We start from the raw sequence: 72,089 nt of genomic DNA, 5'->3' as shown, positions 1-72,089 counted from the left end.
GCGCACAGGAAAACACCCCCCCCGCCCGAAACAGCCGAGCCAGGGACACCAGGGTCAGGATACGAGGGACAGGCAGGAACACACGGTTGAGGTTCGTACGAAACCGGGCCCCAATGAACACCAAGTCCTGAGACGGGGACAACTGACACTTCGGGAAGTTGATCAGGAACCCGTGCCGACACAACGCAGAGCAAACCACCTCCCTGGCCTCCAACAACAGGACCCGAGATGGAGCATGGATCAACCAGTCGTCCAGGTAGGGATACACCATCACCCCCTGAAGATGAAGCCAGGTGACCAAGGGAGCCACCACCTTCGTAAAGACCCTCGGGGCAGACCGCAGATCGAATGGCAGCACCTGGAACTGGAAGTGACACCCACTCACACAAAACCGCAGGAAGCGACGGGACCGAGGATGCACCGGAACGTGGTAGTAAGCATCCTGACGATCCAGGGTACATATGAATGACCCGGAAGGACCAAAGGAATCACCCTTTGCAGAGTCTCCATGCGAAAGGGAACCCTCAGAACCCACTGGTTCATAACCCTCAAATCCAGAACCAGGCGGTAACCCCCAATAACCTTCGGCACAAGAAAAATCAGGGAATAGAAGCCCGACCCCACCTCCGCAGGAGGGACCTCCTGAATGGCCCCCTTTAGAAGAAGAGCCTACACCCCTTGAGAGAGATGAGCCCTCCTGGAAAGGCAAGCAGGCCAGGGAGTCGGGCGGACACCGGAGTCTGGAGGGGGAACAGAGAACTCCACTACATAACCCTCTCGCAGGACATCCAACACCCAAGCGTCGGAACAGGACTGAACCCAGGCGTCCAGGAAGAAGCGCAGCCGCCCTCCTACCAACAACCCAGGAACCACAGCCAAAGAGTCAGGAACAAGGCTTAGCAGGAGGAGGGGATCTAGCCTTACGATCCCGGCCCCGACCAGAAGCAAACCTCCCCTGGCCCTTCGAAACTGCCTACGAGAGGAAGGATGAAAGAAAGGCTTAGGCTTAAAGGGAGCAGGAGCAGCAGAAGAAGCCTTAAAAGAAGAAGAGTGCTTCTTTTCTTTAACCAGTTTATGCAACTTGTCTTCCAACTCAACAGCATAGAACCCTGGAAGGGCAAACGCAAAGCACAAGCTTTCTGCGCAGAGTCAGTCTTCCAGTCCTTAAGTACAAGACTGCGACGAGCCGCCACACAAGCTCCGCCGGAGAGGGCAGCCGTCCGCACAGCGTCAAAAGAGACATCAGAAAGAAGCTCCACCTGACGCTCGATGTGTTCAAGAAGAGTGGAACAGTCTGTGGCATCATCCATCAACTGATAGAGGGACTTAATATCAGACAGTAGAGACTGCGACACATAAGTCCCATACACACCAGCCCTCAAGGCCAGATGGGAGCCAGAATACACTTTCCGGAGAGCAAAGTTGGCCTTCTTATCTACAAGATCCTTCAGCACAGCGCCCTCCGAAAAGGAAGTGCGACCCGTCAAACTAGCCACAAAAGAGTCAATGGGGATCGAATCCGGGAGTTCCGTAGCCATATCCTGCAGGGGGTAAAGGTGAGCCATAAAGCGCGGAACCAGAATACGATCCGGATCAGCCCACTCCTGCTTCAGAACATCCTTAATAAAGGGGTGCACCGGGACATCCAACGTGGCAGAACTCTGAAATTTCCGCAGTAAAGAACCCCCAGACGTACTGGGAGCAGCCACATCAGTGAAACCCATGTTCTCCTTAACATGCAGCAAAATCTCCGGCAGGGCGTCCTTGTCAATATACTTCCCCTTTAGGTCAGAGTCCCCTGCAACCGCAGACTCATCACCAGAGGACTCAGAGGAAACAGGAGCCGATGCCGCCCCCTTGCTGCGTGCTCTTCCAGCACCCATCTCTGAAATGGTCTCCCTAATCAAGCGCTTCAAGCGCGCATCATCACCCCTACCATGGTGCCTGGACCTGGCAGGAGAAGGAAAATGAGAGGAACTTGACGAAGAGGAAGATGACCGTTCCCGATGACGTCTCTTCTTTGAACATTTGCCCATCCTGAAAAACTTTCAAAAAACCAACAGCACGACAGAACAGGAAGCAAGAAGGAAATAGCACCCAAAACCGCTATGCGGTACTCACCACTGCCCCACGTTTTAAATCTGCCAAAAAACCGCCATGACAGGCGTGCCTGACTGCACTCAGGACGGAAGACAGGCAGCGGAAACCGGAAGGCATCATCACCCAGCAGCCAATCCGGGACCGCACAGGAGGCCACGCCCCCAGTAAGCCCAGCAGACCAGGAGGGGCGGCCATCGGGCGAGCGCCGGGCCCACGCGGTGCAAACAACCACACGCGGCCATCACAAGCACCAAACAGCCCCCCCCACTCCCCTCAAGCCCGGCAGGGGGGAGAGGCCAAAGATCCAGAAGAACAAATCCAAAAGGTAAGTCCAGCGCGGGAGCGTCTTCAAGCGCCTCGCGCTCCAATCCTTCCTGTCAGAATGACAGAAAAAAAGAACAGAGGGAATGCTGGGACTTGTACCCTTATGTACTCCCAGCGGGAGGGGGGTGGGGGTAGGTCCAGCATTCCTTCTTTCTTTTTTTCTGTCGGAGATATAGTAAATCTCATTTGTCCATGAAGGTGTCGAGGACGGAGGGACCTGGGGGTAATACCCGCTGCTTAATCAAAAAAATGCGTCAACTCCCAAGAATTCTTAGCCCGGTTCTATAATTGATTACGCGATCATTTCAAAGGACTTGGGGGCAGATTTACAATAACTGGCGCATCCCTGCATATCAGCAGGGATGCATCAGTCGTTGTGCGTCACGGCTCCGCCACCATGGATGTGCCGCATTTACAATGCGGCGCACCATGGGGCAAAAACGGACAGATGCGTGACGCATAATGTGCCATAAAGGCGGCGCATTGCTGGTGTTGCGTTGCTAGCGCGATGCAGCTCCAGCAAAGCTTGGGGGAGCCCTATCCTGTAAATGCTGTGTCAATCCTTACGCCTGCTTCAAGCAGGCACAGGGTTTTGACGCAGCATGGGCTCAAAAGTGACTGAGTGAAATCTTGTAGATTTCACTCAGCCACTTTTAGGAGGCGTTCCTGCACCGGAACGCCCCCCCCCCCCCTGTGCAGGAAAGCCTACTTCTCCCAGATGCGTCACGTTGTAAATACCCCGCAGCATGGTGCTGGCTTTGCGCCGCCGCTGCATCACAAAAGTGACGCAACCGTGGCGTAAAAGAGGCGGAAGGGGCTTGTAAATCTGTCCCCCAGTCTCTGGAATCGCTGGACACAACAAACGGCGACTGCTTTTAATTTGCAAAGGCTGATGTGGCAGTCAATAAAACAGCCGGAAATATTGAAATGCGCGGAGACTCAAATAGACCACGCCCGTTACAAACTTCAAAATGGAAAATCAATGGTCGATATTTGGTCTTATTTACGCTTTTCCTTCATTAGAACATTTCCAGCTAAAGCCTCAGCAAAGGGAAACCCCATTAAATCCACCTGTAACGGGGGTCGAACAAGCTCTATGTACAAGGGACGGTTCCCAACAAAGTAGCAAGAGCGTTACACAAGCGATCAAATCAAAACTCCGGTCTTGCCAGAAAACATTCATTGAAATGTTTGACAAAAACATACAAACAGGAGATCTGGAAGAAAAAAAGAGCTTCTCACGAGGATTTATGGTTGAAACTACATTATGACTGCAAAACAAACAATATTAAAACCTTTTGGGGAACCATTAATGACCTGGAGAATGGTAGTCGGAGGGCAGATTGTGCCAGTAGCTCGGAATCTAGTTGGGGCATTTTTATCTCAGGTCTGTACGGGGCCCACCCTGAAACCTACACTGAGAACACTTTCCAACAGAGGATCATAACCACTTCAAGTGACTTAAAGTATCATAATATGGGGAGTGAAAGTCCTTATAAAGAAAGGCGATTACAAATAGACGCAGTAAATGAGGCCATGATAATAGCAACCATAGATGGAATTAGATCTAATGGCGCGCCCGGCCCTAGTGGTATCCCCAATGCTGTCTTGAAAGCCAAGAGTACCGACGCCATCCTTCAAAGGCGTGATTAGGCCCAGAGAACACAGCATCAGAATCCAAAGAGAGACAGGCCGGGCCTCGCTGCAACGCACTCAGATCAGCAACGCAGGTCGCGTTGTACAGGGTGAAGACTAGAGCAGGCCGGAGGGGGCCTTCATACAGTGCTTAATTTGAGCCCGTGCTTTCAGGTGCTCAGAATCGGCACTTAATTGGTTTCCAGTGCTCGGCACCGGACCCTAATTGTTAACACCATCCTTAGAACAATCTACCACATGGTGGTGCTGCTCATCTAATTCAGAGATGAGCAGAACAACGGTTGTTTAGGAATACAATATGTGATATGATATGATAGGAAGAAAAATTTGTACAGCGCACGTTCACCAGCGGCTTCTTGGCGCTTTGGACAGACAGAGGAGGGAACTGCCGACTGATAACCTTAGTTATTTAATGACTAATCGAAGGCTTGAGAAAATAACCAAGTCTTCAACGCCTTCCTAAAAGAGTGGAGGGAAGGAATAAGACGGAGGCCAGATGGCAAAGAATTCCAGAAGAGGGGAGCTTGGGAGGCGAATCTGAGTCCACCTAATCTTTTCCGTTTAAAAGGGCATGGCAGCAGCAGATTGGAGCTCGAAGAGCGAAGGGCTCGGGAAGGGATATATCGGTGGAGACGAGAAGAAATAAAGGCTGGGCCTTGTTGGGCGAGGGCTTGGTGAATCAGGCAGCCCACCTTGAAGAGGCTGCGCTGGATCACAGGGAGCCAGTGCAAGCTCTTCAGGAGGGGCTTTGCCGAGCTTGTCCTAGGCTGTCGGAAGACCAGCCTGGCAGCTTGGTTCTGGATGAGTTGGAGCTGGTGGGGCTGGTGGGACTGATAGAGGGGAATCCCAGCATACAGCGCATTCCCATAATCAATACGGGAAACAACCAGCCCAAGCATAGTCTGAACCAGGGGCTCGTGAGTGAGGAACCTACTTATCTTCCTGATGCGGCAGAGGTGGAAGAAACAAGCCGAGCACACAGATTTAATTTGGGCTTTCATGGTCAGGTCCTCACTGATGGTGACTCCAAGACTCTTGACCGAGCTCACCGGGCAGGGGGCATTGCCCAGCGAGTGTGGCCAGAAGCCGGAGCTCCAAGGGTTGGCCGGGGGTCCAGTCAGCACAAGCTCGGCCTTTCCTGGGTTCAGTTTGAGTTGGTTTGCATTCATCCAGTTGCTGATGAATGACATGGTAGATTGAAAATGTTCAATAGAAATGGGGGAAGAATCAATATAAAATATGAGCTGGAGGTCATCCGCGTAGTTGAGGACGACCCCTGGTAGTTCCTGCAATCTGGAGATGAGAGGGGAAATGTAAAGGTTAAATAATAACGGGGAAAGAGAAGAGCCCTGAGGGACCCCACAGGTCAGGTTTTTAGCTTTAGATGTAAAAGGGCCAAGGCGAACACCTTGCTTGCGATCTTGTAAAAAGAAGGTGAGCCACCTCAGCGGGGTACCCCTGTTGCCGGCGCTTTCGACCCGCTGAAGAAGGATGGTATAGTCAACGGTGTCGAACGCTGCCGACAAAATATAATTACATTAAAATTGCTAACTACTACCTCCTCAGCCATTCCTTTAGCTTTGTGAATCTGGAATAAACTCAACTGTCGCATTTACATGCAAGAGAGATGGTAAGTTGTTGTTTTGGCAGCAATGACAAGGGTGATCGGTAGTGCAATCTGCAGAGGCCTCCTGGTCAGAGCCCTGGCACTTAATATTTTACAAATTAAGTACTGCCTTCATAGTGACACCACGAGCTGTACCCGCAAGGTACCCATGAGTCAAGGAAAAGACCAGAACCTGCATCTGTAGCCTCTGTGCAGGGAGGCGGTGGAGGCTGGTGAAAAGACATGACGAGAGGAGGCTGATAACAGTCGGTTCTCTGCTGTTCAAGATATACGCGGTGAGTCAGGAGTGCGTACGACTCTGTGCAAGCTCATGAGGAAAAACACTGCAGCGCGCTGAAGACAGGCCGGAGAAGCGTGCATAGTGTTCATGGAATTCATGTGAGAGAAGGTGCAGTTGGAGAGTTAACTCGTCGAGAAGCGCGACCTGGTCTGAGTGTTGGTTCAAGGATAGAGGCTGCGGGGAGGGATCCGCCGGAGAGGAGGGGCCTCCAGGGATGTCTGGATGTAGTGAAACGCGAAGGTCCGGGAGAGAGTGCGGCCTTAAACTCTTGCAGAGACCCTGCTCGCTTGGAAGGAGTCGCTGGGAAGGTAGGAGGGTGGAGGGCCAGTTGTGTTGTGCAATGGAGGTGTGGTAAATAAATAAATAATACCTCTATTTTTGACTGGATATAACAATAACAGATAGCTCAATAAATAAGAGTCAAGATTCGAGGTAGTAGGAGTTTGCAGGTTTAATACAGCATAAAGGACAGGAACAGGACAACCTGCACGGGCAAGATCTGGGATGGCTAGCCAACAGGGGGGCCCCGACAGCTGTCGGGCAGGATCTGGAATAAGCGCGCTAAAGGGATAACTTTTTTTAATAACAGTGCACAAGCATATATACTTAAACAAAATACATGGTATTCAATACAGTAGGCGTAGCAGTGGGCGGGGTTTGTAGCAGTCGCGAAAGATAAGGCTGAAATGGGTGTAACAAGAGGCGTGAACATAGACATGTGGTGTAGACGTAACGGAATATGTCATAAATGGGGCGGAAACATGGAGGGGGCTACCTAAGGAGCCGGGACCTCTAACCTAGTGGTGCGCGCAAACTGACAATGACGTGTTACTAGGGAGAAGCTGGGGGCTATGACTTCTGCGCTAGAAGGAGAGACTGAAGTCTGGAGAGTCAGAGCGACATGTACCTAAACACTATCTAGTATCTGGTGTTTAGAGAACATGTTGATAGAATCCAAAAGTTATCAGGGTAAAGGCTAACAGACACTAAGACTGGTGCATGCATTATTCTACATGTAGTGTGTGTTGAGGAATATTAAATGACCATTAATACAGTATTTCTCTTACATGGAGACGTAAAGGCTAGACGATGACTGAAACTATTGATGCGATTCAGTAGCTTAGGAATGCAGAGAAGGAGGACTGGACTGATAACTGGAATCATAACATACTCTTGGCAGACTGGCAGGCAGAGCCAGGCCGAGCCGGGCACTGTGAGGTAGGAAGTAAGTGAAGGGTCAGGGATACAGGTGGGGGCTGTATCGCTCCTCAGCGAGGGTTCAGGAGACAGGAGCTGAATCTGAGTCCGGGCCCTTTTGAGGCCTAGAAACGGGGACTTTATAATGAAATAACGTGCACACTGAGAAACGTGGCAACGTAGCTTTACATAGGCCTAATATTCGTTGTATTCACGAGAACTGGAAACTGGCATACTAGAGATGGACACAACTGTAATTGCGTCTTTAATCGATCATGGGGAATACATATGCATATTAATCATGCACATACAACATAGGATGGAGGACACGTAGGGACACAGAACATGGCAAAATTTACTTTTCCACATTCCCTCCTTGTCACTACGTTTCCATCAGGAAACATCAATATTCATGATACCATCTATCATTTCATACAGTATCATTTGCTCGTCTCGAATTTTCTTGGAACGGGATCTAGGACGGGACTTGGGACTAGGAATACAAGAGGTAGCACAAATGCCGCAAATCGCAGGGCCACATTGTATACAGAGGCAGCAACTGAATATGATCGCTACTGCAATACCTAGAAAGGACAATACTTTCCATCCCCAGGCAGAAATAATACTCCAAAACCAACCGGACCATGTCCAGGTGCCTGGATTCTGGTGCAACTGATGGGCAATTTTATGAAGTCTGGTTATAGCTGAATAAACAGACGGCGCGTTATTAGGAATGAAAATGCAGCAACTAGATCCGATGACTCTACATGCTCCTCCTCTATCGGCCAGTATGACGTCAAGAACGAGACGATTTTGGAGCACGACAAATCTCATAGCAGATTGCTCTTCGGTTAAGTTACCTAGAGCAGAGGCAGTCTCATTCACTACTGCTTCAAGGGTTCTGGTCAATCTACGTATTAACTTACTATTCTGGATAGGTCCTATAAAGAAGAAGAAACCTCTATTGAAATCTGTATACTGTTCTAGAGCAGTTTCAGTTTGATCGACAATCGGGGATTCAATCTCCCTTCTATGTCTAATGTGTACTAGATGTGTGTTTCTATGATAATCAGATGGGGCTAGAAAAACTGGTGGCAGTAGGAAGGCAATGTAACAGGTTCCCTCCCAATCGAGGGGCAGACGAACATATGCGGTCTGACCACAAACAAAATAAGAATGACGTGAAGCTTTGAAAATAGATTTCCCACTGTCACTATACTTGACAATAGTAGTACAATCACTATGTCCTACATGTATGGAACCATTATTTCTGACACATAATTCGCCTTTGACTGGTAATACTGAAATAGCAGGTAAGTCTGGAGTAGGATCAGACTGAACATTCAGGACCATGAATTTCGAAGAATAATTACCTAAATTATAAACTTCATTTTCTAGATCTAACCCTGTTCTGTGGGGAAGACCTTGCTTGTCTGGAAAACATGTACTGTTCAGAAGGGACATATCATTTGAAGATGACGTTAACGTGGACCAGGCTCCACATGAGCCATTATGTGAAAACGGATAAGGAAACAGTGGCAGAACTCCCTTCGGTGTCTGGAAAGGGGGGAGTCGACCACACACCCAACAATTAGTGGCATTGCTGGTCTGGTGTGAATAATGTAACATACGGATGAATGAATTGTTGCGCATAGCAAGACGATAGGATAGTTCGTGAGGAGGCAGATCACTAAACGTGTGCTCTACTGTAGCATTAGAATACTTATTTACATGAGAAATTGGAAAACATAAATGAAATGCATAGCTCGTGCAGGTAACCATCAAGCTGAGAAACAATATAAAACTTAGAAAAACGATACATCGGATAGAGTTTTGACTAACTCTCTCACTATGGGGGTCTATCTCATACATGTCAGATACCTGTCTAACCGTTTCACCTAGGGGAGGACTTAGACAATTAAACTGGCTGACTTATTTTACTAGACCGGAGCTTACTTTTATACTCCTGCTGTGGAGTTTTCTCTAACAGGGGAGGCTTGGTATCAATGTCATTTGCGGGACAGTCCTTAAGAATAGTATCTTGGCAGTCTTTAAAATCTTGACAATCCTTGGAAATGTTCTTGGAAACAGTTTTTAGTCGGAGTCCGTGAAATTTCTTGACGTGAGACAGATGCACCCACCCTTTCCTGCCTTCCAACTTGACGGCAGTGCGGGTGGTTAAAAGGACTAACTTCGGCTCCTTCCAGCGAGGCTCCAGCGGACTTGAACGATCAAAATTCCGGACAAGCACTAGACTTCCTGGAACGATTTCATGCGGTTTCACCTCGGTATTGTCTGGAAATGCGGCGGCAACCTGTGAACGACAAGAGTGTAGGGCAGACATCAAGGAAGCTAGGTAATCTGTCAGCATATTACTGGAAACATCTGTAATACTTTGGGGTCTGGGTGTACCCCACACGTTCGGGGGGCGGCCGAATACGACCTCATAAGGGGACAGACCTGATCTGGAATGTGCGACCATGCGCATATAGAACAGGGCAACTGGCAGGGCAACTAACCAGTCTACACCTTTCTCTTGACAGACTTTGGCAATACGGATTTTCAAGGTTTGATTATGTCTCTCTACGAGACCGGCTGCTTCTGGATGGCGTACACAATGGAACTTCCACTGGTACCCTAACAAAAGGGAAACATGCTTCATGAGTTCAGATGAGAATGGCTGGCCGTTATCAGAATACACGACCCTAGGGAGTCCATAACGGGGGAAGAATTCACGAACCAGCTGCTTGGCAGTGGTCGCGGCTGTGTAATCTGGGACTGGATATGCTTCTGTCCACCTGGACAAAGCGCATACAACTACAAGGACATACTTGAAACCTCGACATCGCTCCATCTGAATATAATCCATCTGGAGGACTTCAAAAGGGTGGTCAGGGGGCTGGAATCCACCTTGTTCCACCGGGACACTTTTACCTGGATTGAATTGACAACATATCATACAAGTACGGACTTTCTGCTTGGCTGCAGCTCGTAAATGCTTGTTAAACCAAATGTTCTGGATACTGTCTAACATGGCTTTTTCTCCTAAGTGTGCTGGACTATGTGCGGTATTGATAATGACTTGAACCATTGAGTCGGGGAGAAACCATGTGGCTCTACCCTTCGTCACCCATCCCTGATCTGTCTGGACCCCTCCTTGTTCGGACCATTTCTTGATTTCTTCGGGAGTAGCATGTAACTGGATATCTATGACATCTTGAGTAGGGTCCTTAACTGTCATACAAGTAGTCTGTTCTAGAGTGGATGTCGGTGTCTTGTTAACTGGTATGTCTGGTGTCTGTGCTGTAAGCTTGGCTGTTCGATCTGCTAGATCATTACCTTGAGAAATAATGTCAGTAACTTTCGTATGTGCTTTGCATTTCATGATAGCGATAGCTGTTGGTAAATGTATTGTATCTAACAGAGCTTGAATAAGGAGACCATGCTGAATCTTGGTTCCATGGGTAGTCATGAAACCTCTCTCCTGCCAGAGCACTCCGAAGTCGTGTACAACTCCGAATGCGTAGCGTGAATCTGTGTAAATATTAACTTTCAGGTTCTTGGCATGTATGCAGGCTTGAGTCAGAGCAACTAGCTCTGCTGCTTGAGCAGACAGGGTGTCAATACGGTGTGTTTCAATAACTTCAGTGTCAGTAGTCACTGCATACGCGGCTACTAGTTCTCCTGTACTCGTTCTCATACATGAACCATCCACATAAAGTGTCAGGTCGGGATCTGGTAATGGAATATCTGTCAGATCTTGTCTTGGCTTAGTCATAGTGTTAACAACTTCCACACAATCATGTGTGGCAGGATTCGAAGTAACTGACGGTAACAGTGTAGCAGGATTTAGAACGTTGCAGCGTCTGATTTCTATGTGTGGCTGGAACAGTGTCAATTCATAACCTGTCAAACGTGCAATTGTCAAGTGCTGAGTCTGTGTTCGGTTTAAAAGAACTTCCACGGAGTGTGGAACTTGTACTGTCAGGGAATGTCCTAATACTATGGAATCACTTTGTCTGATAGCTAGTGCTGTGGCTGCAACTGACTTGAGGCACGCAGGCAGAGCCTGGGCTACTGGATCTAGTGTGCTCGAAAAATAAGCACAGGGCTTGTACTGTCCGGCTTGATCTTGTGTGAGAACAGATAATGCTGTACCATTACGTTCTGTGACAAAAAGTGTAAAAGGCTTACTGTAGTTCGGTGTAGCTAGAACGGGAGCTTGGCATAAAGCTTTCTTTAATTCATTGAAACTAAGTGTATGTTCAGATGTCCAAGGGAGGACAGTCGATACGGCTGCCTCCTGTGTCGTTAACTGTATCAGTGGTTTGGCTAGAAATGCATACTGAGGAATCCATTGTCGACAATAAGAAGTGAGGCCGATAAAAGCACGTACCTCCTTCTGGGTCTTGGGCTGAGGAAGACTCGCTATTAACTGGATACGATCGGGTGTCAACTGCCTACCCCACTTGGACAGTAAGTGGCCTAAGTAGATCACTTGCTGGACACAGAATTGAAGCTTCGAAGGGGACACCTTGTGCCCCATCTCGGCTAGAAAATACAGGACTGTAAGTGATGCTCGCTCGCAAGCACGTTCAGAACGGGCTGTGATCAGTAGATCATCGACATACTGGAGCAGGGCAGTGTCAGTTGGCATGTGAATGTTGTCTAGTTGTCTCTTAAGTGCTTGACTGTAGATGCTAGGACTTTCTGTGAAACCTTGAGGAGCTCGTGTGAATTTATAGCTCCTTCCATTTAAACAGAATCCGAAAAGGTACTGGCTGTCTGGATGAATGGGGACACTGAAAAATGCGTTTTTGAGGTCTATGACTGTGAAAAATGTAGCCTCAGAATCAATGGCTGTCAATAGAGATGAGATATCTGGAACAACTGGGTACTGGGGAATGATACATTTATTGAGTTCTCGAAGGTCAATCAGTAATCGATATACTGGGGGTGCATTTGGATCAGTACGTTTCATGACTGGAATGATAGGAGAATTACATACATTGGAGTCAGTTTCTACAACTACTCCTTGAGCAATGAGCTCGTCAATAATTTTGGATAAGGCTGCTACAGCCTCAGGTGGCAATCTGTACTGTCTGATTCGTGGTAACACTACACCTTGCTTGAGAGTCACACGATGGGGTGTGATTTGCATAAAACCAACATCAGTTGGACCTTGTGCCCATAGATGCTGCGGAACATTAGACAATCTCGGATCAAAATCTCGTAAAACATAGTGACCCTTGAAGTCACGTAAAAACAAACGTATCCCCTCTGGGGAACAGCAAATAACTGCACCTAATTCTTTCAGTGTCTTAATACCTAACAAATTTTCTGGACATGACTTCGTAAGCAATAGATCAGTAGTTCGGGACAATGGACCTACTTCCAGAGTAACTGGCTTTGATATCTCGTTTACAATAGGCTTTCCTGAAAATCCAAGGGAAACATTTCTAGAGCCTGAGAGCGGAGCCCCTGGAACCTCGTCGTGACTAATAGTCGTCCTACTTGCCCCTGTATCAATCAGAAACTTTCTGTCTTTCCCTAATACTTGACTATGAACATAGGGACCTTCTTGATCTACAGGAATCTCGATGAGAGGCAAGCCTACCTCCCTCTCTAGGCTGTTTCATGAATACGCTTGATACTCTGGATACTCTGTCTGTGCATACTGGTACATCTGCTGTGTAACATGCTGAGTTGCAGCGATAGGCTGCGGTGCTGGAACTGTCTGTTGTGCATTCTGTGGCTGAGAAGTCTGTGAAACTTGTTCTTGTCTAGGCGGACGTGGTCTTTCTTTAGTTTTACCAGTGGCTATATTGTGTTTCAGAACTGCACACTCGTTTATAAAATGACCTGGCTGTTTACAATAATTGCATGTCCCTTTAACGGGAGCTGCAGGATGACTGGCTTGATTCGGACCCCTCTTCTGACTGTCTTGTGGAACAGATTGTGCAACTAGTACTTTCATTTTCGTGTCTTTCATACATCTTCTCTCGTGTTCTTGCTCTTCTCTGATTCTATTCTGGTGGTACTGGAGCATCTGGAGCATTTGGGACGGAGTATTAGCTTGCCAGGTACTCTCGACTTTCAAAACTCGATTTTTAACTTGTGGATTTGAATTCTCGACTAGTTTAGTAACAAAAAGATGAGGGTATGACTCACTACTCGTCTTCAAACCACTGTTTATTATAAAACATTTCTCAAATCTAGAATAAAAATCACTAGTGTCTTCGTCTTGTTTCTGTTTACAGGCTGAGATTGCATCCCAGTCTTCCTTTTTAGTGGCTAATAATCTAGGTAAAACTTGTATTAATAATTCTGGTAATTCTTTACATTTGTCTCCAAGACCGGTACCTGGTACTCGTATCTTATCTTCAGCTTCTAGAGCTGTCCAATCGATCTTTTTCTCTCCCACCTCCCAATCCTTTTCCTTGAGTTTTTCGTATATGCCCGCAGGCAACAGGACTTTTAGCATTTTAATAATATCTGGATACGTGTATTCTCCCATACGGAGCATGTCTTTTAATTCTCGGTGGAACCCTGCTGGATCTTTGTCGTGACAGGGAATTAATTTCTTCATCTCTAAGAGTTCCATCTTGGTAACTGGGGTGTAAACAAATACTCGTTGCATTTCACCATCTGGTGTCCTAACTGGGTGTACTTCTCGTAACGGATGCTGTCTGTCTATGTAAAACGGTTTACTTTCTGGAGGTGAGACATGAACAAAATGCGGATTCAGAAACGTTCTATATTTGTGGCGCTGTTCTAGAATGACACTAATTAAATCGGTACCTAAACCTTTCCATCTATACTGGAGTAGCTCGTTCAGGATATCATGTAACGGACCTGGATCAGAATGTTGACCCTCATACAGTGTAATGAGGTGTTGGATCATATACATACCCACCAGTCGCTGCTCGGCTGGGGGCAGTTTCAGAAACATTTGTGCCACTATTTCGTCTGGAAAAGTGGTAGAATCAGTAATCCATCGGACTGCTGATCGGGCTAGTTCTTGTTCATGCATGGTACTTAATTCACTATAACCGATTTGTGATTTCAGAATTTGATCGGTAGCTTGAAATACTTGTTCTAGAGAACCTTGTTCCGGTGCTGGAAGATGAAAGACTTTCTTGTGTTCTAGGCGTAAATGTCGGTCTGGAATTCTAGATTTACCCACATACGCTATTCTGGCGGGATTCTCGTCGTCTACCTCTTCAGTAGAAGAGTCATTTTCTTTCTCGCTTCCTAGAGCTTCTTTGCGTTGTTCGTGTAACCTTATTATTTCTTTACGTATTTTCTTGTACATACTCTCTATACTATTGAGTGTCTTGTGCTTACCCTCGGCTATATTATCACTCCACTTTGTCAGAATTTTCATTTCGGTCGGATCTTTAGTCGGGGAATCTTGTTCCCTAATTAAACAATTGATCAGAAACTTTAATAGCATAAACTGGATCTCAGCTTTTCTGAGAGACATGACTTCAGCAATACTTTCTGGATCTTGTCCTGTACGAATGAAACGATACATTCTGTCTAGATCTTCTTTCATATTCGGTAGGGTGACCAAATACTCGGACACCTGCCTTATACGTACGGAATATATAACCATACTATCCTCGCCTGGGACTGGATCATAACAGCATTCAGTAAGAAGTCGCCTGATTTCTGCAATAGTCTTATATTTGGGCGTACGCTGTAACGCACGTTCATGTTACTCGACTGCTCCTAAACGTCTACTTGGCGGCGGGCGGTAAATAAATAAATAATACCCTATTTTTGACTAGGCATATATCATAACAGATAGCTCAATAAATAAGAGTCAAGATTCGAGGTAGTAGGAGTTCTGCAGGTTTATTACAGCATAAGGACAGGAACAGGACAACCTGCATAGGAATAGGATGGCAGGGCCCAGCAGCTGCTGGGGCTGGATCTGGGATGAGCGCGCTGACTTTTAATAACAATACATGAGCATATATACATAACGCAAACACATAGCATTACATTGCAGTAGGCGTAGCAGTGGGTGGAGCAGAAGACGTGACGCGTAGCAGTCGCGAAAGATAAGGGGGAAAAGTAGGTGTAACTGGGCGTATACATAGACATGTGAAGCAAACGTAACAGGATATGTCATGTATGGGCGGAAACATTGGAGGGGGCTACCTAAGGAGCCGGGACCTCTAACCTGATGGTGCGCGCAAACTGGCAATGACGTGTTACTAGGAGAAGCTGGGGGCTATGAACTCTGTGCTAGGAGCAGAGACTAAAGTCTGGAGGGTCGGAGCGACATGTACCTAAACCCTATCTAGTATCTGATGTTTAGAGAACATGTTGATATAAACTAGGAGTTAGGAGGGGAAAGGCTAACAGACTCTAAGACTGGACCATGCATTATTCTACATGTAGTGCGTGATGAAGAATATGAAATGACCATTAAATGCAGTATTTCTCTAACGTGGAGACGTGAAGGCTAGACAATGACGGAAACTATTGATGCAGTTCAGTAGCTTGGGAATGCAGAGAAGGAGGACTGAACTGATAACTGGAATCATAACATAGTCTTGGCAGACTCAGAGGCAGAGCCAAGCTGCACCGGGCACTGCGAGGCAGGAAGTAAGTGAAGGGTCGAGGATACAGGTGGGGGCTGTATCCCTCCTCAGCGAGGCTTCAGGAGACAGGAGCTGAATCTGGTGTCCAGGCCCTTTTGAGGCCTAGAAACGGGGACTTTATAATGGAATAACGTGCACACTGAGAAACGTGGCAACGTAGCTTTACATAGGCCTGATATTCGTAGTATTCACGAGGACTGGAAACTGGCATACTAGAGGTGGACACAACTGTAATTGCGTCATTAATCGGACATGGGGAGTACATATGCATATTTGATCATGCACACATAACATATGATGGATGAGGCGTAGGGACACAGAACATGGCAAAATTTACTTTTCCACATTCCCTCCTTGTCACTACGTTTCCATCAGGAAACATCAATTTTCATGATACCGTCTATCATTTCATACAGTATCATTTGCTCATCTCGAATTATCCTGGAACGGGATTTAGAACGGGACTTGGGACTAGGAGTTATACTAGGAATACAGGATGTAGCACAAATGCCGCAAATCGCAGGGCCACATTGTATACAGAGGCAGCAGCTGAATATGATCGCTACTGCGATACCTAGAAAGGACAGGACTTTCCATCCCCAGGCGGAAATTATATTCCAGAACCAACCGGACCATGTCCAGGTGCCTGGATCTTGGTGTAACAGATGGGCAATTTTATGAAGTCTGGTTATAGCTGAATAAACAGACGGCGCGTTATTTGGAATGAAAATGCAGCAACTAGATCCGATGAGTCTACAGGCCCCGCCCCTATCGGCCAGTATGACGTCAAGGACGAGACGATTCTGGAGCACAACAATTCTCATAAAGGATTGCTCTTCGGTTAAGTTACCTAGAGCGGAGGCAGTCTCATCTACTACAGCTTCAAGGGTTCTTGTTAACCTACGGATTAGCTTACTATTTACAACTGTACCTAAATAAGGGAAAACACCTTTATCAATATCAATGAATTGCTCTGCAGCAGTTTCAGTATAGTCGACAATCGGGAGATTTCTCTTGTGTCTAGTATGTACTAGGTAGGAATTCCTATGGTAGTCAGGTGGGGCTAGAAAAACAGGTGGCAGTAGGAAGGCAATGTAACAGGTTCCCTCCCAATCGAGGGGCAGACGAACATATGCAGTTTGACCACAAACAAAATATGAATGACGTGAAGCTTTAAAAATAGATTTCCCACTGTCACTATACTTGACAATAGTAGTACAATCACTATGTCCTACATGTACAGAACCCTTATTTCGGACACATAATTCGCCTTTGACTGGTAATACTGAAATAGCAGTTGAGTCTGGAGTAGTATCAGACTGAACATTCAGGACCATAAAACTCGAAGAATAGTTACCTAAATTGTACACTTCATTTTCTAGATCTAAACCTGTTCTGTGGGGGAGACCATGCTTGTCTGGGAAACATGTGCTGTTAAGAAAAGACATATCTGTTGAGGATGACGTTAACGTGGACCATGCTCCACACGAACCATTATGTGAAAAAGGATAAGGAAAGAGTGGCAGAACTCCCTTCGGTGTCTGGAAAGGGGGGAGTCGACCACACACCCAACAATTAGTGGCATTGCTGGTCTGGTGTGAATAATGCAACATGCGGATAAAAGTATTGTTACGCATAGCGAGGCGGTATGAGTATTCATGAGGAGGCAGATCACTAAACGTGTGCTCTACTGTAACATTAGCAGACTTATTTACATGAGGAACTGGAAAACACAGGTAAAATGCGTAACTAGTGCAGGAAGTCAAAAGGCTGAGAAATAATATGAAACTTAGAAAAACGATACATCGGATTGAGTTTTGACTAACTCTCTCACTATGGGGGTCTATTTTATACATGTCAGAAACAGTCTAACCGTTTCACCTAGGGGAGGACTTAGACAATCAAACTGGCTGACTTAATTTTACTAGACCGTAGCTTTTGCTTATACTCCTGCTGCGGAGTTTTCTCTAACAGGGGAGGGGTTGTGTCAATGTCATTTGCGGGACAGTCCTTAGGAACAATGTTTTGACAAGTTTTTAAATCCTGGGAAATGTTCTTGGAGACCGGCTTTAATCCGTAGAATTTCTTGACGTGCGAAAGGTGTACCCAGCCGCGGCGTCCTTCCAACTTCACGGCTGTACGGGTGGTGAGGAGGACCTGACGGGGCTCCTTCCAACGTGGCTCCAGCGGACTTGATCTGTCGAAGTTACGTACGAGGACCATTGAACCTGGAACGATTTCATGCGGGGCCACCTCGGTATTGTCTGGAAATGCGGCGGCAACCTGTGAACGACATGAGTTGAGGGCAGACATCAAGGAAGCTAGGTAATCTGTCAGCATATTACATGAAACATCAGTAATACTTCGGGGTCTAGGAGTACCCCACATGTTAGGGGGGCGGCCGAAAACGACCTCATACGGGGACAGACCTGATCTGGAATGTGCGACCATACGCATATAAAACAGAGCGACTGGCAGAGCTACTAGCCAGTCCACACCCTTCTCTTTACACACTTTGGCAATTCGGATTTTCAGGGTCTGATTATGTCTTTCAACGAGACCGGCTGCTTCAGGATGGCGTACACAATGGAACTTCCACTGGTACCCTAACAACAGGGAAACGTGCTTCATGAGTTCAGATGAGAATGGCTGACCGTTATCAGAATATACGACTCTAGGGAGTCCATATCGAGGGAAAAACTCACGAACCAACTGCTTGGCAGTGGTCGCGGCTGTGTAATCTGGGACTGGATATGCTTCTGTCCACCTGGACAAAGCGCATACAACTACAAGGACATACTTGAAACCTCGACATCGCTCCATCTGAATATAATCCATCTGGAGGACTTCAAAAGGGTGGTCAGGAGGCTGGAAACCACCTTGTTCCACCGGGACACTTTTACCTGGATTAAACTGACAACATATCATACAGGTACGGACTTTCTGCTTGGCTGCAGCTCGTAAATGCTTGTTGAACCAAATATTCTGGATACTGTCTAACATAGCTTTTTCTCCTAAATGTGCTGGACTATGTGCGGTATTAATGATGACTTGAACCATAGAGTCGGGGAGAAACCATGTGGTTCTTCCCTTCGTCACCCATCCTTGATCTGTCTGGACCCCTCCTTGTTCAGACCATTTCTTGATTTCATCGGGAGTAGCATGTAACTGGATATCTATGACATCCTGAGTAGGGTCCTTAACTGTCATACATGTAATTGGATCTGGAATATGTGTCTGATTAACTGGAATGTTTGGAGTCTGTGCTGTAAGCTTGGCTGTGCGGTCTGCTAGATCGTTACCTTGGGAAATAATGTCAGTGACTTTCGTGTGTGCCTTGCACTTCATGATGGCAATGGATGTCGGTAAGTGTATGGCATCTAACAGAGCTTGAATAAGGAGACCATGCTGAATCTTGGTTCCATGAGAAGTCATGAAACCTCTCTCCTGCCAGAGCACTCCGAAGTCGTGTACAACTCCAAATGCATAACGTGAATCTGTGTAAACATTAACTTTCAAGTTCTTGGCGTGTATGCAGGCTTGTGTCAGAGCAACTAGCTCTGCTGCTTGAGCGGACAGGGTATCAATACGGTGTGTCTCAATAACTTCAGTGTCAGTAGTCACTGCATACGCGGCAACTAAATCTCCTGTACTAGTTCTCATACATGACCCATCCACATAAAGTGTCAGGTCGGGATCTGATAACGGAGTATCTGTCAGATCTTGTCTTGGCTTTGTCGTAATGTTAACTACTTCCACACAGTCATGTGGGTCAGGATTTGGATTAACTGATGGTAACAGTGTAGCAGGATTTAAAATGTTGCAGCGTCTGATTTCTATGTGTGGCTGGAACAGTGTCAATTCATAACCTGTTAAACGTGCAATTGTCAAGTGCTGAGTTTGTGTTCGGTTTAAAAGAACTTCCACGGAGTGTGGAACTTGTACTGTCAAGGTATGTCCTAAGACTATGGAATCACTTTGTCTGATAGCTAGTGCTGTGGCTGCAACTGACTTGAGGCACGCAGGCAGAGCCTGGGCTACAGGATCTAATGTGCTAGAAAAATAAGCACAGGGCTTGTTTTGTCCTGCTTGATCTTGTGTGAGAACAGATAATGCTGTACCTTCGCGTTCTGTGACGAAAAGTGTAAAAGGCTTACTGTAGTTCGGTGTAGCTAGAACTGGAGCTTGGCATAAAGCTTTCTTTAACTCGTTGAAACTAAGTGTATGTTCAGATGTCCAAGGGAGAACAGTCCGTGCGGCTGTCTCCTGTGTCGTTAACTGTATCAGTGGCTTGGCTAGAAATGCATACTGCGGAATCCATTGTCTGCAATAAGAAGTAAGGCCAATAAAGGCACGTACCTCCTTCTGGGTCCTGGGCTGAGGAAGACTCGCTATTAACTGGATACGGTCTGGTGTCAACTGCCTACCCCTCTTGGACAGTAAGTGTCCTAAGTATACCACTTGCTGGACACAGAATTGAAGCTTCGAAGGGGACACCTTGTGCCCCATCTCGGCTAGGAAATACAGAACTGTAAGGGATGCTCGCTCGCAGTCACGTTCAGAACGGGCTGTGATCAGTAGATCATCGACATACTGGAGCAGAGCAGTGTCAGTTGGCATGTGAATGTTGTCTAGTTGTCTCTTAAGTGCTTGACTGTAAATACTAGGACTTTCTGTGAAACCTTGAGGAGCTCGTGTAAACATATAGCTCCTTCCATTTAAACAAAATCCGAAAAGAAACTGGCTGTCTGGGTGAATAGGAACGCTGAAAAATGCATTCTTGAGGTCTATTACTGTAAAGAACGTGGCTTCGGAATCAATGGCTGTCAATAGGGAAGAGATGTCTGGGACAACTGGGTACTGCGGAATAATACATTTGTTAAGTTCTCGTAAATCAATCACTAATCGATATACTGGGGGTGCATTCGGATCAGTACGTTTCATAACTGGAATGATCGGAGAGTTACATACATTGGAGTCAGTTTCTACAACCACTCCTTGAGCCATGAGCTCGTCTATAATTTTGGATAAGGCTGCTACAGCCTTAGGTGGCAATCTGTACTGTCTGATTCGTGGTAACACTACACCTGGTTTGAGGGTCACACGATGGGGTGTGATTTGCATGTAACCTACATCAGTTGGACCTTGCGCCCATAAATGCTGCGGAACATTAGACAGTCTCGAATCAAAATCTCGCAGTACATAGTGACCCTTGAAGTCACGTAGGAGCAATCGTATTCCCTCTGGGGAACAGCATATAACTGCACCTAACTCTTTCAATGTCTTAATGCCTAACAGATTTTCTGGACATGATTTAGTAAGTAACAGATCAGTAGTACGGGACAATGGACCTACTTCTAGAGTAACTGGCTTTGAAATCTCATTGACGATAGGTTTTCCTGAAAATCCAAGGGAAACATTTCTAGAGCCTGAGAGCGGAGCCCCTGGAACTTCGGCATGACTAATTGTGGTCCTACTTGCCCCTGTATCAATCAAGAACTTTCTGTCTTTCCCTAATACTTGACTGTGAACATAGGGACCCTCTTGATCTACAGGTATCTCGATGAGAGGCAAGCCTACCTCCCTCTCTAGGCTGTTTCATGAATACTGCTGATACTCTGGATACTCAGACTGTGCATACTGGTACATCTGCGATGTAACATGCTGTGTTGCAGCAATAGGCTGCGGTACTGTAACTGTCTGTTGTGTATTCTGTGGCTGAGGAGTCTGTGAAACTTGCTCTTGTCTAGGCGGACGTGATCTTTCTTTAGTCTTACCAGTAGCTATGTTGTGTTTCAGGACTGCACACTCATTTATAAAATGACCTGGCTGTTTACAATAGTTGCAGTTCCCTTTAACGGGTGCTGCAGGATGACTGGCTTGATTCGGACCCCTCTTCTGACTGTCTTGAGGAACAGATTGTGCAACTAGCACTTTCATTTTCGTGTCTTTCATACGTTTTCTTTCGTGTTCTTGTTCTTCCCTGATTCTATTCTGGTGATACTGAAGCATCTGGAGCATCTGGGACGGAGTATTAGCTTGCCAGGTACTTTCGACTTTCAGAACTCGGTTTTTAATTGGTGGACTTGAATTCTCGACTAATTTAGTAACGAAAAGGTGAGGGTACGACTCACTACTTGTCTTGAGACCACTGTTGATACTAAAGCACTTTTCAAACCTAGAATAAAAATCACTAATATCTTCATCTTGTTTCTGTTTACAGGCTGAGATTGCATCCCAGTCTTCTTTTCTAGTTGTCAATAATCTGGGTAAAACTTGAATCAATAATTCTGGTAATTCTTTACATTTCTCTCCTAGACCGGTACCTGGTACACGTATCTTATCTTCTGCTTCTAGGACTGCCCAATCTATCTTTTTCTCTCCCACCTCCCATTCTTTCTCTTTGAGCTTTTCATACACCCCTGCGGGCAACAGAACCTTTAACATTTTAATGATATCTGGGTAAGTGTATTCTCCCATACGGAGCATGTCTTTTAATTCTCTATGGTACCCTGCTGGATCTTTGTCATGACAGGGAATTAATTTCTTCATCTCTAGAAGTTCCATCTTTGTGATCGGAGTGTATACAAACACTCGCTGCATTTCGCCACCCGCTCCTCTGACTGGGTGGACTTCTCGTAACGGATTCTGTCTGTCTATGTAGAATGATTTACTTTCTGGGGGTGAGACATGAACGAAATGCGGGTTCAAGAACATTCTATATTTATGGCGTTGTTCTAGAATGACATTAATTAAATCGGTACCTAGACCTCTCCATCTGTACTGGAGTAACTCGTTCAGGATATCATGTAACGGGCCTGGATCAGAATGCTGACCCTCATACAAAGTAATGAGGTGCTGGATCATATACATACCCACCAGTCGCTGCTCGGCTGGGGGCATTTTCAGAAACATTTGTGCCACTATCTCGTCTGGAAAAGTGGTAGAATCAGTAATCCATCGGACTGCTGACCGAACTATTTCTTGTTCATGCATGGTACTTAACTCACTATAACCGATTCGTGATTTCAGAATGTGATCGGTAGCTTGGAATACTTGTTCTAGGGAACCTTGTTCTGGTGCTGAATGATGGAAAATTGACTTGTGTTCTAGGCGTAAATGGCGATCTGGAAATCTAGGTTTTCCTACATACGCTATTCTGGCGGTATTCTCATCGTCTTCTTCTTCAGGATCAGAGGTACTTTCTTTCTCGCTTACTTGTGCTGCTTTACGCTGTTCGTGTATCTTTATTATCTCTCTACGGATTTTCTTGTACATACTTTCCATGGCACCAATGGTTTCGTGCTTTCCTTCGGCTATATTATCACTCCACTTTGTCAGAGTTTTCATTTCTTCCGGATCTTTAGACGGGTAATCTTGTTCTCTTATTAGACAGTTAATTAAAAACTTTAATATCATACGCTGGATCTCAGCTTTCCTTTGAGACATGGCATCCCTAATACTTTCTGGATCATCCCCTGTACGGATGAAACGATATATTCTGTCTAGATCTTCTTTCATATTCGGCAGGGTGACTAGATACTCGGTCACTCTCCTTACGCGTACGGAATATAAAACCATATTAAACTCGCCTGGAACTGGGTCATAGACACATTCGCCAAGGGTTTGCCTGATCTCTGCAACAGACTTATTACTCTTAGGAGTACGCTGTGATGCTTGAGCATGTAATTCGAGTGCTGATAAACGCTTGTATGGCGGCGGGGTTTGAGGAAGACCTCCTCCTGCGGCCCCTAGACTAGAATCGTCGACTGATGCTTTTCGTCCTGGCATGGTGGGTAATTGTAACGTGGGCTGGACTTGTATGGCGGGCTGACCCGGGGGGGCTGTTAAGGGCACCCCGGTGTCTGGGGGAGTAGGAATTACCTGATTTACAGGGACTGGCGGAGCGCGGACAGGATTTGCATATTCAGGGACTGTGTCGTCCAAATAGGACGAAATAAAAATATCAGCTGCGGTCGGTTTGTGACGTAGCTTGGTCGGAACTAGTGGTGGCGGGAAATTACTGGATGCCTCCGGGGTCGCTTTTGGCAAGCCCTCGGCAAGAAGAGGATACATACCCTTAATAAGGGCATTCCTCTGTCTGTCTGATTGCTCAGTTCTGACTCGTTCACCTATCTCGATTAATTCTTTTTCTTGGGCTCGTTCTAAGGATTCTCTACTTAATTCTGACTTTCTGATTTCTTTTTCGGTTCTTTTATGAGCTTCTTTGCGCCATAACTCGATGGCATCTTTCTGTGACTGCCTGGCTTTCTTTTTCCATAATGCTTCTTCTACTCGCATGATGCACTCGGCATCCCATGTACCCGATACGGGCCATCTATACTTTTCTTCTAACTGTTTGGTATACTCTACCCATAAATCTAGATACAATATGGCGCTTATGCCATGTTTCTGATACATAAAATGACCTGGACTGTCCCTAGGCGGGACGGGAACTGCTGCTTCCAGCAGACCCTTTCTAGTTTTTAACTGACGTAACTTGGAAAATATGGGCATGACTGGACTGTAATCTAGACACAATACAATACACAATAAACACGATACTTAATCCCCATTCATACCACGACATTGAAATACATGAAAAACATTTAAAAATAACAGTTCGAACAGAATACTACCTGGAAATACTGAGAACAGAACACTTGAAATTTCTCGAGAACAGAACTGACTAGAACAGAAACTAGATGCACTGCTGAAACAGTACGAAACTTACCGGTCTCTTAAAGAGACACGTCAGGACCCGCATCCACCGAAGTGGACACTTCGTTTGTGGGACTGTGTACCACCAACCCACAGACCAGAGTCAATTTAAATTGACCCTGTCTAGATACCACCCCAGTAACGGTACTCACCGGGCAGCAAGAACGGAAGGCCTCGGACTGGACTGCACTGCTACGACGATGACGACGAACTTCGGACTTCAGTTACGGGTGGACCTCCGGATACCTCGGACCTTGGACTCTTGGCTTGGGCTCTGGTCGGGACTCGCCGCGTTCCTCCACCGTCTCGTCTGGATGCTGGACCGCCTCCTCCGTCTCCTCCGTGGGCCTGAGGGATACTTGAGCAGAAATATCTGCCACTGCGCAGAAGAGTTCCGTCACGACTGCAGAGGGTCAGGGGGTCGGCGTGGCTTCACCGACGCGTGGGGAAAGGGCAAGTCCCTATTCGGGCGCCATTATGTGGTAAATAAATAAATAATACCCTATTTTTGACTAGGCATATATCATAACAGATAGCTCAATAAATAAGAGTCAAGATTCGAGGTAGTAGGAGTTCTGCAGGTTTATTACAGCATAAGGACAGGAACAGGACAACCTGCATAGGAATAGGATGGCAGGGCCCAGCAGCTGCTGGGGCTGGATCTGGGATGAGCGCGCTGACTTTTAATAACAATACATGAGCATATATACATAACGCAAACACATAGCATTACATTGCAGTAGGCGTAGCAGTGGGTGGAGCAGAAGACGTGACGCGTAGCAGTCGCGAAAGATAAGGGGGAAAAGTAGGTGTAACTGGGCGTATACATAGACATGTGAAGCAAACGTAACAGGATATGTCATGTATGGGCGGAAACATTGGAGGGGGCTACCTAAGGAGCCGGGACCTCTAACCTGATGGTGCGCGCAAACTGGCAATGACGTGTTACTAGGAGAAGCTGGGGGCTATGAACTCTGTGCTAGGAGCAGAGACTAAAGTCTGGAGGGTCGGAGCGACATGTACCTAAACCCTATCTAGTATCTGATGTTTAGAGAACATGTTGATATAAACTAGGAGTTAGGAGGGGAAAGGCTAACAGACTCTAAGACTGGACCATGCATTATTCTACATGTAGTGCGTGATGAAGAATATGAAATGACCATTAAATGCAGTATTTCTCTAACGTGGAGACGTGAAGGCCAGACAATGACGGAAACTATTGATGCAGTTCAGTAGCTTGGGAATGCAGAGAAGGAGGACTGAACTGATAACTGGAATCATAACATAGTCTTGGCAGACTCAGAGGCAGAGCCAAGCTGCACCGGGCACTGCGAGGCAGGAAGTAAGTGAAGGGTCGAGGATACAGGTGGGGGCTGTATCCCTCCTCAGCGAGGCTTCAGGAGACAGGAGCTGAATCTGGTGTCCAGGCCCTTTTGAGGCCTAGAAACGGGGACTTTATAATGGAATAACGTGCACACTGAGAAACGTGGCAACGTAGCTTTACATAGGCCTGATATTCGTAGTATTCACGAGGACTGGAAACTGGCATACTAGAGGTGGACACAACTGTAATTGCGTCATTAATCGGACATGGGGAGTACATATGCATATTTGATCATGCACACATAACATATGATGGATGAGGCGTAGGGACACAGAACATGGCAAAATTTACTTTTCCACAGTACCAGGAGGACCTCCTCCCGCGGCCCCTATACTGGAATCGTCGACTGATACTCTTCGTGCTGGCAGAGTGACTGATGTGGCGGGAATTTGTACTACGGGCTGGACCGGGGGTACCGTAACAGGTGTTGTAACAGGTGCCCCGGTGGCTGGAGGACCATGAATTACATTATTTACAGGAGCTGGTGGAACAGGATTTGCATATTCTGGGACTGTGTCGTCCAAATAGGACGAGAGAAAAATATCGGCTGCGGTCTGTTTGTGACGTAGCTTGATCGGAACTAAGGGTGGCGGAAAATTACTGGATGCCTCCGGGGTTGCTTTTGGCAAGCCCTCGGCAAGAAGAGGATACATACCCTTAATGAGGGCATTCCTCTGTCTGTCTGACTGTTCGGTTTTAACTCGTTCACCTATTTCGATTAGTTCCCTTTCTTGGGCTCTTTCAAAGGATTCCCTACTTAATTCTGACTTTCTGATTTCTTTTTCGGTTCTTTTATGAGATTCTTTGCGCCATAACTCGATGGCATCTTTCTGTGACTGTCGGGCTTTCTTTTTCCATAATACTTCTTCTACTCGCATGATGCACTCGGCATCCCATGTACCCGATATGGGCCATCTGTACTTTTCTTCTAACTGTTTGGTGTACTCCACCCATAAATCTAGATATAATATGGCACTTATGCCATGCTTTTGATACATAAAATGACCTGGACTGTCCCTAGACGGGACAGGAACTGCTTCTTCTAACAGACCTTTTCTAGTTCTTAACTGACGTAATTTGGAAAATAGAGGCATGACTGGGCTGGAGTCTAGACACAATACAATACACAATGAACACGATGATTACTGAACAACACATTCATACCACGACATTGAAATACATGAATGACATTTAAGATAACAGTTCGGACAAAATACTACCTGGAATACTGAAAACAGAATACATGAATTTCTCGAGAACAGAACGGACTAGAACAGAAACTAGATGCACTGCTAAAACAGTACGAAACTTACCGGTCTCATAAAGAGACACGTCAGGACCCGCATCCACCTAAGTGGACACTTCGTGTTGGATCTGTGTACCCAAACCCACGGACCAGAGACAATGCAATTGACCCTGTCTAGATACTACCCCAGCAACGGTACTCACCGGGCAGCAAGAACGGAAGGCCTCGGACTGGACTGGACTGCTACGACGCCGGGCGGACGAACTTCGGACTTCTGTTACGGGTGGGCCTCCGGATACCTCGGACCTTGGACTCTCGGCTTGGGCTCTGGTCGGGACTCGCCGCGTTCCTCCACCGCCTCGTCTGGATGCTGGACCGCAACCTCCGTCTCCTCCGTGGGCCTGAGGGATACTTGAAGCAGAAATATCTGCACGTGCACGGTATGGTTCCGTCACGGCTGCAGAGGATCAGGGGGCTTGCGTGGCTTCACCGGCGCGTGGGGAAAGGGCAAGTCCCTATTCGGGCGCCATTATGTGGTAAATAAATAAATAATACCTCTATTTTTGACTGGATATAACAATAACAGATAGCTCAATAAATAAGAGTCAAGATTCGAGGTAGTAGGAGTTTGCAGGTTTAATACAGCATAAAGGACAGGAACAGGACAACCTGCACGGGCAAGATCTGGGATGGCTAGCCAACAGGGGGGCCCCGACAGCTGTCGGGCAGGATCTGGAATAAGCGCGCTAAAGGGATAACTTTTTTTTAATAACAGTGCACAAGCATATTTACTTAAACAAAATACATGGTATTCAATACAGTAGGCGTAGCAGTGGGCGGGGTTTGTAGCAGTCGCGAAAGATAAGGCTGAAATGGGTGTAACAAGAGGCGTGAACATAGACATGTGGTGTAGACGTAACGGAATATGTCATAAATGGGGCGGAAACATGGAGGGGGCTACGTAAGGAGCCGGGACCTCTAACCTAGTGGTGCGCGCAAACTGACAATGACGTGTTACTAGGGAGAAGCTGGGGGCTATGACTTCTGCGCTAGAAGGAGAGACTGAAGTCTGGAGAGTCAGAGCGACATGTACCTAAACACTATCTAGTATCTGGTGTTTAGAGAACATGTTGATAGAATCCAAAAGTTATCAGGGTAAAGGCTAACAGACACTAAGACTGGTGCATGCATTATTCTACATGTAGTGTGTGTTGAGGAATATTAAATGACCATTAATACAGTATTTCTCTTACATGGAGACGTAAAGGCTAGACGATGACTGAAACTATTGATGCGATTCAGTAGCTTAGGAATGCAGAGAAGAAGGACTGGACTGATAACTGGAATCATAACATACTCTTGGCAGACTGGCAGGCAGAGCCAGGCCGAGCCGGGCACTGTGAGGCAGGAAGTAAGTGAAGGGTCAGGGATACAGGTGGGGGCTGTATCGCTCCTCAGCGAGGGTTCAGGAGACAGGAGCTGAATCTGAGTCCGGGCCCTTTTGAGGCCTAGAAACGGGGACTTTATAATGAAATAACGTGCACACTGAGAAACGTGGCAACGTAGCTTTACATAGGCCTAATATTCGTTGTATTCACGAGAACTGGAAACTGGCATACTAGAGATGGACACAACTGTAATTGCGTCTTTAATCGATCATGGGGAATACATATGCATATTAATCATGCACATACAACATAGGATGGAGGACACGTAGGGACACAGAACATGGCAAAATTTACTTTTCCACAGAGGTGTTCCCAAGGAGGTTGAGTGTCTTGGGATGAAAAGACACCATGGAGGGCGTTTTTTTCTGCTCTACTTTACCGGGAATATGTTTAAGCACAAGCGCTGGAATACTAAACGACATCCGTGCACAGATGCAACGCACAGCTGAGACCCTGAAACACCTAGAGCAGGAATACAGCGCTACACCATGCCCGGGTACCTTAGCAAATACAAGAGAGCAAATAGCAGAATATAATGCCCTACAAAAAAAGAAGTCCAATATTGGGCAAAAAGACAGGTTGGGAAGGCGTTTGGTGAAGGGCGGAGACCCATGGGCCAGTGATGGTGCAGGAAGGTCCTATGCGGGCGCCTCCCTCACCCCACGTGGCAGACATAGTGATGGGCAGGTGACTGGACCCCCCCCGTTCCCTTACACTCCCGAGACCACAAGGGCAGTAGTGCTTGCAGATGGTCTTTACCTCGTCTTTGTCGCCGGGGTGGGGGTTCAGAAACTCCGCCAAGACTTTTAAATGGTTATTATACCAGCTTCTTGAAGGAACTTGGTTACGAATTTCTTCACGCGGGCATCAACCTCGGCCTTGGTCATTGCTGTAGGGGAGAGGGGGTCAACACTTCAGTTACAGGCACTGTAGTGCTGAGAAGCAGGCACAAGAAGCGAGCAGCGAAGCCTAGAGTCAGGTTGTGAGTGGAAAGATTGTGGTCTAATTCCCAAAGGCAATCTGAGACAAAAGTGTAACTTTTCAACTTTTGGTATTCACAGAGGTCATGTACATGTTGTACCTTTCCAAAATGTCAGTGTTACTCTCTGGCTTGGGCAAACGTGTGATAAATGGTAGAGAAGGTCATGAAAATCAGTTTGGGCAGGGAAAGGGCTGTGGCCAGACACTGCATCACATTCCAGAAAAGTTTGCTCCTTTGCATTGTGGTACAGGCAGTTCACAATGTACGCTCCCCTCAGTGTTGACTGCAGGGTTACACCACACTCACTGCAGACTATAGTGTTACGCCAAACGTTTGTGTAGCACTACAGTCAATAATGAGCCGATAGGTCTAATAGGACCGGTGATGGTGTGGGTAGAAGGCTGTTCAGCTCTGTGAGTAGAAGGTGTCTTAGTGATATGTACAACTGTTACAAATCGTCTGGGTAGAAGCTGTCTCTTGTGCAAGTAGTGGTAAGGGTAGAGGCTGTCTCTTGCACAGGTGGTGGTAAGGGTAGAGGCTGTCTCTTATGCAAGTGGTGGTCTGGGTAGAAGCTGTCTCTTGTGCAGGTGGTGGTAAGGGTAGAAGCTGTCTCCTGTGCAGCTAGTGATAAGGGTAGAAGCTGTCTCTTATGCAAGTGGTGGTCTGGGTCCAAGCTGTCTCTTGTGCAGGTGGTGGTAAGGATAGAAGATGTCTCTTGTGCAAGTGGTGATCTAGTTAGAAGCTGTCTCTTGTGCAGGTGGTGGTAAGGGTAGCCGCTGTCTGTTGTACAAGTGGTGACCTAGTTAGAAGCTGTCTCTTATGCAAGTGGTGGTCTGAGTAGAAGCTGTCTCTTGTGCAGGTGGTGGTAAGGGTAGAAGAGGTCTCTTGTGCAAGTGGTGGTAAAGGTAGAAGCTTTCTCTTGTGCAGGCGGTGATAAGGGTAAAAGCTGTCTCTTGTGAAGGTGGTGATAAGGGTAGAAGCTGTCTCTTGTGCAAGTGGTGGTCTGAGTAGAAGCTGTCTCTTGTGCAGGTGGTGGTAAGGGTAGAGGCTGTCTCTTTTGCAAGTGGTGGTCTAATTAGAAGCTGTCTCTTGTGCAGGTGGTGGTAAGGGTAGGAGCTGTGACTTGTGCAAGTTGCGGTAAGGGTAGAAGCTGTTTTTGTGCAAGTAGTGGTCTAGGTAGAAGCTGTCTCTTGTGTTGGTGGTGGTAAGGGTAGAAGCAGTCTCTTGCACAAGTGGTGGTCTGGGTAGAAGCTGTCTCTTGTGCAAGTGGTGGTAAGGGTAGAACCTGCGCAAGTGGTGGTAAGGGTAGAAGCTGTCTCCTGCGCAAGTGGTGGTAAGGGTAGAAGCTGTGTCTTGCGCAAGTGGTGGTAAGGGTAGAAGCTGTCTCTTGTGCAATTGGTGGTCTGGGTAGAAGCTGTCTCTTGCCTAAGTGGTGGTAAGGGTAGTTGCTGTCTCTTGCGCAGGTGGCGGTAAGGGTAGAAGCTGTCTCTTGTGCAATTGGTGGTCTGGGTAGAAGCTGTCTCTTGCCTAAGTGGTGGTAAGGGTAGTTGCTGTCTCTTGCGCAGGTGGCGGTAAGGGTAGAAGCTGTCTCTTGTGCAAGTGGTGGTAATGGTAGAAACTGTCTCTTGTGCAAGTGGTGATAAGAGAAGAAGCTGGGCAAGTGGTGGTAAGGGTAGAAGCTGTCTCTTTAGCAAGTGGTGGTCTGGGTAGTAGTTGTCTCTTGCACAAGTGGTGGTAAGGGTAGAATCTGTCTCTTGCACAAGTGGTGGACTGGGAAGAAGCTCTCTCTTGTGCAGGTGGTGGTAAGGGTAGAAGCTGTCTGTAGTGCAAGTGGTGATCTAGTTAGAAGCTGTCTCTTATGCAAGTGGTGGTCTGAGTAGAAGCTGTCTCTTGTGCAGGTGGTGGTAAGGGTAGAAGCTGTCTCTTGTGCAAGTGGTGGTAAAGGTAGAAGCTGTCTCTTGTGCAGGTGGTGATAAGGGTAGAAGCTGTCTCTTGTGAAGGTGGTGATAAGGGTAGCAGCTGTCTCTTGTGCAAGTGGTGGTCTGAGTAGAAGCTGACTCTTGTGCAGGTGGTGGCAAGGGTAGAAGCTGGCTCTAGTGCAGGTGGTGGTAAGGGTAGAAGCTGTCTCTTGTGCAAGTGGTGGTCTAATTAGAAGCTGTCTCTTGTGCAGGTGGTGGTGGTAAGGGTAGAAGCTGTCACTTGTGCAAGTGGTGGTAAGGGTAGAAGCTGTTTGTTGTGCAAGTAGTGGTCTGGGTAGAAGCTGTCTCTTGTGTTGGTGGTGGTAAGGGTAGTAGCAGTCTCTTGCACAAGTAGTGGTAAGAGTAGACACTGTCTCTTGTGCAGGTGGTGGTAGGGGTAGGAGCTGTCTCTTGCGCAAGTGGTGGTAAGGGTAGAAGCTGTCTCTTGCGCAGGTGGTGGTAAGGGTAGAAGCTGTCTCTTGCGCAAGTGGTGGTAAGGGTAGAAGCTGCATACGTGGTGGTGAGGGTAGAAGCTGTCTCTTGCGCAAGTGGTGGTAAGGGTAGAAGCTGTCTCTTGCACAAGTGGTGGTCTGGGTAGAAGCTGTCTCTTGCACAAGTGGTGGTATGGGTGGAAGGTGCGCAAGTGGTGGTAAGGGTAGAAGCTGTCTCCTGCGCAAGTGGTGGTAAGGTTAGAAGCTGTCGCTTGCGCAAGTGGTGGTAAGGGTAGAAGCTGTCTCTTGTGCAAGTGGTGGTCTGGATAGAAGCTGTCTCTTGTGCAAGTTGTGGTAAGGGAGAAGCGTGCATAGAGTTCATGGAGTTCATGTGAGAGAAGGTGCAGTTGGAGAGATAACTCGTCCAGACGCGCGACCAGGTCTGAGTGTTGGTTCAAGGATAGAGGCTGAGGGGAGGGATCCACCGGAGAGGAAAGGCCTCCAGGGATGTCTGGATGTAGTGAAACGCGAAGGTCCGGGAGAGAGTGCAGCCTTAAACTCTTGCAGAGACCCTGCTCGCTTGGAAGGAGTGGCTGAGAAGGTAGAAGGGTGGAGGGCCAGATGTGTTGTGCAATGGAGGTGTTCCCAAGGAGGTTGAGTGTGTGGGGATGAAAAGACACCATGGAGGGCGGTCTTTTCTGCACTACTTTACGGGGAATATGTATAAGCACAAGCTCCGGAATACTAAACGACATCCATGCACAGATCAAACACACAGCTGAGACCCTGAAACACCTAGAGCAGGAATACAGAGCTACACCATGCCCAGACACCTTAGCAAATACAAAAGAGCAAATAGCAGAATATAATGCCCTACAAAAAAGGAAGTCCAATATCGGGCAAAAAGACACGTTGGGAAGGCGTATGGTGAAGGGAGGAGACCCATGGGCCAGTGATGGTGCAGGAAGGTCCTATGCGGGCGCCTCCCTCACCCCACATGGCAGACATGGGGATGGGCAGGTGACTGGACCCCCTGTCGCCTTACACTCCCGAGACCACAAGGGCAGTAGTGCTTGCAGATGGACTTTTACCTCGTCTTTGTCGCAGGTGGGGGAGTTTGCGAAACGCCTCCTTGGTTCTTTCACCGAAATTAGTGAAAGCATCACGAACCTTGTCTCCGAATTCCCTCAGGCGGTCGGCAACTACGTCGGCCTCGGTGATGTCTGAAGGGGAGAGGGGGTCAACACTTCATTAAAAGGCACTGCAGTGCTGAGAAACAGGCACAAGACGCGAGCAGCGAAGCCTAGAGTCAAGTTGTGAGTGGAAAGATTGTGGTCTAATTCCCAAAGGCAATCTGAGACAAAAGTGTAACTTTACGACTTTTGGTATTCACAGAGGTCATTTACATGTATCTTTCCAAAATGTCAGCGTTACTCTCTGGCTTGGGCAAGTGTGTGATAAATGGTAGAGGAGGACATGAAAATCAGTTTGGGCAGGGAAAGGGGTGTGGCTAGACACTGCATCACATTCCAGAAAAGTTTGCTACTTTGCATTGTGGTACAGGCAGTTCACAATTTACGCTTCCCTCAGTGTTGACTGCAGTGCTACACCACACTCACTGCTGACTATACTGTCACGCCAAACTTTTGTGTAGCACTACAGTCAATAATGAGCCGATAGGTCAAATAGGACCGGTGATGGTGTGGGTAGAAGGCTGTTCAGTTCTGTGAGTAGAAGGTGTCTTAGTGATATGTACAACTGTTACAAATGGTCTGGGTAGAAGCTGTCTCTTGTGCAAGTAGTGGTAAGGGTAGAGGCTGTCTCTTGCGCAAGTGGTGGTCTGGGTAGAAGCTGTCACTTGTGCAGGTGGTGGTAAGGGTAGAAGCTGTCACTTGTGCAGGTGGTGGTCTGGGTAGAAGCTGTCTCTTGCATAGGTGGTGGTAAGTGTAGAAGCTGTCTCTTGCCCAAGCAGTGGTAAGAGTAGAAGCTGTCTCTTGCGCAGGTGGTGGTAGAGGTAGAAACTGTCTCTTGCGCAAGTAGTGGTAAGAGTAGAAGCTGTCTCTTGCACAAGTGGTGGTAAGGGTAGAAGCTGTCTCTTGCGCAAGTGGTGGTAAGGGTAGAAGCTGTCTCCTGCACAAGTGGTGGTAAGGGTAGAAGCTGTCTCTTGCGCAAGTGGTGGTCTGGGTAGAAGCTGTCTCTTGTGCAAGTGGTTGTTAGGGTAGAAGCTGTCTTTAGCACAAGTGGTGGTCTAATTAGAAGCTGTCTCTTGTGCAAGTGGTTGTAAGGGTAGAAGCTGTCCCTTGCGCACGTGGTGGTCTGGGTAGAATCTGTCTCTTGCGCAAGTGGTGGTAAGGGTAGAAGCTGTCTCTTGCGCAAGTGGTGGTAACGGTAGAAGCTGGCCCCGGGTTTCCTTATAAGTTGGCTTAGAGGAATGAAGCATAGCGCTATGAAGTGCCAATAGTTGGCTGATAAAGCACTTTACCAGTCATCATCGCTAGAGTCACAAGCAGCACCGGCAGGGACAGGAGCAGCTTCATGGTGAACTCTGGTGACCTCAGATGACCTCTGGTGACCTCTGGCGACCTCTCAAGTCAATCTCTGCAAAAGGAAAGTACAGACAAAAGCTGTGCAAACCCTTAACTTAAGAGAACTCTGAGAGCATCACATGGTGCTGAAACCCACAGCCCCACACACTGCCCTGAAACCCACAACCCCACACACAGCCAAGAAACCCACAGCCCTACACACAGCCCTGAAGCCCACAGCCTCACACACGGCCTTGAAACCCACAGCCCCACACACAGCCAAGAAACTCACAGCCCCACACACAGCCCGGAAACTCACAGCCCCACACACAGCCCTGAAACCCACAGCCCCACACACAGCCCTGAAACCCACAGCCCCTCACAAATCCCTGAAACCCACAGCCCCACACACTGCCCTGAAACACACAGCCCCACACACAGCCAAGAAATCTACAGCCCCACACACGACCCTGAAACCCACAGCCCCACACACAGCCAAGAAACCCACAGCCCCAAACACAGCCCTGAAACCGACAGCCCCACACAGCCAAGAAACTCACAGCCCCACACACGGCCCTGAAACCCACAGCCCCACACACGGCCCTGAAACCCACAGCCAAGGGAAGACCCTTAGCAACGACCCTTAGCCATGGCAAGACCCTTTGCCACGGGAAGGTCCTCAGCCACGGGAAGACCCTTAGCCACGGGAAGACCCTCAGCAATGACCTTCAGCCACGGGAAGACCCTCAGCCACAGGAAATCCCTCAGCTACGGTAAGACCCTCAGCCATGGGAAGACCATCAGCTGCAAGAAGTCCCTCAGCCACCGGAAGACCCTCAGCCACGGGAAGACACTCAGCAATGGCCCTCGGTCACAGGAAGACCCTCAGCCACGGGAAGACCCTCAGCCACGGGAAGACGCTCAGCCACGGGAAGACCCTCAGCAATGACCCTCAGCCACAGGAAGACCCTCAACCATGAGAAGACCCTCAGCCACAGGAACATCCTTAGCCACAGAAAGACCCTCAGCCACCAGAAGGCCCTTAACCATGGGAAGACCCTCAGCCACGGGAAGACCCACAACCACGGGAAGACCCTCATCCATGGGAAGACCCTCAGCCATGGGGAGACCCTCAGCCACGGGAAGACCCTCAGCCATGGGAAGATGCCCATCAACGACCCTCAGCCACAGGAAGACCCTCAGCCACAAGAAGTCCTTCACCCATGGGAAGACCCTCAGCCACAAGAAGTCCCTCAGCCACGGAAAGACCCTCAGCCATGGGAAGACCCTCAGCCATGGGAAGACCCTCAGCAGCAAGAAGTGAATCTATGACAAAATATCGACTACAAAAATATCTACCTACCAAAATATCGCAACAAAAATATCAATGACAATAATATTGAAATCCTATCTCTGAATGAATGAATGAATGAATGAATGAATGAATGAATGAAAATAATTTATAACGCGCAGAACAATAACCCGAAGGTATCAAGGCGCCTATCTCTAACAAGGTAAGTACAAAAATATCGAAAAAATATATATCAATGTCAAAAATATCGTTTTTTTTAGAAAATATCGTTTTATTTTAATAAAAAAACAATGTAATATTAACAAAATAATACTTATAAATGTAATAAACATAATTAAAAATATATTATAATATTAAAAATTAATAAATAATGTAATAAAAACTAATAATAATAAAAATATAATACATAGTATGTACTTCATTAAAAATAACTCTAAAATAATTATTTTAATAACTTATAAATAAAGGAAAATATAATAAATTACAAATAAATTTACATACATGAAATAATAATATAAATAACAATTAATAACAATGTAAAACTAATAAAAAAGAAACATTTTGGATAGCGTGCGGGTAAAAATTACTATTCCCACTCCAGAGAGTGCAACAGGAGGGAAAGTGTTGGATAGCGTAGGGGTAACAATTACTATTCCCACTCCAGAGAATGCAACAGTAGGGAAAGTGTTGGATAGCGTAGGGGTAAAAATTACTATTCCCACTCCAGAGAGTGCAACAGTAGGGAAAGTGTTGGATAGCGTAGGGGTAACAATTACTATTCCCACTCCAGAGAGTGCAACATTAGGGAAAGTGTTAGATAGCGTAGGGGTAAAACTTACTATTCCCACTCCAGAGAGTGCAACAGTAGGGAAAGTGTTGGATAGCATAGGGGTAAAAATTACTATTCCCACTCCAGAGAGTGCAACAGTAAGGAAAGTGTTGGATAGCGTAGGGGTAACAATTACTATTCCAACTCCAGAGAGTGCAACAGTAGGGAAAGTGTTGGATAGCTTAGGGGTAAAAATTACTATTTCCACTCCAGAGAGTGCAACAGTAGGGAAAGTGTTGGATAGCGTAGGGGTAGAAATTACTATTCCCACTCCAGAGAGTGCAACAGTAAGGAAAGTGTTGGATAGCGTAGGGGTAACAATTACTATTCCAACTCCAGAGAGTGCAACAGTAGGGAAAGTGTTGGATAGCGTAGGGGTAAAAAAAACACTATTCCCACTCCAGACAGTGCAACAGTAGGGAAAGTGTTGGATAGCGTTGGGGTTAAAATTACTATTCACACTCCAGAGAGTGCAACAGTAGGGAAAGTGTTGGATAGCGTAGGGGTAAAAATTACTATTCACATTCCAGAGAGTGCAACAGTAGAGAAAGTGTTGGATAGCGTAGAGGTAAAAATTACTATTCCCACTCTGGAGAGTGCAACAGTAGGGAAAGTGTTGGATAGTGTAGGGGTAACAATTACTATTCCAACTCCAGAGAGTTCAACAATAGGGAAAGTGTTGGATAGCGTAGGGGTAACAATTACTATTCCAACTCCAGAGAGTGCAAAAGTAGGGAAAGTGTTGGATAGCGGAGGGGTATCAATTACTATTCCAACTCCAGAGAATGCAACAGTAGGGAAAGTCTTGGATAGCATAGGGGTAAAAATTAGTATTGCCACTACAGAGAGTGCAACAGTAGGGAAAGTGTTGGATAGCGTAGGGGTAACAATTACTATTCCCACTCCAGAGAGTGCAACAGTAGGGAAAGTGTTGGATAGCGTAGGGGTAAAAATTACTATTCCCACTCCAGAGAGTGCAACAGTAGGGAAAGTGTTGGATAGCGTAGGGGTAAAAATTACTATTCCCACTCCAGAGAGTGCAACAGTAAGGAAAGTGTTGGATAGCGTAGGGGTAACAATCACTATTCCAACTCCAGAGAGTGCAACAGTAGGGAAAGTGTTGGATAGCGTAGGGGACAGAGAGTGCAACAGTAGGGAAAGTGTTGGATAGCGTAGGGGTAACAATTACTATTCCCACTCCAGAGAGTGCAACAGTAGGGAAAGTGTTGGATAGCGTAGGGGTAAAAATTACTATTTCCACTCCAGAGAGTGCAACAGTAGGGAAAGTGTTGGATAGCGTAGGGGTAAAAATTACTATTCCCACTCCAGAGAGTGCAACAGTAAGGAAAGTGTTGGATAGCGTAGGGGTAACAATTACTATTCCAACTCCAGAGAGTGCAACAGTAGGGAAAGTGTTGGATAGCGAAGGGGTAAAAATTACTATTCCCACTCCAGAGAGTGCAACAGTAGGGAAAGTGTTGGATAGCGTTGGGGTTAAAATTACTATTCACACTCCAGAGAGTGCAACAGTAGGGAAAGTGTTGGATAGCGTAGGGGAAAAAATTACTATTCCCATTCCAGAGAGTGCAACAGTAGAGAAAGTGTTGGATAGCGTAGAGGTAAAAATCACTATTCCCACTCTGGAGAGTGCAACAGTAGGGAAAGTGTTGGATAGCGTAGGGGTAACAATTACTATTCCAACTCCAGAGAGTGCAACAATAGGGAAAGTGTTGGATAGCGTAGGGGTAACAATTACAATTCCAACTCCAGAGAGTGCAACAGTAGGGAATGTGTTGGATAGCGTAGGGGTAACAATTACTATTCCAACTCCACAGAATGCAACAGTAGGGAAAGTGTTGGATAGCGTAGGGGTAAAAATAACAAACTTATAAATAAATGTATTTTTTTAAATAATAAAAATGTTAACTATTAAATAAATATAAACCATTTACAAATACCAATACATAATTATTAAAAACACGATTAGCAAAATATTTTTAACCAAAAAATTCATAAAAACTACCATATAATAATATTTAATTACCAATTAATAATTAATTAACAATTATATAAATAACAAAACAATTAATTAAAGAACATTATTACTTAATTACATTTAAATTACTTCCCACCCTATTCCCCTATAAACCCACAACCCGCTACAGAACATAATTATCAATTAATCAATTAATTAAAATTAATTACCAAAGAATTAAAAATAATTATCAATTAATTAAAATTAATTTATAATTCTTACTCATTAATAATAAATTTAACATAATTTAATTACTTCCCACCCTATTCCCCTATAAACCCACAACCCGCTACAGAACATATTTATCAATTAATCAACTAATTAAAATTAATTACCAATTAATTAAAATGAATTACCAATTAATTAAAATTAATTTATAATTCCTACTAATTAATAATTAATTTAACATAATTAAATTACTTCCCACCCTATTCCCCTATAAACCCACAACCCGCTATAGTACAAAATACAAAATTTAATAAAAATACATAAAAATAAATTAAAAACATAATAAATACATAATAATATACACAAAAATCACTTAAAAATCGATATTAGTAACATCGAAATTATTAACATCGATATTACTGACATCGATATTTCAAACTTCGATATTACTAATATCGATATTAAATCTATCGATATTACTTACCTTCTATATTATGTCCCTTCGATATTTAAACTTCGATATAATCGTATATCGATATTTAAATATCAATATTTTGTCTGCATACCGCAAGAAGTACATCAGCCACGGGAAGACCCTCAGCCACGGGAAGATCCTTAGCAATGACCCTCAGCCACAGGAAGTCCTTCAGCTACGGGAAGACCCTCAGCCACGGGAAGACCCTCAGCAATGACCCTCAGCCATGGGAAGACCCTCAGCTACAGGAACATCCTTAGCCATGGAAAGACCCTCAGCCATGGTATGGCCCTCAACCACGGGAAGACCCTCAGCCACTGGTAGATCCTCAGCCACGGGAAGACCCTCAACCCCGGGAAGGCCCTCAGCCACAGGACCGTCCTCAGCCACGGGAAGGTCCTCAGTCATGGGAAGACCCTCAGCCATGGAAAGACCCTCAGCTACAGGAAGACCCTCAGCCACAGGAAGGCCCCCAGCCACGGAAAGACCCTAAGCCATAGGAAGGCCCCCAGCCATGGGAAGACCCTCAGCCAAGGGAAGACCCTCCACCACAGGAAGACCCTCAGCCATGGGAAGACCCTCAGCCATGGGAAGACCCTCAGCCACGGGAAGACCCTCAACCACGGGAAGACCCTCAGCCAGGAGAAGACCCTCAGCCATGGGAAGACCCTCAGCTGCTAGTACCTCAGCCACGGGAAGACCCTCAGCCATGGGAAGACCCTCAGCCACGGGAAGGCACTCAGCCACGGGAAGACCCTTAGCAATGACCCTCAGCCACAGGAAGGTCCTCAGCCATGGGAAGACCCACAGCCATGGGAAGGTCCTCAGCTGCAAGAAGTTCATTAGCCACAGGAAGACCCTCAGCGACGGGAGGAACCTTAGCCATGGGAAGGCCCTTAGCTGCAGGAAGTCCCTCAGCCATGGGAAGAACCCCAGCCATGGGAAGATCCTCAGCCATGAGAAGGCCCTCAGCCACGGGAAGAATCTCAGCCACAGGAAGAATCTCAGCAATGACCCTCAGCCACAGGAAGACCCTCAGCCATGGGAAGACCCTCAGCAATGACCCTCAGCCAAAGGAAGACCCTCAGCCATGGGAAGACCCTCAGTCATGGGAAGACCTTCCACCACAGGAACATCCTTAGCCATAGAAAGACCCTCAGCCACGGTATGGCCCTCAGCCACAAGAAGATCCTCAGCCACCAGAAGACCCTCAGCCCCGGGAAGGCCCTCAGCCCGAGGACCATCCTGAGCCACGGGAAGGACCTCAGTCACAGGAAGACCCTCAGCCATGGGAAGACTCTCAGCTACAGCAAGGTCCTCAGCGACAGGATGGCCCCTAGCCACGGGAAGACCCTCAGCCAAGGGAAGACCCTCCATCACGGGAAGACCCACAGCCACGGGAAAACCCTCAGCCATGTGACAACCCTTAGCCACGGAAAGAGCCTCAGCCACAAAAGACCCTCAGCCACGGGAAGACCCTCAGCCACGGGAAGACCCTCAGCCACGGGAAGACACTCAGCCACAGTGTGGCCCTCAGCCACGGGAAGACCCTCAGCCCCGGGAAGGCCCTCAGCCAGAGGACCATCCTGAGCCACAGGAAGACCCTCAGCCACGGGAAGACCCTCGGCCATGGGAAGGGCCTCAGTTGCAAGAAGTCCCTCAGCCACGGAAAGACCCTCAGCCACAGGAAGACCCTCAGCCACTGGTAGACCCTCAGCAACAACCCTCAGACACAGGAACATCCTTAGCCACGGAAAGACCCTCAGCCACCGGAAGGCCCTCAGCCATGGGAAGACCCTTAGCAATGAGCCTCAGCCACAGGAAGACCCTCAGCCATGGGAAGATCCTCAGCCACAGGAAGACCCTCAGAAATGACCCTCAACCACAGGAAGACTCTCAGCCACGGGAATACCCTCAGCTGTGGGAACACCCTCAGCCACAGGAAGACCTTCAGCAATGACCCTCAGCCACATGAAGACCCTCAGCCATGGGAAGGCCCTCAGCTACAAGAAGTCCCTCAGCCACGGGAAGACCCTCAGCCACTCGAAGACCTTCAGCAACGACCCTCAGCCACATGAACATTCTTAGTCATGGAAAGACCCTCAGCCACGGGAAGGCCCTCAGCCACATGAAGACCCTCAGCAATGAGCCTCAGCCACAGGAAAACCCTCAGCCAAGGGAAAACCCTCAGCCATGGGAAGACCCTCAGCTATGGGAAAACACTCAGCCACGGGAAGACCCTCAGCCATGGGAAGACCCTCAGCTGCAAGAAGTCCCTCAGCCACGGGAAGGACCTCAGCCAAGGGAAGACCCTCAGCCAAGGGAAGACCCTCAGAAATGACCCACAGCCACAGGGAGACTATCAGCCACAGGAAGACCCTCAGCTAAGGGAAGGAACTCAGCCACGGGAAGACCCTCAGCCACAGGAACATCCTTAGCCACGGAAAGACCCTCAGCCACGGGAAGGCCCTCAGCCATGGGGAGACCCTCAGCCACGGGAAGACCCTCAACCACAGGAAGACCCGCAGCCATGGGGAGACCCACAGCCATGGGGAGACCCTCATCCATGGGGAGACCCTCAGCCACAGCAAGACCCTCAGCCACAGGAAGGTCCACATCAATGACCCTCAGCCACAGGAAAACCCTCAGCCACAAGAAGTCCATCACCCATGGGAAGACCCTCAGCCACAAGAAGTCCCTCAGCCACGGGAAAACCCTCAGCCACGGAAAGACCCTCAGCCATGGGAAGACCCTCAGCAGCAAGAAGTCCCTCAGCCACGGGAAGACCCTCAGCCACGGGAAGAACCTCAGCCATAGGAAGACCCTCAGCAATGACCCTCAGACAGAGGAAGACCCTCAGCCACGAGAAGACCCTAAGCCATGGGAAGACCCTCAGCCACAGAAACATCCTTAGCCACGGAAAGACCCTCAGCCATGGTATGGCCCTCAGCCACAGGCACACCCACATTCCACAGTGACGGTCACTCAGAGTCCAGTGTCTAAGTGCACACGTCAGGACCCCTCAGAACCTCACACTGAGGGCACAAGCACATTACACAGTGACAGTCTGTCAGAGTCCAGGAGCACACATCAGGACCTCACACCCCACAGTGACAGTCACTCAGAAACAAGAGTATACAAGCTCACGTCAGGACCTCTCAGAACCTCACAGTAAGGGCACACTCACATCACACTGAAGGTCACTCAGAGTCCAGTGTCTAAGAGCACGTCAGGCACCCTCAGAACCTCACACTGAGGGCACACTCACATCACACTGAAGGTCACTCAGAGTCCAGTGTCTAAGAGCACGTAAGGAGCCCTCAGAACCTCACACTGAGTGCGCACTCACAACCCACAGTGACAGTCACTCAGAGTCCAGTGTCCAAGAGCACACGTCTGGACCCCTCAGAGCCTCGCACTAAGGGCACACTCACATCCCACAGTGACAGCCACTCAGTGTCCAGAGTCTAGTAGCTCACGTCAGGACCCCTCAGAACCTCACACTGAGGGCACACTCACACCCCTCAGTGACGGTCTCTCAGAGTCCAATGTCTAAGAGCACACGTCAGGACCCCTCAGAACCTCAAACTGAGGGCACACTCACAACCCACAGTGACTGTCACTCAGAAACAAGAGTATACAAGCTCACATCAGGACACCTCAGAACCTCACACTCACATCCCACAGTGACAGTCACTCAGAGTCAAGAGTCTAGGAGCACACATCAGGAGCCCTCAGAACCTCACACTGAGGGTGCACTCACAACCCACAGTGATAGTCACTCAGATTCCAGTGTCTAAGAGCACACATCAGGACCCCTCAGAGCCTCACTCGGAGGGCACACTCACATCTCACTGAAGGCCACTCAGAGTCCAGTGTCTAAGAGCACAAGGCAGCAGCCCTCAGAACCTCACACTGAGGGCACACTCACATCCCACAGTGACGGTCACTCAAAGTCCAGAGTCCAGGAGCACTTGTCAGGACCCCTCAAAACCTCACACTGAGGGCACACTCACATCCCACAGTGACGGTCACTCAAAGTCCAGAGTCCAGGAGCTCACGTCAGGAACCCTCAGAACCTCACACTGAGGGCACACTCACATCCCACAGTGACGGTCACTCAGAGTCCAGAGTCCAGGAGCTCACATCAAGACCCCTCAGAGCCTCACACTGAGGGCACACTCACATCCCACAATGACGGTCCCTCAAAGTCCAGTGTCTAAGAGCACAAGTCAGGAGCCCTCAGAACCTCACACTGAGGGCACACACACATCCCACAATGACAGTCACTCAGTGTCCAGAGTATAGGAGCTCACGTCAAGACCCCTCAGAGCCTCACACTAAGGGCACACTCACATCCCACAGCGACGATCACTCAAAGTCCAGGAACACATGCCAGGACCCCTCAGAACCTCACACTAAGGGCACACTCACATCCCACAGCGACGATCACTCAAAGTCCAGGAGCACATGCCAGGACCCCTCAGAACCTCACACTGAGGGCACACTCACATTCCACAGTGACGGTCACTCAGAGTCCAGAGCATAGGAGCTCACGTCAGGACCCCTCAAAACCTCACACTGAGGGCGCACTCACATCTCACAGTGACGGTCACTCAATGTCCAGGAACACATGTCAGGACCCCTCAGAACCTCACACTAAGGGCATACTCACATCCCACAGTGACAATCACTCAGAGTCAGGAGTCTAGGAGGTCACGCCAGGACCCCTTAAAACCTCACACTAAGGGCACACTCACATCCCACAGTGACAGTCACTCAGAGACAGGAGTCTAGGAGGTCACGTCAGGAGCCCTCAGTACCTCACACTAAGGGGACACTCACATCACACAGTGACAGTCACTCAGAGTCAAGAGTATAGGAGCACTCGTCTGGACCCCTCAAAGCCTCACAATGCACAGCCCCAGGAGATGTCCTGTTCAAGCCCTAACAGCTGTCCTAGTCCACTCTTATTCCTAGGACGTGTCTCACTCTAACCCCAGAAGAGGTCCTATACCAGCCCCAGGAGGTGACCTATCCCAGTCCTCATCCCAACAGTTGTCCTACCCCAACCCTGGCCCTAGTAGCTGTCCTGGCCCAGTTTTTAGTACTGGGAGATATCCTACTCCAGCCATAGCCCCAGGAGATATCCAGCCCAAGCCCTAGGAGATGTCCTATCACAGCCCTGGCCCTATGAGATATCCCGCCCAAGCCACAGGAAATATCCTGCCCCAGCCCTAGCTCCAGGAGATATTCTGTCCTAGTCTCCGCCCTAGTATGTATCCTGCCATAGCCCGGGAGATATCCTGACTCAACTCTTGTAGATATCCTGCCTCTGCCACAACCCCCAGCATTGATCCTACCCAGCCATACACCCAGGAGAGATCCTGCCCCAGCCATACACCCAGGAGAGATCCTGCCCCAGCCATAGTCCCAGGAGAGATCCTGCCCCAGCCATAGTCCAAGGAGACATCCTGCCCCAGCCATAGACCCAGGAGACATCCTGCCCCAGCCATAGTCCCAGGAGACACCCTGCCCCAGCCATAGACCCAGGAGACATCCTGCCCCAGCCATAGTCCCAGGAGACATCCTGCCCCAGCCATATCCCTGGGAAACATCCTGTCTCAGCTTTAACCATCAGGAGATATTCTGCCCCAGCCACAGCCATAGGAGAGATCCTGCCGCAGCCACATGCACAGCCACAGGAGAGATCTTACCCCAGCCTCGGCCCCAGGAGAGATCCTGACTCAACCCTTGTAGATATCCTGCCCCAGCCATAGTCCCGGGAGACATCCTGCCTCAGCTTTAACCCTTAGAAGAAATCCTGCCCCAGCCATAGCTCCAGGAGAGATCCTGCCCCAGCCTCGGCCCCAGGAGAGATCCTGCCCCAGCCACAGCTACAGGAGAGATCTTACCCCAGTCTCGGCCCCAGGAGAGATCCTTCCCCAACCTCGGCCCCAGGAGAGATCCTCTCCCAACCTCGGCCCCAGGAGAGATCCTGTCCCAACCTCAGCCCAAGGAGGTATCCTGCCCCAGCCTCTGCCCCAAGAGAGATCCTGCCCCAGCCACAGGAGAGATCCTGCCCCAGCCTCGGCCCCAGGAGAGATCCTGCCCCAGCCTCGGCCTCAGGAGAGATCCTGCCCCAACCTCGGCCCCAGGAGAGATGCTGCCCCAGCCTCGCCCCCAGGAGAGATCCTGCCCGAACCTCGGCCCCAGGAGAGATCCTGCCCCAGACTCTACCCCAGGAGAGATCCTGCCCCAGCCACAGGAGGGATCCTGCCCCAGCTTCAGCCCCAGGAGAGATCCTGCCCCAACCTCGACCCCAGGAGAAATCCTGCCCCAACCTCTGCCCCAGGAGAGATCCTGCCCCAACCTCGTCCCAAGGAGAGATCCTGCCCCATCCTCGGCTCCAGGAGAGATCCTGCCCCAGCCCCAGCAGAGATCCTGCCCCAGCCTCGGCCCCAGGAGAGATCTTGCCCCAACCTGGGCCCCAGGAGATATCCGGCCCCAGCCTCGGCTCTAAGAGAGATCCTGCGCCAGCCCCAGCAGAGATCCTGCCCCAGTCTCGGCCCAGGAGAGATCCTGCCCCAGCCCCAGCCACAGGAGAGATCCTGCCCCAGCCTCGCCCCAGGAGAGATCCTGACCCAGCCTCGCCCCCAGGAGAGATCCTGCCCCAGCCACAGGAGAGATCCTGCCCCAGGAGAGATCCTGCCCCAGCCCCAGGAGAGATCTTGCCCCAGCCTCGGCCCCAGGAGAGATCCTGCATCAGCCACAGCCACAAGAAGAGATCCTGCCCCAGCTTTGGCCACAGGAGAGATCCTGCCTCCTGCCCCAGCCTCAGCCACAGGAGAGATCCTGCCCTAGCCTTGGCCCCAGGAGAGATCCTGCCTCCTGCCCCATCCTCGGCCCCCCAGTGCTCACCTCTGGAGTGAAGAAGGAGATCCTTTGCTGAGGCTGAAGTCAGGAGCCTCATATACCCGCCCGACCCCTCTGAGTACACATGGAGGGAGGGGCCAGGGGGTGGGAGGGCCGGGGGGGGGGCTGGGGGCTGCGGAGGTGGGAGGCCCGGGGGGGTGAGTCTTGGGCTGTTTGTTTTTCTCCACATTTCACATTTACCTCTGTAGCATTATTTGAACAGAGCTTCTCTTCAGAACCCGAGATAACAGGACTCTGTGGCAGCAGGAGAACCAGGGGTTGGGGGGGGGGGCACGGGACCCCAGAATCACCCCCTCAGGACACTCTAGGGCGAACAGAGTCACGCATGGGGCGTGAGATCACAGACTCAATACAGAACCTGAGACTGATAACCAACTGGGTGTCTGTGTCACTCTTGGTAAAGAGGGTCACTCACTGAGAATCACTCACTAAGAATCACTCACTGGGGCTTTGACACGCCTCACCGTTTGGCGTGAGACTCACACCTTGGTGTAGTGACACTCATTTGGAGTAAGACACCCTGGTCAGTCTCTGTCGTTTGGCGCGAGACTCACACCTTGGTTCAGTGTCACTCATTGGGAATGAAGCGCACACTCTGGAGCAGCCTCTCTCTTTTGGAGTGAGACTCACACCTTGGTGCAGTGTCACTCATTGGGAGTGAGGTTCACACCTAGGCAGTCTCTCTCATTTGGCATGAGACTCACACCTTTGCACAGTGTCACCGTCTGGGAGTGAGACGAACAGCCTGGATGGGACTGACACCATGGTGTAATGTCCCTCACTGATTGTGAGGACCACACCTTAAAGCATTGTTACATAGCAAGTACTTTGGAACAAAAACTCATTCTTTGGGTGAGTCTCACACAATGGTATATACTGTCAGAGTTGCGACTCACACCATGTGGCACTGGCTTTTGCACTGGCGGGAACCTCTCACCTTGGTGCAGTGTCATTCATTGGGAGTGAGGTTCACACCCTGTGGCACCGGATTTTACACTGATGGGAACCTCTCACCTTGGTGCAGTGTCACTCATTGGGAGTGAGGCTCACAACCTGTGGCACTGGCTCTTGCACTGGAGAGAACCTCTCAACTTGGTGCAGTGTCACTCATTGGGAGTGAGGCTTACACCCTGTGGCACCGGTTCTTGCACTGGAGGGAACCTCTCACCTTGGTGCAGTGTCACTCATTGGGAGTTAGGCTCACAACCGGTGGCATTGGCCTTTGTCTTGGATGGTACCACTTAGTGGACTGTCAATCATTGGGGGTGAGGCTCACACCCTGTGGCACTGGCTCTTTCACTGGAGGGGACATCTCACCTTGGTGCAATGTCAATCATTGGGAGTCAAGCTCACAGCTTGTGCCATTGGCCTTTGTCTTGGAGGGTACCTCTTGGTGGAGTGTCACTCATTGGGTGTGAGGCTCACATACTGTTGCATTGGCCTTTGTCTTGGAGGGAACCTCTCACCTTGGTGCAATGTCACTCATTGGGAGTGAAGCTCACACAATGTGGCACTGGCTCTTGCACTGGAGGGACCCTCTCACTTTGGTGCAGTGTCAGTCATTGGGAGTGAGTCTTGGACCCTGTGGCACTGGCTCTTGTACTCACGAGAACCTCTCACCTTGGTGCAGTGTCAATCATTGGGAGTGAGGCTCACGCCCTATGGCACTGGCTCTTACACTAGAGGGAACCTCTCACATTGGTGCAGTGTCACTCATTGGGAGTGAGGCAAACACCCTGTGGCACTGGCTCTTGCACTGGTGGGGACCTGTCACTTTGGTGCAGTGTCACTCATTGGGAGTGAGGCTCAAATCCTGTGGCACTGGCTCCTGCCCTAGAAGCAACCTCTCATCTTTGCTCAGTGTCACTCATTGGGAGTGAGGCTCAAGCCCTATGGCACCAGCTCTTGCACTAGAGGGAACCTCTCACATTGGTGCAGTGTCACTCATTGGGAGTGAAGCTCACACCCTGAGGCACCGGCTCTTGCACTGGAGGGAACCTCTCACCTTGGTGCAGTGTTACTCATTGGGACTGAGGTTCACACCCTGTGGCATTGTCCTTTGTCTTGGAGGGAACCTCTCACCTTGGTGCAGTGTCACTCATTGGGAATTAGGCTCACACCCTGTGGCACGGGCTCTTGCACTGGAGGGATCCTCTCACCTTGGTGCAGAGTCACTCTTGTGGAGTGAGGCTCACACACTGTGGCACCTACACTTGCACTGGAGGGGACCTCTCACCTTGGTGCAGTGTCACTCATTGGGAGTGAAGCTCAAACCCTGTGGCATTGGCCTTTGTCTTGGAGGGAAGCTCTCAGTGCAGTGTCACTCATTGCGAGTGAGGCTCACACCCTATGGCATTGGACTTTGTCTTGGAGGGAACCTCTCACCTTGGTGCAGTGTCACTCATTAGGAGTGAGGCTCACACCCTGTGGCACTGGCTCTTGCACCGGAGGGAACATCTCAACTTGATGCAGTATCACTCATTAGGAGTGAGGCTTCTAAAATTGTTAATCATTATAAGAAAAGAGGAATAAAACGTTATAGTGTGGAAGGTGGGTTTATTAAAACCTCATCCTGAAACAGCCAACAGCAACTGACACAGAAAAGAACATTCATCAGATTACATTCTGGGTTCTAAGAACACCAGTAAAGACTCACGAGTCTTAAAGGGGAAAGGGAGAAAACATCACACATCTCCCTTCTATACATTTGAATAAAAGAACACAATAAGGAAATAACTCAGTAGGCATATGAGAATTGAAACTAAGCAATCAAAGAAAACATATGCAGGGAAGATCATGAAAACCATAAAAACATGTTCAAACATAATCTTTTAAATAACTGGGAGCTCTACGAGTTCTTTGACTCCTTCTGAACGACGACAAGGACCTGTCAAAGGAAGAGTTAGGAGGAAAATGAAAATTAACACACGAATCACTGTTATGAGCAGAGTCACCTTGAAGAGACAAATACGGATCAACAACAACTACACGACTCTTATTCCAGATTCTCCCATCATCAGTTTTAACAGCATTTTTGAAAATCTTGACAACAGCTCTAATGTCAGAGTATTTAGACCATGGTTTGCGTCCCACCGGAGTCTTTACTTTTACAAAATCCCCCACTTTGACCTCCTGAAAACAGACATTTTTCTTTTTGTGAAAGTAAGACTTGCGAGCATCCTGTTTAAGTAATTCTTTAGCTCTCCAAGAACCAATATCATTGTCAACACGACCTTTATTCAAACACATCCACCCAGGACACAACAACATGTTAGGAACCCTCCCTTTGAACAGCTCAAATGGAGACCTGCCAGTAGAGGAATGAGGGGCAAAACGATAGGTGTTAATCCTGTCCTGAAGAGTGGACTTCCAATTCAGACCAGAAGAGCGAGCAAGTTGTATTGACTCTTTCAGTGTCTTATTAACTCTCTCAATAGCACCATTAGTTTCTGGATGGTACAGGGAACATCTTTTATGAACTATCCTACATTTTTTTAGAAAATCAACAAACAACGAGGAACAGAATTGAGGGCCATTGTCAGATAATAAACTGTTAGGAAAACTTTCCTTATTAAACAAGGGCTCCAAAAATTTAATGATAGCATCAGAAGTGATATCCCTGACAGCAGAAACTTCAATCCACCTGGAGTAGAGATCGATCAACACTATGAGATAAGGAGTGTCAGAGACCCCAGATAGAGGACCTAAAATGTCAATGGCAACCTCATCCCAAGGATGACTTGGCAAAACCCTTTTGACCATTGGCATTTGTCTTGTTTTAAAAATCTTATCACTAGAACAACACTCAGGGCATTCTCTGACCATTCTCTCAATTTCTAGATCCATTCCAGGCCACCAAAATTGCATGCGAAGAAACTCTTTAGTTTTTACAATGCCCAAATGTCCACAATGGGCATGTAACAACAATTTTTCCCTTAAAGTACTAGGAGGAACAAGCTTGGTCCCTCGAGTCAAAAGACCATTGTTAACAGAAAGTTCATCAGAAACTAATAACCAAGGCTTATTCAACCGAGTGTTATTCTTCAAGGACAGAATGACTTTAGAAATCTCTTCATCCTTTTCCAACTCTATTCTCCATTCAGATTCATCAATAGCACCATCAGTCACCTCACACACATTTGTAAATTCTTCCCACTCACATGAATCATCCACCTCAGAATTGTCAGAGTCAACCAATCTTGATAAGCAATCAGCTGATTTATTAGCTATCCCAGGAATATACTCAACCTCAAACTCGAATTCTTGCAAAGAAACAATCCATTTTCTGATCCTGGAAGATATAGCATCTAGCCCTTTTTTTGAAAACACTTCTCTCAAAGGTTTATGATCAGACAAAACACAAACTTTCGTGCCCCAGATCAAATTTTTAAACTTTCTCAAAGCCCAGAAAATTGCTAAAGATTCCTTCTCTATTACAGAATAATTACACTCTGATCCTCTGAGACAACGAGAAGAACAGCAAATTAAACAATCTTTACCATTTTTCTTCTGAACTAAAACCGCACCTAGTCCCTTATCACTTGCGTCAGTAAACATAACAGTTGGAAGACCAGGAACAAAAGCATGGAGAGAAGGTGCTTTTTTTAACTCATTCTTAATACTTAAGAATTCCGCCTTACATTCACTTGTCCAGTCAAAGACAACATTTTTCCCTGTTAACTTCCTTAAATTACGTGTCTTGTCAGCAAAATTAAAGATAAATTTACCATAGAACTCCACCATGCCTAAAAATGAGAGAAGTTCATCTCTGCAAGTGGGTTCTTTCACTTTGTCAATGGCCTCAACTAGCTCCTTCTTAGGAAAGACACCATTACCGGTGATACGATGACCTAAATAATTAACTTCTTGTACCCTGAATTTACACTTAGACCTTTTTAAAGTCATGCCTGCGCCATCCAAGCGTTCCAATACCAAGGACACCCTTGTATCATGCTCACAAATACTACTGCCATAAATTAACAAATCATCCTGGTAGCACTTAACACCAACCAACCCCCTTAAAATTTTTGACATGATCCGTTGAAAAACAGAGGCCGCAGACACGAGGCCAAAAGGCAGCCTCTTAAATTTAAACCTACCCATAGGTGTTATGAAGGCAGCCAAATCTTGAGAAGAATCATCTAGCTCCACCTGATGGTAAGCGGAAGCTAGGTCAAGAGTAGTAAAATATTTAGCCCCTTCCAAAGTACAAATCATCTCATCTATGTTGGGAAGAGGAAACCTATCAACTACGACCTCTTTATTTAATGATCTTAAATCAATGCAGAGACGAATCTCACCAGTGGGTTTCTTTGCTATAACCACTGGAGCAAGCCATTCAGTAGCTTCAACCGGCACAATTATGTTATTCTTAACAAGTTTGTTTAGCTCTTCTTGAACCTTCACCTGCTCCATGAGAGGGATCCTCCTAACTTTTGCTACAATAGGGAGAGCATTATCTTTCAATTTAATGTGATGTTTGTAACCACGCAAACATCCCAAACCCTCTTTAAAAACATTAGGAAATTGCTTAGCTAAACTCAAAGATAATTTTTCATCACTCATGTTACATACAGTATTAGATATCTCATGAATCTGAACCTGAGGAGAGGCATTGGGATCGAGTGTAACACCCAACTGGCGTTGATGTAACCAACCCAATAGCGCGTCTCCTTTTTTTGACACATAAACCTTTCCCACAATAATGTGAGAACCAAGTTCTATCACAGCCATGAAATATCCTAACATGGAAATAGGCTTCTCACTATAACCCAAAGGCAAAATATAAACATTTTCACATTTATTTTAAACAACTCATTAAATAGTTTTTCATCAATTATATTTATCTTGGAGCAAGAATCAAACTTAAAATTTACCATTGAATTTTCTACCTTAACCATGAATGATGGATGATCTGATTTATCATCTTTCACCTCAAAACAAATAGATCTTACTTGAGGGTGGGGCCATCTTCTCCTAGAGTTATCACCACTTTGTGTTTTTGTCCTGCAAAATTTAGCATAGTGACCTTTCTTGTTACATAAATTACAGGTTACCTTTAAAGCAGGACAAATAGGAGAATTAGCCAAATGGTTGATTTGACCACATCTAAAACATGAAAATCTATTATTTGGTGGATTTGATGGCCTAATTTGTTTTTCTTCTAAATTCACACCATCTGATCTTCTAACTTGACTACCAGTCTCATCCACTTTTATTTCATCTTTCGATTCAGCCGTAGAAGGTTTATCTTTCTCCTTTCTAAGCTCTCCAACGCATTTTGTCATATGTTCAACTTGCTTAGCAATTTCCAAGACTTCTTCAAGAGGAGGTTCGTCCTTCAACCAAAGTTCCTTTCTAATTTCATCATGTGCACATCTTAACACAAATTGATCTCGAATCCTTTCATCAAGGGTTTGACCAAAGTTACAGGACGATGCGAGCTTCCTTAAAGAAGATACGTAATCTTCTACTGACTCATCTTTCTTTTGTTCTCTCAGGCCAAAATGGTATCTCTCCATTATAGTGCTGAGTCTAGGTAAGTATTGTCTATCAAGTTGTAGAATCGCTATCTCATACTCATTTAGATTTCTTTGTTCAGCAGCCGACAGATCTGGTAGATGTTCAAGCACATCTTGCCCTTCCCCTCCCAGACAATGTAATAAGAGGGAATGCTTTCTTTCCGCACTCAAGTTTGTTCCACAAACTCTTGCATAATTTGCAAAAACTTTTTTCCACTTTTTCCATTTCACATTCGGCTCACCTGGACTCGTAAGGAAAAATGCTGGTTGAGTTACATTTTGCATTTTCTCCTTTTTTTTTTTAAAGAAAATAAATAAATAAATAAATAACACTTATTACAGGTGTTTATATTATTTCTCACTTTTTTTTAAAATACTCCTCCTTTTATGTAGATAGACTCTTTTTTATGTTATTCCTCACTTTTTTTTTTAAATACTCCTCCTTTTATGTAGATAGGCTCTTGTTGCAATCTCTTTCTCCTTTTTTTCCGAGTTGTTATTTATTTTGTAAAGTCTTTTGTTAGATAAACTGAGACACCATTGAACTGGGACACAATTGAATAATGTATATTCCTTTTTTTTTTTTTTTTTAGAACTTGGAAGGCTTTAATAATGGGAAAATTCCAACTGTGAACACGATGCTGAAACACCCTTCAAAACGTTCTCTTTAGAACGAAGAACACAATGAGAATGCTCAATCACAGGAATATGGAAGGATGTGGTGCTGGAACGCAGCGCAAGTATCTTTGAAGCGCAGCGTTCTGACTCCTTGAAACGCAGGGAAGCCTGCACGTAATGCGTGCGCACAATGACGTATGTCAGCGCGAGCAGTCCAGTCAGGGAGACAGCGCGAGAACAGTGACGTTGTCGTTAGAGCGAGCAGCCCAGGCAGGAGAACAGCGCGAGCACGATACAACGTTCGCTTCAAACAGAGATTAAAATCTCTCCATGAACTTTACCCTAAATTATTTTTTAGTCCCAGTTACATTTCTTTAAGTATGCCTCCCGCTCTCCTCACCAGACAATTACAGCCGCTGTGAAGACCACGCTTCGCTTCTTGACGAGCAGCCGCTGGAGGAGAGATAAGGTCAGGTTTCCTTGCCGAGTTGTTCAGTTGAGGTGACTCCCGATCGTCGCCAATGTAAAATTGTTAATCATTATAAGAAAAGAGGAATAAAACGTTATAGTGTGGAAGGTGGGTTTATTAAAACCTCATCCTGAAACAGCCAACAGCAACTGACACAGAAAAGAACATTCATCAGATTACATTCTGGGTTCTAAGAACACCAGTAAAGACTCACGAGTCTTAAAGGGGAAAGGGAGAAAACATCACAAGGCTCACACCAAATGGCACCGGCTCTTACACTGGACGGAACCTGTCACCTTGGTGCAGATTCAGTCATTGGGAGTGAGGCTTACACCCTGTTGCACCAGCTCTTGCACTGGAGGGGTCCTCTCATCTTGGCTCAGTGTCACTTATTGTGAGTGAGGCTCACACCCTACAGCACCGGCTCTTGCAATGGAGGGAACTTCTCACCTTGGTGCAGTGAAACTCATTGGGAGTGAGGCTCGGAGCCTGTGGCCTTGACCTTTGTCTTAGAGGGAACCTCTCACCTTGGTGCAGTGTCACTCATTAGGAGTGATGCTCACACCCTGTGGCACTGGCTCTTGCACTGGATGGAACCTCTCATCTTGGCTCAGTGTCACTCATTGGGGGTGAGGCTCACACCCTATAGCACCGGCTCTTGCACTGGAGGGAACTTCTCACCTTGGTGCAGTGTCACTCATTGGGAGTGATGCTGACACCATGTGGCACTGGCTCTTGCACTGGAGTGAACCTTTCACCTTGGTGCAGTGTCACTCATTGGGAGTGAGGCTTACACCCTGTGGCACCGGCCCTTCCACTGGAGGTGACATCTCACTTGGTGCAGTGTCACTCATTGGGAGTGAGGCTCACACCCTGTGGCACTGGCTCTTGCGCTGGAGGGAAACTCTCACATTGGTGCGGTGTCACTCATTGGGAGTGAGGCTCACAGCCTGTGGCATTGGCCATTGTCTTGGAGGGAACATCTCACCTTTGTGCAGTGTCACTCATTGGGAATGAGGCTCACACTCTGTAGCACTGGCTCTTGCACAGGTGGGGACCTCTCACCTTGGTTCAGAGTCACTCATTGGGAGTGAGGATCACATCCCTTGGCCCTGGCTCTTGCACTGGAGGGGACCTCTTATCTTGGGTCCTTGTCACTCATTGGGAGTGAGGCTATCGCCCTATGGCACCGGCTCTTGCACTGGAGGGAACCTCTCACATTGGTACTTTGTCACTCATTGGGAGTGAGACTCACTCCCTGTGGCATTGGCGTTTGTCTTGGAGGGAACCTCTCACCTTGGTGCAGTGTCACTCATTGGTAGTTAGGCTCACACCCGGCTTTTGCACTGTAGGGATCCTCTCAACTTGCTGCAGTGTCACTCATATGGAGTGGGGCTCACACCCTCTGGCACCGGCTCTTGCACTGGAGGTGACCTGTCACCTTGGTTCAGTGTCACTCATTGGGAGAGAGGCTCACATCCTGTGGCACTGGCTCTTGCACTGGAGGGGACCTGTCACTTTGGTGCAGTGTCACTCATTGGGAGTGAGGCTCACGCCCTATGGCACCGGCTCTTGCACTGGAGGGAACCTCTCATATTGGTGCAGTGTCACACATTGGGAGTGAGGATCACATCCTGTGGCATTGGCCTTTGTCTTGGAGGGAATCTCTCACCTTGGTGCAGTGTCACTCATTAGGAGTGAGGCTCACACCCTGTGGCACTGGCTCTTGACTGGAGGGGACCTCTCACCTTCGTGCAGTGTCACTCATTGGGAGTGAGGCTCACACACTGTGGCACTGGCTCTTGACTGGAGGGGACCTCTCACCTTGGTGTAGTGTCACTCATTGGGATTGAAGCTCAAGCCCTGTGGCATTGGCCTTTGTCTTGGTGGGAACCTCTCACCTTTGTGCAGTGTCACTCATTGGGAGTGAGGTGCACACCCTGTGGCACTGGCTCTTGCACTGGAGGGGACCTGTCACTAATACTCAAGGGTGTCCAGGCATACTAATACCCGAGGGTGTCTAGGCGCACTAACACCGAAGGGGGCCTAGGCTCACTAATACCCGAGGGTGTCTAGGCGCACTAATACCCGAGGGTGTCTAGGCGCACTAATTCCTGAGGGTGTCTAGGCGCACTAATACCAGAGGGTGTCTAGGTGAATTAATACCCGAGGGAGTCCAGGCGCACTATTTCCTGAGGGTGTCCAGGCGGACTAATACCCGAGGGTGTCTACGCGCAATAATAATTGAGGATGACTAGGTGCACTAATACCCGAGGGTGTCTAGGTGCACTAATACACTAGGGTGTCTAGGTGCTGCATTATACTGAATTCACGACCCAGAAAGGGATTGCACCTTGAGCCCTTTGTAGAGAGGCCATGAAACTCTCCACACCGGACATTTCGGTAACGAAAGGGGAGTTATATTGCGTACATGGACTCCTAGATGGGCGCCCAAGCCTTTGAAGTGACCACTGTGGCGGGAGGGTCCACTGCGGGTCTTCACAGTACCTAGAAGGCCTTCTTCAGGGCAGGTCTTCCTGTGTCCCCTCATCGGTTTAAGGAAGCCGTGGCTTGCAGAAACTGAGTTCAGACCCCCCCAGATATTGACTAGTGGCGATGAAGAGGTGACCGGCTGCTGGACACGTCTGGGAAGGGCTTGGGTAGGTCACTCTTCCCCCACAGGCAGGCCTCCAAGCGCTTCCAGATCTCCCCAGTCCTGCGCCTGCGGCTGCATCTTCAGCGTGGAGCCATTTTGGATTCCAGGATAGTGAAGGGAAAGGCTGAAGGTCAGGGGTGACAGGAAAGGTGTCCACATATGAAGACATTGAAGTGAGAGGCTGAGTGTCAGGGGTGATGGGAAAGTTGTCTACATATGAAGATATGGAAGTGAACAGCTGAGTGTCAGGTGTGACGGGAAAGGTGTCTACATATGAAGAAATGGAAGTGAACGGCTGAGTGTCAGTTGTGACGGGAAAGGGGTCTACATATGAAGAGATGGAAGTGAGCGGCTGAGGGTCAGGGGTGACGGGAAAGGTATCTACATATAAAGATATGGAAGTGAACGGCTGAGTGTCAGGGGTGACGGGAAAGGTGTCTACATATGAAGAGATGAAAGTGAGCGGCACATGGTCAGGGTTGACAGGAAAGGGGTCTACATATGAAGAGATGGAAGTGAGCGGCTGAGGGTCAGGGGTGATGGGAAAGGTGTCTACATATGAAGAAATGGAAGTGAGCGGCTGAGGGTCAGGGGTCACAGGAAAGGTGTCTACATATGAAGATATGGAAGTGAACGGCTGAGTGTCAGGGGTGATGGGAAAGTTGTCTACATATGAAGATATGGAAGTGAACAGCTGAGTGTCAGGTGTGACGGGAAAGGTGTCTACATATGAAGAAATGGAAGTGAACGGCTGAGTGTCAGTTGTGACGGGAAAGGGGTCTACATATGAAGAGATGGAAGTGAGCGGCTGAGGGTCAGGGGTGACGGGAAAGGTATCTACATATAAAGATATGGAAGTGAACGGCTGAGTGTCAGGGGTGACGGGAAAGGTGTCTACATATGAAGAGATGAAAGTGAGCGGCACATGGTCAGGGTTGACAGGAAAGGGGTCTACATATGAAGAGATGGAAGTGAGCGGCTGAGGGTCAGGGGTGATGGGAAAGGTGTCTTCATATGAAGATATGGAAGTGAGCGGCACATGGTCAGGGGTGACGGGGATGGTGTCTACAAATGAAGACATGGAAGTGAGCGGCTGAGTGTCAGGGGTGATGGGAAGGGTGTCTACATATAAAGATATGGAAGTGAGCGACAAAGGGTCAGGGTTGACGGGAAAGGTGTCTACATATGAAGAGATCGAAGTGAGCGCTTCATGGTCAGGGGTGACGGGAAAGGGGTCTACATATGAAGAGATGGAAGTGAGCGGCTGAGTGTCAGGGGTGATGGGAAAGGTGTCTACATATAAAGATATGGAAGTGAGCGGCACATGGTCAGGGTTAACGGGAAAGGTATCTACATATGAAGAGATGGAAGTGAGCGCCTCATGGTCAAGGGTGACGGGAAAGGGGCCTACATATGAGGATATGGAAGTGAACGACTGAGTGTCAGGGGTGACGGGAAAGGTGTCTGCATATGAAGATATGGAAGTGAACGGCTGAGTGTCAGGGGTGACGGGAAAGGTGTCTACATATGAAGAGATGGAAGTAAGCTGCTCATGGTCAGGGGTGACGGGAAAGGGGTCTACATATGAAGAGATGGAAGTGAGCGGCACATGGTCAGAGGAGTTGAAGGGAAAGGTGTCTACATATGAAAAGATGGAAATGAGCGGCTGAGTGTCCTGGGTGATAGGAAAGGTGTCTACATAGGAAGATATGGAAGTCAGGGGCACATGGTCAGGGGTGACGGAGAAGGTGTCTACATATGAAAAGATGGAAATGAGCGGCTGAGTGTCAGGGGTGATAGGAAAGGTGTCTACATATGAAGAGATGGAAGTGAGCGGCACATGGTCAGGGGTGACGGAAAGGTGTCTATATAGGAAGATATGGCAGTGAGCGGCTCATGGTCAGGGGTGACGGGAAAAGTGTCTACATATGACGATATGGAAGTGAGTGGCTGAGGGTCAGAGGGTGACGGGAAAGGTGTCTACATATGAAGATATGGAAGTGAGCGGCATATGGTCAGGGGTGACGTGAAAGGTGTCGACATATGAAGATATGGAAGTGAGCGGCACATGGTCAGGGGTGATGATAGGAAAGGTGTCTACATATGAAAAGATGGAAGTGAGCGGCTGAGTGTCATGGGTGATGGGAAAGGTGTCTACATATGAAGAGATGGAAGTGAGTGGCACATGGTCTGGGCTCCACATATGAAGATATGTAAGTGAGCAGCTCATGGTCAGGGGTGACAGGAAAGGTGTCTACACATGAAGACATGGAAGTGAGCGGCCCATGGTCAGGGGTGAAGGGAAAGGTGTCTACATATGAAGAGATGGAAGTGAGCAGATGAGTGTCAGTGTTGACGGGAAATGTCTCTATATATGAAGAGATGGAAGTGAGCGGCTGAGTGTCAGGGGTGACCGGAAAGGTGTCTACATATGAAGGGATGGAAGTGAGCGGCTGAGTGTCAGGGGTGACGAGAAAGTTGTCCACATATGAAGAGATGGAAGTGAGCGGCTGAGTGTCAGGGGTGACGGAAAGGTGTCCACATATGAAGATATGGAAGTGAGCGGCACATGGTCAGGGGTGACGTGAAAGGTGTCTACATATGACGACATTGAAATGAGAGGCTCATGGTCAGGGGTGACGGGAAAGGAGTCTATATATGAAGACATGGAAGTGAGCGGCTGAGGGTCAGGGGTGATGAAGGGAAAGGTGTCTACATATGAAAGATGGTAGTTAGCGACTGAGTGTCAGGGGTGACGGGAAAAGTGTCTACATATGAAGATATGAAAGTGAACGGCTGAGTGTCAGGGGTGACGGGAAAGGTGTCTACATATGAAGAGATGAAAGTGAGCGGCACATGCTCAGGGTTGACAGGAAAGGGGTCTACATATGAAGAGATGGAAGTGAGCGGCTGAGGGTCAGGGGTGATGGGAAAGGTGTCTACATATGAAGAAATGGAAGTGAGCGGCTGAGGGTCAGGGGTCACAGGAAAGGTGTCTACATATGAAGATATGGAAGTGAACGGCTGAGTGTCAGGGGTGATGGGAAAGTTGTCTACATATGAAGATATGGAAGTGAACAGCTGAGTGTCAAGTGTGACGGGAAAGGTGTCTACATATGAAGAAATGGAAGTGAACGGCTGAGTGTCAGTTGTGACGGGAAAGGGGTCTACATATGAAGAGATGGAAGTGAGCGGCTGAGGGTCAGGGGTGACGGGAAAGGTATCTACATATAAAGATATGGAAGTGAACGGCTGAGTGTCAGGGGTGACGGGAAAGGTGTCTACATATGAAGAGATGAAAGTGAGCGGCACATGGTCAGGGTTGACAGGAAAGGGGTCTACATATGAAGAGATGGAAGTGAGCGGCTGAGGGTCAGGGGTGATGGGAAAGGTGTCTTCATATGAAGATATGGAAGTGAGCGGCACATGGTCAGGGGTGACGGGGATGGTGTCTACAAATGAAGACATGGAAGTGAGCGGCTGAGTGTCAGGGGTGATGGGAAAGGTGTCTACATATAAAGATATGGAAGTGAGCGACAAAGGGTCAGGGTTGACGGGAAAGGTGTCTACATATGAAGAGATCGAAGTGAGCGCTTCATGGTCAGGGGTGACGGGAAAGGGGTCTACATATGAAGAGATGGAAGTGAGCGGCTGAGTGTCAGGGGTGATGGGAAAGGTGTCTACATATAAAGATATGGAAGTGAGCGGCACATGGTCAGGGTTGACGGGAAAGGTATCTACATATGAAGAGATGGAAGTGAGCGCCTCATGGTCAAGGGTGACGGGAAAGGGGCCTACATATGAGGATATGGAAGTGAACGACTGAGTGTCAGGGGTGACGGGAAAGGTGTCTGCATATGAAGATATGGAAGTGAACGGCTGAGTGTCAGGGGTGACGGGAAAGGTGTCTACATATGAAGAGATGGAAGTAAGCTGCTCATGGTCAGGGGTGACGGGAAAGGGGTCTACATATGAAGAGATGGAAGTGAGCGGCACATGGTCAGAGGAGTTGAAGGGAAAGGTGTCTACATATGAAAAGATGGAAATGAGCGGCTGAGTGTCCTGGGTGATAGGAAAGGTGTCTACATAGGAAGATATGGAAGTCAGGGGCACATGGTCAGGGGTGACGGAGAAGGTGTCTACATATGAAAAGATGGAAATGAGCGGCTGAGTGTCAGGGGTGATAGGAAAGGTGTCTACATATGAAGAGATGGAAGTGAGCGGCACATGGTCAGGGGTGACGGAAAGGTGTCTATATAAGAAGATATGGCAGTGTGCGGCTCATGGTCAGGGGTGACGGGAAAAGTGTCAACATATGACGATATGGAAGTGAGTGGCTGAGGGTCAGAGGGTGACGGGAAAGGTGTCTACATATGAAGATATGGAAGTGAGCGGCATATGGTCAGGGGTGACGGGAAAGGTGTCGACATATGAAGATATGGAAGTGAGCGGCACATGGTCAGGGGTGATGATAGGAAAGGTGTCTACATATGAAAAGATGGAAGTGAGCGGCTGAGTGTCATGGGTGATGGGAAAGGTGTCTACATATGAAGAGATGGAAGTGAGTGGCACATGGTCTGGGGTCCACATATGAAGATATGTAAGTGAGCAGCTCATGGTCAGGGGTGACAGGAAAGGTGTCTACACATGAAGACATGGAAGTGAGCGGCTCATGGTCAGGGGTGAAGGGAAAGGTGTTTACATATGAAGAGATGGAAGTGAGCAGATGAGTGTCAGTGTTGACGGGAAATGTCTCTATATATGAAGAGATGGAAGTGAGCGGCTGAGTGTCAGGGGTGACCGGAAAGGTGTCTACATATGAAGGGATGGAAGTGAGCGGCACATGGTCAGGGGTGACGTGAAAGGTGTCTACATATGACGACATTGAAATGAGCGGCTCATGGTCAGGGGTGACGGGAAAGGAGTCTATATATGAAGACATGGAAGTGAGCGGCTGAGGGTCAGGGGTGATGAAGGGAAAGGTGTCTACATATGAAAGATGGTAGTTAGCGACTGAGTGTCAGGGGTGACGGGAAAAGTGTCTACATATGAAGATATGAAAGTGAACGGCTGAGTGTCAGGGGTGACGGGAAAGGTGTCTACATATGAAGAGATGAAAGTGAGCGGCACATGGTCAGGGTTGACAGGAAAGGGGTCTACATATGAAGAGATGGAAGTGAGCGGCTGAGGGTCAGGGGTGATGGGAAAGGTGTCTACATATGAAGAAATGGAAGTGAGCGGCTGAGGGTCAGGGGTCACAAGAAAGGTGTCTACATATGAAGATATGGAAGTGAACGGCTGAGTGTCAGGGGTGATGGGAAAGTTGTCTACATATGAAGATATGGAAGTGAACAGCTGAGTGTCAAGTGTGACGGGAAAGGTGTCTACATATGAAGAAATGGAAGTGAACGGCTGAGTGTCAGTTGTGACGGGAAAGGGGTCTACATATGAAGAGATGGAAGTGAGCGGCTGAGGGTCAGGGGTGACGGGAAAGGTATCTACATATAAAGATATGGAAGTGAACGGCTGAGTGTCAGGGGTGACGGGAAAGGTGTCTACATATGAAGAGATGAAAGTGAGCGGCACATGGTCAGGGTTGACAGGAAAGGGGTCTACATATGAAGAGATGGAAGTGAGCGGCTGAGGGTCAGGGGTGATGGGAAAGGTGTCTTCATATGAAGATATGGAAGTGAGCGGCACATGGTCAGGGGTGACGGGGATGGTGTCTACAAATGAAGACATGGAAGTGAGCGGCTGAGTGTCAGGGGTGATGGGAAAGGTGTCTACATATAAAGATATGGAAGTGAGCGACAAAGGGTCAGGGTTGACGGGAAAGGTGTCTACATATGAAGAGATCGAAGTGAGCGCTTCATGGTCAGGGGTGACGGGAAAGGGGTCTACATATGAAGAGATGGAAGTGAGCGGCTGAGTGTCAGGGGTGATGGGAAAGGTGTCTACATATAAAGATATGGAAGTGAGCGGCACATGGTCAGGGTTGACGGGAAAGGTATCTACATATGAAGAGATGGAAGTGAGCGCCTCATGGTCAAGGGTGACGGGAAAGGGGCCTACATATGAGGATATGGAAGTGAACGACTGAGTGTCAGGGGTGACGGGAAAGGTGTCTGCATATGAAGATATGGAAGTGAACGGCTGAGTGTCAGGGGTGACGGGAAAGGTGTCTACATATGAAGAGATGGAAGTAAGCTGCTCATGGTCAGGGGTGACGGGAAAGGGGTCTACATATGAAGAGATGGAAGTGAGCGGCACATGGTCAGAGGAGTTGAAGGGAAAGGTGTCTACATATGAAAAGATGGAAATGAGCGGCTGAGTGTCCTGGGTGATAGGAAAGGTGTCTACATAGGAAGATATGGAAGTCAGGGGCACATGGTCAGGGGTGACGGAGAAGGTGTCTACATATGAAAAGATGGAAATGAGCGGCTGAGTGTCAGGGGTGATAGGAAAGGTGTCTACATATGAAGAGATGGAAGTGAGCGGCACATGGTCAGGGGTGACGGAAAGGTGTCTATATAAGAAGATATGGCAGTGAGCGGCTCATGGTCAGGGGTGACGGGAAAAGTGTCTACATATGACGATATGGAAGTGAGTGGCTGAGGGTCAGAGGGTGACGGGAAAGGTGTCTACATATGAAGATATGGAAGTGAGCGGCATATGGTCAGGGGTGACGGGAAAGGTGTCGACATATGAAGATATGGAAGTGAGCGGCACATGGTCAGGGGTGATGATAGGAAAGGTGTCTACATATGAAAAGATGGAAGTGAGCGGCTGAGTGTCATGGGTGATGGGAAAGGTGTCTACATATGAAGAGATGGAAGTGAGTGGCACATGGTCTGGGGTCCACATATGAAGATATGTAAGTGAGCAGCTCATGGTCAGGGGTGACAGGAAAGGTGTCTACACATGAAGACATGGAAGTGAGCGGCTCATGATCAGGGGTGAAGGGAAAGGTGTCTACATATGAAGAGATGGAAGTGAGCAGATGAGTGTCAGTGTTGACGGGAAATGTCTCTATATATGAAGAGATGGAAGTGAGCGGCTGAGTGTCAGGGGTGACCGGAAAGGTGTCTACATATGAAGGGATGGAAGTGAGCGGCTGAGTGTCAGGGGTGACGAGAAAGTTGTCCACATATGAAGAGATGGAAGTGAGCGGCTGAGTGTCAGGGGTGACGGAAAGGTGTCCACATATGAAGATATGGAAGTGAGCGGCACATGGTCAGGGGTGACGTGAAAGGTGTCTACATATGACGACATTGAAATGAGCGGCTCATGGTCAGGGGTGACGGGAAAGGAGTCTATATATGAAGACATGGAAGTGAGCGGCTGAGGGTCAGGGGTGATGAAGGGAAAGGTGTCTACATATGAAAGATGGTAGTTAGCGACTGAGTGTCAGGGGTGACGGGAAAAGTGTCTACATATGAAGATATGAAAGTGAACGGCTGAGTGTCAGGGGTGACGGGAAAGGTGTCTACATATGAAGAGATGGAAGTGAGCGGCACATGGTCAGGGTTGACGGGAAAGGTGTCTACATATATAGAGATGGAAGTGAGCGCCTCATGGTCAGGGGTGACGGGAAAGGGTTCTACATATGAAGAGATGGGAGTGAGCGGCTGAGGGTCAGGGGTGATGGGAAAGGTGTTTTCATATGAAGATATGGAAGTGAGCGGCACATGGTCAGGGGTGACAGGGATGGTGTCTACAAATGAAGACATGGAAGTGAGCGGCTGAGTGTCAGGGGTGATGGGAAAGGTGTCTACATATAAAGATATGGAAGTGAGCGGCACATGGTCAGGGTTGACGGGAAAGGTGTCTACATATGAAGAGATGTAAGTGAGCGCCTCATGGTCAGGGGTGACGGGAAAGGGGCCTACATATGAAGATATGGAAGTGAACGGCTGAGTGTCAGGGGTGACGGGAAAGGTGTCTGCATATGAAGATATGGACGTGAACTGCTGAGTGTCAGGGGTGACGGGAAAGGTGTCTACATATGAAGAGATGGAAGTGAGCGGCACATGGTCAGAGGAGTTGAAGGGAAAGGTGTCTACATAGGCAAAGATGGAAATGAGCGGCTGAGTGTCCTGGGTGATAAGAAAGGTGTCTACATAGGAAGATACGGAAGTCAGCGGCACATGGTCAGGGGTGACGGAGAAGGTGTCTACAAATGAAGACATTGGAGTGAGCGGCTGAGTGTCAGGGGTGATGGGAACGGTGTCTATATATGAAGATATGAAAGTGAGCGGCACATGATCAGGGCTGACGGGAAAGGTGTCTACATATGAAGAGATGGAAGTGAGCGGCACATGGTCAGGGGTGACGGGAAAGCTGTCTATATATGAAGATGTGGAAGTGAGCGGCTCATGGTCAGGGGTGACGGGAAAAGTGTCTACATATGAAGATATGGAAGTGAGTGGCTGAGGGTCAGGGTTGACGAGAAAGGTGTCTACATATGAAGATATGGAAGTGAGCGCCACATGGTCAGGGGTGACGGGAAAGGTGTCGACATATGAAGATATGGAAGTGAGCGGTACATGGTCAGGGGTGATGATAGGAAAGGTGTCTACATATGAAAAGATGGAAGTGAGCGGCTGAGTGTCATGGGTGATGGGAAAGGTGTCTACATATGAAGATATGGAAGTGAGCAGCACATGATCAGGGCTGACCGGAAAGGTGTCTATATATGAAGACATGGAGACATGGAAGTGAGCGGCTCATGGTCATGGGTGACGGGAAAGGTGTCTAAATATGAAGAGATGAATTGAGTGGCACATCGTCTGGGGTACACATATGAAGATATGTAAGTGAGCGGCTCATGGTCAGGGGTGACGGGAAAGGTGTCTACACATGAAAACATGGAAGTGAGCGGCTCATGGTCAGGGGTGAAGGGAAAGGTGTCTACATATGAAGAGATGGAAGTGAGCGGCTGAGTGTCAGGGGTGACCGGAAAGGTGTCTACATATGAAGGGATGAAAGTGAGCGGCTGAGTGTCAGGGGTGATGGGAAAGTTGTCTACATATGAAGAGATGGAAGTGAGTGGTTGAGGGTCAGAGGGTCAGGGTTGACAGGAAAGGTGTCCTCATATGAAGACATGGAAGTGAGCAGCTGAGTGTCAGGGGTGACGGAAAGGTGTCCACATATGAAGATATGGAAGTGAGCGGCACATGGTCAGGGGTGACGTGAAAGGTGTCTACATATGACGACAGTGAAATGAGCAACTCATGGTCAGGGGTGACGGGAAAGGAGTCTATATATGAAGACATGGAAGTGAGCGGCTGAGGGTCAGGGGTGATGAAGGGAAAGGTGTCTACATATGAAATATGGTAGTTAGCGACTGAGTGTCAGTGTTGACGGGAAAAGTGTCTACATATGAAGATATGAAAGTGAGCGTCTGAGTGTCAGGGGTGAGGGGAAAGGTGTCTACATATGAAGAGATGGAAGTGAGCGTCTGAGTGTCAGGGGTGACGGGAAAGGTGTCTACATATGAAGATATGGAAGTGAACGGCTAATGGTCAGGGGTGACGGGAAAGGTGTCCACATATGAAGATATGGTAGTGAGTAGCACATGGTCAGGGGTGACGGGAAAGGTGTCTACATTTGACAATATGGAAGTGAACGGCTCATGGTCAGGGGTAAAGGGAAAGGTGTCCACATATGAAGATATGGAACTGAGCTTCACATGTTCAAGGGTGACAGGAAAGGTGTCTGCATATGAAGATATGGAAGTGAATGGCTCATGGTCAGGGGTGACGGGAAAGGTGTCCACATATGAAGACATGGAAGTGAGCGGCTCATGGTCAGGGCTGACCGGAAAGGTGTCGACATATGAAGATAAGGAAGTGAGCTGCACATGGTCAGGGGTGACAGGAAAGGTATCTACATATGAAGATATGGAAGTGAACGGCTCATGGTCAGGGATGGCGGGAAAGGTGTCCACATATGAAGATATGGAAGTGAGCTGCACATGGACAGGAGTGACAGGAAAGGTGTCCACATATTAAGATATGGAAGTAAGCTACACATGGTCAGGGGTGACAGGAAATGTGTCTACATATGAAGATATGGGTGATTTCAACTTCCATCTGGAAAACAGGGATCATAAGGACACGGTTACGCTGCTTACAGAACTGGATGCCATTGACCTCCGTCAATTGGTTACCAGCCCGACACACAAAGCTGGTCAAACCCTTGACGGGCTTTTTCTAATAAAATGAAGTTATTACTAAACAAAACTATACCCCTTACTTGGACTGATCACTGGGCAGTCTTCTTTAACATTCAGGCTAATGAAATTCCCCCACCACACTTCCCCATATGGCCTAGTCAATTCAGAGCCTGGAGCCGCTTAGATCAGGAGTCCCTCAAATTTCATCTTTTATCATCCGGTTAGGAGGCCACACCTGACCCATCATTAGCTTCCTCCAATTACTTAGACTAGTTGCACAAAGCAATTGATGCCCTAGTACCTATGAAAAATCTTTAAAAAAAGAGAACCACCGGGTCAACACCGTGGTTCTCCGACATCCTCAAACTGGAAAACAACTCTGTAGGTACCTCGAGAGGCGCTGGCGCAGAGACTATAACACCGCTGACAAAGCCTGCCATAAATTGGCCATCTCCCAATATAAACAGCTCATCATCGCAGAAAAGAGCAAATACCACACAAATCAAATAGAAATGGCCCAAGATTCCACTAAATTACTTTTCCAGGTAGTCACCAAACTATCCGGATCTAAAGTAAACCCTCCACCTGCATCGTCCCCGGACTTGTGCAACTCCTTAGCTAGTGCATTTTATGACAAAGTCAGCAAAATATATGACAACTTCGCCACGCAACGAAAAAATGACTTTTCGACCCCCATTGACAAGAGCAACAATTCTCCTTCCTTTTCACAATTTAAACAAGTTTCATCCAAACAAATTTCTGATCTTATCCTCACCATCAAATCTGTTTCCCCTACGGACCCATGCTCAGCCTCTGTATCTGAACTCATTCCCGATCAATTAGCTCCTAAACTCACCGACATTTCCAATGCCATGTTAAACACCGGTACCTACCCAGCAACCTGGAAAAAGGCAACTATCAAACCTCTGCTTAAGAAACAACATCTCGCCGCGCTAGGCACAAAATCTACAGACCCATCACAAGCCTCCCCTTCCCAGCTAAAATTTTTGAAAAGGTAATGAATACACAGCTGGCTCATTTCATTGAAGAAAACAATCTCTTACATGAGACACAATTTGGCTTCAGGAAAGGCCACGGCACAGAGACCGAGATTATCAAAGCAACAGACAAAATCAGAGCCACCCAAGACAAAGGTGGAGCAGCAGTTTCGATACTGCTGGAACTATCAGCAGCTTTTGACACAGTCGATCATGTCACCCTGATCGACCGTATCTCAAACATGGGCATTAAACTCAAAGCCAAAGATTTACTAGCTTTGTTTCTGGCCAACCGTACCCAGTTAGTGAGACTCAGAGAATACAACTCCTCGCCGTTTACCCTCTCATGTGGCGTGCCACAAGGATCTTCCTTGAGTCCGATACTCTTTAATATCTATGTGTCAGACCTGGCCAAGGCATCAAGGCCCATGGGATGGGGCTGACATCTTACGCCAATGACACACAGCTGGTGCTTGCAATTAACAACTGTTAGACCTGGCATCCTTGGCGTGGGACCCCTGTCCACTCTTGCGCCCTCTTCATGTTTGACCCCTGTTGGACTTGGCCCTCTTGCCAGGGTCATCCCTGAACTTTTTGCCTTCCTCCAATATTCTCTCTGACCTGTTTTTGTTGGTTTAATGACTCTGGGCACTTTACCACTGCTGACCAGTGCTAAAGTGCATATGCTCTCGCTACTGTAAATTGCTATATGTGATTGGTTTCCATGATTGGCTTATTTGGTTTACTGTCAGTCCCCAGTAAAGTTTACCAGGAGTGCCAGGGCTTGTAAATACAAATGCTGCTGGTGGGCTTGCAGCACTGGTTGTGCCACCCACAGAAGCAGCCTTTTAAAATATGTCTAGGGTCTGCCACTGCAGAACCTGCATGCAGTCTGGTACTGTCATGCTGGCTGGGCAAGTGCACCCACTTGCCAGACCCTAAACCTTCCCTTTACTTCATGTGAGTCACCCCTAAGGTAGGCCCAAGGGCAGGGTGCATTGTAAGCATAAGGTAGGACAAGTCCTGATGTGTGTGGCATGTCCTAATAGTGAATTACAGCCATTTTCGTTTTTCACTATTGTAAGGCTACCTGTTCTCATAGGCCAGAATGGGCTGCTGGAATTATTGCACTCTATAATCCCAGCAGGCTCAGGGAACATGATAGAAAGTCAAGCTTAGTATGCCTGAACTCAGAATAATAAAATACATCTTTCAGTAAAGTTTATTTTAATATCCTGTGTTTGCAAATGCTACTTTTAGAAAGTTAGTATTTGCTTGCCTAACCATTTCAGCCCGCCTCTGCTAGGATGTGTATCTGCTGTCTGGTTTCTGTGAGTGACAGGGTTGGGGGATTCCAGGAGACAGTCTGGGCTGCGTGGTGAATAGAGAGATCACACCAGGATGGGTGGGGGGAGTGCCCCTTGACTCTGAATAGGGCTGTGCTCTGCAACGTCAATGCTGGCTCCGCCCCCTGGGGAGCGACTGATGACCCTGCCCTGCACCTTGTGAAGAGAGAGGGGAAGACTGTCAACAGAGTGCTCCTGGACTGTACTTGTCACCACAATGCTGGATCCACCTCCTGCGTAGCGTCTGATGTCCCTGCCCTGCTCACTGAAAGGAGAAACCAGAGCCTGCAAAACCAAGTGCTCAGAGACTGACTGGATTAGGCAAAGGCCCACCCGGCCTGCAAGAACAAAAGAAATGGCGTATAAAAAGAGGAGCCCTGCTCCTAAGAAATCAGATCCTGTTGACGCCAAGAAGAAACTCTGCCTGAAGAGAAGGACCTGGGAAAGCTGCATGGAGGACTGCTGTCTCTAATCCTGAGAGACTGGCCTGTGGTGGGTGCCTTGCTGCAAGAAGGAGAGAAGAAGAAAAGACTGAGAGACTTTTATAATTCAACTTGTGCATCTTGACAATCTCCAAGGGCTTGCTGGTGAACTTGCCCCCTGAACTGCGCCCCAGGAACATTGGGCGCTAACCCCCCCTTCAGGAAGAGCTGCTGTTCGTGTGGTCTGACCCTACAGCGCTGATCCAGGGAAGCGGAGTGTGTGAGGAAGCCTCCCCGCACATTCTACGAAGCAGTGCACCCCCGTCCCCTGAGCAGCGTGACTTCCGCTTGGCCGCGCTGCAGGAACAAAGTAAAGGCCAGACCGCTGGTCCGAGCACCGTAAACTGTGAGCAACACCGAGCCTTCATTTGCAAAGTAAAGAGGACCCATCCGGTCTGAGTGCCACGAGCTTCTGGCCCCCAAGCTGCAGCCCACAAAGTAAAGACAGACCTGCATCTATCTTCCCACCGGAGCGTCCAGCGAGAGAGTACGTCCCGTTTTCACAACCCGTACTCCCGCCCGCACCACCTGCAGCTGCTCCCCCTCCAGGGTAGAAGTGTACGCTGCGGGTACGCCTGTCCCCTTCACAACGCATCGTTGACCTGAGCCGTGCCTGCAGAAGCCTCGAGCCATAGCCGCAGCTCCCCGGGAAGACACCGCGACGTAAGAAGATTGGCCCCCGCATCCGTCCATCTCGAGCCCCCTACGAAAGCAAAGGTACTGTGTCCGTGGTGAATTGTGCGCCGTGCTCTGGGCTGCGGAGTCGATGAGGCGCACATCTACAACCAGAGCTTGTTGTCCCCAAAGTGGTGCGCACCGTACGTGTGAGATTTCTCTAACCAATCTCACTGCCCGTACGAGTCGCACAGCCGCCCTACGCCTCGTACTCCTGCTTGCCTCAGCTGCGCCGTACGCTTGGTATGCGAGACGCGTGAGGATTAGCAAGGTCCGGGCCGTATTAGCCGTACGAGACATCCACCATCGCTACAAAGCGCACAAGCACTAACGAAAAGCGAAAGTACAATTCAGACACTGCCTCAAGTACTGTCGAGCCGTTTGTAGTGTACTAGAGACCTCCCAAAGAACTGAACATTGCTCCTTAAGAACTATGGCACCCTACTAAGAGTAACTGGAACCGTTTTAAGCACAAAGTCTGTAATACAAGTCTGCTTGAGAGTTTTTATATAAAAGGATATTTTTACAGAACAAACAGTCTTGTGTCCCTGTGCGGTGGTTAATATTTCATTGTGTATGTTAAAACAAATGCTTAACCCTGTGTACTCTGGAGTTTATCCTTGTCTGCTCGCGCCACGCCGCCTAGAGGGTGAGCAGGGGTTATTTCTAGGAGTAAGTCCTTTGCCCTGACTAGAGGAGAGGGTCCCTGCTTGTCACAAGTGAATACTTGCGCCAACCAGAGACCCCCAATTCTAACAACCCCTTTTTTGTGCTGGACTAAGACGTGCTGAGTACTGTACCCCTGCTAACCAGGGCCACGGTGCAAGTGCTCCCTTTCAAAATTATAACCACGAACCTTGTATCTGACCTGGGGAAAATGGTAGAAACTTTAAATTAGTGTCCCTAACATCAGGGGTATATGAGACAATCTTTTCGGGGAATGAAGGTTATATCCGGAGCATATAAATGGCCTTGGTAGAAAAATGTCTAGATTCCTAACCTCGTAGTGTGCCCAAGATGTGTATTCAAATGTCTGGGTTGTCTCCCACAGCCTGGGGTTAGTTGGCTGCCGTCAGATAAGAGAGGCGGAGTAGTTTCTGGCAAGTGTCCTGCCTGCAACAATGCCGGACCCACTTCCCGCTGAGCGTCTGACACCCCGGCCTCCCTCCTTCAAAGGACAAGGGTGCCATCTGGAAAAGACGAGAAATAACAGAAACCGGGTTGGAGGGGAACACCCTACCGGATAAAAGACTTCAAAGACCTTTTGAGATATAACTAGGGAACCCTTGAACGGGAGGGCAGATCGTTGTTGGACACGAGAGAGCCCTGCTAACTTTGTCGCGGCTCACGGATTGTACTTTTGGTACGCAAAGCATTTCACCATCACGAGCCCTGCTGACTTGGTCGCCGCTCGTACCTTGAGGATCGTACCGCCTGTATGCAAAGCATTTCACCATCACGAGCCTGGCTGACTTTGTCGTGGCTTGTACCTTGAGGATCGTACCGCCTGTACGCAAAGCATTTCACCATCACGAACCCTGCGGACTTTGTCACAGCTCGTACCTTGAGAATCGTACCATCTGAACGTAAAACATTTCACCATCACGAGCCCTGCTGACTCTGTCGCGGCTCGTACTTTGAGAATCGTACCCCCTGTACGCAAAGCATTTCACCATCATGAGCCCTGCTGACTTCGTCGTGGTTCATGTCTTGAGAATCGTACCTCCTGTACATAGAGCATTTCACCATCACGAGCCCTGCTGACTTCGGCACGGCTCATACCTTGAGAATTGTACCTCCTGTAGGCAAAGCATTTCACCATCACGAGCCCTGCTGACTTCGTCGCGGCTCGTACCTTGAGAATCGTACCACCAGTACGCCAGGCATTTCACCATCAC

The 72,089-nt window shown here is 48.1% G+C and overlaps 1 long non-coding RNA gene across 1 annotated transcript; it reads right to left on the bottom strand.

Moving 5' to 3' along the window:
• Window positions 1-29,357: 29,357 nt before the first annotated feature.
• On the bottom strand, window positions 29,358-46,300 carry LOC144768094 (uncharacterized). The gene is made up of 4 exons (XR_013598469.1): window positions 46,235-46,300; window positions 34,452-34,567; window positions 33,061-33,192; window positions 29,358-29,487 (listed from the first exon to the last, which is right to left on the bottom strand). It is a non-coding gene; the product is annotated as an uncharacterized LOC144768094 (long non-coding RNA).
• Window positions 46,301-72,089: the final 25,789 nt, after the last annotated feature.

This window comes from Lissotriton helveticus, chromosome 1_1 (assembly GCF_964261635.1).
Source record: "Lissotriton helveticus chromosome 1_1, aLisHel1.1, whole genome shotgun sequence".
Lineage (NCBI taxonomy): Eukaryota > Metazoa > Chordata > Amphibia > Caudata > Salamandridae > Lissotriton > Lissotriton helveticus.
This window is presented reverse-complemented; position numbering and strand designations above follow the sequence as displayed.